We start from the raw sequence: 71,722 nt of genomic DNA, 5'->3' as shown, positions 1-71,722 counted from the left end.
GGCACCTGTAGTCCCAGCTACTCGGGAGGCTGAGGCAGGAGAATGGCGTGAACCCGGGAGGCGGAGCTTTCAGTGAGCCTGGATCGCGCCACTGCACTCCAGCCTGGGTGACAGACAGAGACTCCATCTCAAAAAAAAAAAACAACAACAACAAAAACACAGAAACTCGTGGAACAAGCCCTTGCTCCACTCCATGTCAGCTGTGCTGTGCCACCCAGAAGCATGGCAAGCGCTAAGAGTCATCCACCTGCCTTGCGTAAACGATGTCACTACTCGAATCACAGAGACTGAGATTCCCTAGCCCTCGCCATGTGCACGTCACTCACAAGCAGGCATGAGGACCCCCCCAATTCACAGGGAATCCCTCTGGCCATCCGCTGAGCATCCATTCATAAATAAAAAGCATTCATTCCAGCTGGGTTGCAGAGGTGTACACATCAATACTTGTTACTGTTCACAAATGTTCCGCTTGAGGATGGAGTGACGTTACAGAATTGGGAAGAACTTCACAGACACACGAGGGGTGCATTTAAGGAAAAACTGTAAGGAAAAGGTGAGAAAATGGAATATGCTAACCTCTGTCTTTTCATCACCCTCTAAATCTTATGATTCCAGTTCTGTTCATTCTGCAGTGAAAAATAACCAGTGATTCACATTCAGACACGAGGTGGCTTAGGAAACTGTGGCTGTTTTACAAAGATGAAACAATTTAGAAGATCAGGATTCCATGAACGTACTTACTTACAGAGAGAAGAGACTGGGAGTCACACATCAACTTACCAAGGCTGTCTCGAAGTCCAGGAGCCCCTTAGGAGAACAGAGAATGTGCAGCCTCCACAGACCAACGCAGCTGGCTGGGCCCAAGAGTGGAGACGGGGAGGCTGCAGGAGGCTTGCAGAGGGAGCTGTACCGCCAGCCTCTTGCAGAAATTCCTAATTAAACCCTGACAGCAACTCTGTTCAGTGAATTGTCTCCTGGTCACTAAGAAGAGTGAAGCTGTTGACAGCCTACAGCCAACCCTCTGGATAACAGTTGAGATGTATTTTAGAGAAGGAAATGATCCTGTCAGGATCCCAGACCTGCCCACAGCTGCAAGCACGTCCTGGGAGTGCGGCTTCCTGCTCTGTCAGCACCAGAGCCCACCGTAGAGCCACGCGGGCTCTGCCCGACATTCCCACTTCAGGGAGTCTGGGCAGGTGCAGCTGAAACACCCAGGGGGCAACCCCCACCCCCACTTCTCCAAAGTCCATGCAGAGGCAGACAGAATGAAACACGGCCCCCAAACCTCAGACGTACGGTTCAGCAACACGGCCCACCAGAGAGCCACATGGGCTCTGCCCGATGCCCGCAATTCACAGAGTCTGGGCAGGTCCAGCTGAAACAGCACCTGGGGGGCAACCCCCAATCCCACTTCTCCAAAGTCCATGCAGAGGCAGACAGAATAAAACACTGTCCCCGAGCCTTAGACATCAAGTTTGGCACGGGCATCTGTGAAACAAGAACAAAAGTCGCATGGGAAAGTGATCACAAAAATGGAAAAAATAACAGAATTACAGTGAAGATGGATGAGATGGGGAGGATCGCAGGGAAGTTGAGAAAGGGACTGAGGACCTGAAGGGGCACATAAGGGCTGGACATTCCCGACAAGGTAACAAAAACACCTCTGGATGAGGTGGGACATCATCTTCATTATGAAAATAAAGGGGAAAAGCCTGAAAACATCAGTTTCCTACCATGAAGAAAAATCAAACTGGCTTCAGAGTTCTCCTCTGCAACACTGGATTCCAAAAGATGAGGATGTGGCATCCGTGGGGTCTGGAGGGAGAGCTGGCACAAATGTCCCAGAGCTGCCATCTCCAGAAGCAGCTGAAACAGCCTCAGATCCAGCAAACTCTTGTCTTGAAAAATCTATCAGAGTACACCCCCTTATCAAAGGGGCGCGTGGCTGCAGGGGTTGTGGTGTAAGGCAACTTAGAAATCTTACTCCGTGCAGACCCTAAACTTGGGAGGCTGCTGGTCACACCCTGGGGGGACCTCAGTCAGCGGGAAGCCCTGTGCCTCCTCTCTGCTCCATCTTTAATGCCAAGAAACATTTTATGCACAAAATTATGTTATTTCCAATTTGTTAAATTGTATATATTAAGTCCATAAAGAGATCAAAAAAATGTATAAAAACATTGATGACTTCATGGTGGTATTATAATTAGTTTTTAAACAAAACATGTTGTCTAAATTTTCCAGACTGAAAAAAATACTCTTTTTAGCAAGAAAGGTGCTTTTAAAGTCACCATAAACAATTATATATCCATCCTACGAACGTGGTCTTAAAATAAAAAGTGAAGAGCAAAAACAGCAGAAGGAAGTGCATGAATATGTTGACAACGTTTATCTCTGAATGGGGGGGGGCTGTTTTGCCTTCCATTTCCCTATGTTTGAAGTGTCACCTCTGTAATGTAATAATAGAGCAAACACAATAGTTGAGGAAACACTGCTGCCCACTAGGACATAAACCAAGTCTCCTCCAAAATGCTGCGACCCCAACCTCTGATTTTATCTTTTAAATCAGCTAGGTTTTCTCCCCTAAAAAGAAGCATATTGTATCATTACTCTTTAAAGTTAGGTGACTTAACAGGCATACAGACTTAAACACCTTCTGGAAAGGTGATGTGTAAAGTTTAACTAAGATTTGTTTTGTTCTGAAAAGAGCAGGGGCACATTCCCAGCTGAGGGGACTCCAGGAAACACTGGCTGTGTCTGATGGGCCCTCACCTGGAGAAACAAGCGCTTGACGCCTCCACCCTCCACCCGGACTCAGCAGGAAAGGGGTGCAGAGCTGAAGACAGACTCGTCTATAAAAACCCCAAGGGCTGTTTCCAGGAGCTACTCACTGCCCCGTGCCGCCGCACCCTGTCCCCCTGTGCAGGTACCGGAGCTGCTGTCCAGCCTTCCCCAGGCTCTCCACGCCTCCTTCCACCCTACGCCAACCTGCACCACCCAACTCCCCCCTGTCTCTTACTGACCACCGGACTCAACTCCCGCATAACCTGGAAACTGCAAAGCTGCCTGGCAGCAAGAGGGGACGGGCAGTGAACGCACCAGACAGGTGGCACCTGCTCCCACCAGACTGCAGGGTCCCAGCGCCTGCCTCATGGAGCCGTTGTTATGCACAAGTACAGTGGGAAATCAACGCAGCTTTAGCTTTACTTTGGTGCTAAATTAACTTTATAACACTTGGTTATAACCTACATTCATTTTTACAGCAATTACTAAAATAACAACTCATAATGCATTCATTTACCATATTCAGAAAAGCAACTGAAAAACCAACCACACAGCAGAATTTTATAGGACTGTAGTAGTTTTTGTTAAGCTATCAAATTATTTTAAGCTCAAAATTAAAGTAATTAAATCTGTGACTCTCAACTGGGGGAGGTGGGCACACACAGAGAGGGGAAGTTAAAATCCTTTTTTTCTTCCAAACCTCACACAGACCCACTCGGCTGGTCATTTCCATTGCTGGAATTACGTCCTGTTCCTTAGGTTCAAAACAACTGCCTTCATGCCTATTAAAAATAATGTTTCGGCCGGGTGCGGTGGCTCACGCCTGTAATCCCAGTGCTTTGGGAGGCCGAGGCAGGCGGATCACGAGGTCAGGAGATCGAAACCATCCTGGCTAACACAGTGAAACCCCGTCTCTACTAAAAATACAAAAAAATTAGCCGGGCGAGGTGGTGGGCGCCTGTAGTCCCAGCTACTCGTGAAGCTGAGGCAGGAGAATGGCGTGAACCCGGGAGGTGGAGCTTTCAGTGAGCCTGGATTGCGCCACTGCACTCCAGCCTGGGCTGCAGAGCGAGACTCCGTCTCAAAAAAAAATAATAATAATAACAATAATGCTTCTTCCTTTCCTGAGTGATTGTGAAATGAGCCACGGTGGCAAGCTAGGCACGAACAGAGGGAAACTGAGTCCATGTCCACATTTGATGGTGGGCAAGAACAGAAGGAAATTGGGTCCACATCCACATTTGATGGTGGGTGAGAACAGAAGGTAACTAGGTCCACATCTATATTTGATGGTGGGCAAGAACAGAGGGAAACTGAATCCGTGTCCACATTTGATGGTGGGCAAGAACAGAGGGAAAGTGTGTCCAAATCTACATTTGATGGTTAGCAAGAACAGGGGGAAGCTGGGTCCATGTCCACATTTGATGATGGGCGAGAACACGGGGAAACTGGGTCCACGTCCACATTTGATGATGGGTGAGACCGGGGGAAACTGAGTCCACGTCCACATTTGATGGTGGCTTTTAATGCACTGCAGCCTGTGTCCCCTTGACCATCACGAATTTTCAGGTAGTAAGAAAGCACTTTTTCTGATTGGAAAGGAGAAAACTAAGTAGCTGCAAAATAATATAATTTCCTTAAAGCAAAACAACAGAGAACCAACTTTGACTTTTTCCACATTACCCAGTAATTCTAAGACTCAGGGTTTTGTCATGTTACAGCAAATGCCATTCATTAGGGGGAAATTGGAAGCCAGAACAGTGTGTGCTACTCAAATTCTCAATGAATAGTTAACTCAAATGGGTTCAGAGTGCTATAAAATGAACTTAATTTGTTTTTAGTTTAACCCCAAATCCCCAATCCCTTGCCAAATGATCCTCTATGTATCCTACAAAAAGGACAGGGTCTTTCTGGCAGAAAACCATTAAAAGTTTTTATTTGCAGTAAGAGAAGCATGCCTTCTTATTATCAAACAGGTGCATGGCCCCCTTGCGGGGGGGTCAGCCATCACCTGCATCCCCGTGTGTCACAGTGTTGCTGCACACCATTAAAGCATCAAAATGGAAAAGGAAATGTAAGCAGTGTTTGCTGTCCAAAGTTCACGTCAACAACTCCTTATTATGAAGGCATTTCTGAGCCTTTCCTCCTGCATCTGGGAGCTGCCAGCAACCCAGTTCCAGGAGAGAAAATAGCTCAACACCTCCTGCAGCCCATGGAGTCCTCTTGTTGGGACAAGGTCCCCCCAGGAGAGAAGAGCCCGCAGTAGGGTCAACACTGGAGGTCCTAGGGGTAGGTGGTGCTGGGGAGGCCATGCGGGGAGGGCTGTTCCCTGTTCCCTTCCCCTCAGGAGACAGCTGGCCCAAGGTGACACAGCACCGGATGGGATTTCAGGGTCAGGGACCACGGAGCCCAGGGCTGTGGACAACACCAGCCCAAAGCCACTGCATGCCCCAGACCGGGGCTGTGGACCACACCAGCCCACGGCCACTGCATGCCCCAGACCAACACGAGAAGAGTGCAGACCAACAACATCTTCGTCTACGGTAGATGCCACGGTTATCCTTCCTAAGAGAGTCCACCGCCACTTCTACCAGGTGCCCTCCACTCTTCCCCTGCCCCAGCTGGTTCCCCTGTGACAGCCGTGTCTCTCAGAACGGGGTGTGGAGCCAGGGGGAAAACACAAAATAAACCACCTGCTACTAGAAACATCCTCGCTGTCCTCAGGGAGCTGGTCCCGGAGCCAGGCTCGCTGGACTCAGGGAGTTGGTTCCAGGACCCCATGGATACCAAATCCAGGCACATTCAAGCCCCACAAGTGGACCTGCCATACCAGCGTGTACAAAGAGTCGGCCCTCCGACATGCGTTTCACATGGCAGGAACACTGCATTTTCTGCATGTACAAAGAATCAGCCCTCTGACATGCGTTTCACGTGGCAGAACACTGTATTTTCTCCCTGAGTTTGGTTGAAAAAATCCACCTATAAGTTGACCGGCAAAGCTCAAGCTTGTCTTGGACAAGAGTCAACTGTATGCAATTGACACTGATTCCTACCAACAATATCCAAATCTTACCATGACCAGCACAATAAAAAGAATGAGCAAAATTTAAAAACTAAAGCAGAGTTTTTTTCCTGCTAGTTGGCGCACTGCGTATCCCCTGTGGGAAAGACCACACTGGCTGCTGACCAGACTCCACCAGCCTCTTCCTCCATCCTGAGGGCATCTTCCTCCATCCTGACAGCAGCCTGGGCTCACCTCAGTCCCAGGGCGGAGGAGGGGGACGCACTGTGCACCTTCCGAGCTCTCCTCCGCCCCTTCCCTCAGGCTGGCTCAAGAGCTGCCTGGATAGTCAGGTGCTGGGGACACCGAGCTGCCCCTCCTCAGCCCACAGCCTCAGGCCACCTGTCTCATCTGTGACTGAGAAACAGAGCTGCAGCTGGAGGCGGGAGGCGTGACACCCTGGGATCTACCCATGGCCAGGCCGAGCTGCTCTGAGCACTCAACCTTCACTTTCATCACTTGCTCTACCAAACAAACTAGAATAAAATACACCACGTCCTCCTTTCCACACACTCCCAAGCCTCCCATCCCACTTCCCGGCGCTGACCCCATAAGAACACTTTGTGCGTCTTTCCAGGTATTTTCTATCCTCCTCAAGCACAAAACCACATTCAGAGTGAATTTTTTTTTTTTTTAACAGAAATGGCACCAGGGCAGATTATGATTTTTTTGTACCATTTCTTTACTTTCTTGGGCATTTTCCACACCAGGACAGATGGGCTCTGTTCTCCTTCCTCCGCGCCCAAAGCTGCCTCACAGCAGCCACACACAGAGCCGTAAACCCTCGCAAGACTGTGGGTGTCTCGGGGTGCCCCACGTCCCCAAAGACCAAGGGGTCACAGATCCACATTGTCCAACAACACTTCCTGGGAACCCTGCTGGCCAGCCCAGGCCAGCAACAGAATAGAGGTGTGAGAGGTAACATCTGCACTTCTTAAAAAAAAAAAAAAAAAAGCAGATATTCAGTGCCACATTAAAATGGTCATGGTGGCCAGGCACAGTGGCTCATGTGTGTAATGCCAGCACTTTGGGAGGCCAAGGTTGGCAGATCACTTGAGGTCAGGAGTTCAAGACCAGCCTGGCCAACACGTTGAGACCCCTGTCTCTACTAAAAATACAAAAATTAGCCGGGCATGGTGGCAGGCACCTGTAATCCCAGCTACTCGGGAGGCTGAGACACAAGATTCTCTTGAACCCTGGAAGCAGAGGTTACAGTGAGCTGAGATTATGCCACTGCAATCCAGCCTGGGTGACAGAGCAAGACTCTGTCTCAAAAATAAAAATAATAAATAATAACAAAAGAAAAAAATAGATATGCATTCCTGTCCCTTGGAGCTGCAGCATCAAAGCTGGTGATATATTTTGGGTTTTTCTAATCAATGTTTTCCATGAGCTACACTGCAAGTCTCAAACTTGACCCTGCTACAGTAATCATCTATTACAAATTAAAACAAGAGCCATAACTCTGTCTCCTACTAAAATATTCTACTTGAGACATGTTAACAGAATACATTTCTTTGGGTGAGAAAGTATTCACCAGGGTGGGGAACAGACGGCCCACCAGTTGTGCTGCGGCCCAAACCACCAAGGACTCACGAATCATCCACAGCAAGGCTGGTGACTCAAAAAGAACACTAAATTGCTCTTTGACATTAATTCTTAAACCTTGAGAAACCAAAGTTCTCTGTAACAAACTTGAAAAAGGATGAAGTCAGAAGAAGCTCAGCAGAGACGCACCAACTCTTACCTGGGAGAGACACCCCTTGCTAATCACGTCTGGATTAACGGATGTGCTAAAAGCATCTCTTCCAACAGGGACACAGACTGCAAAGAGGAATTCCATGCACACCTTCCCAAGATAACCCAGTCCTGACTCATCCACCCCTCAGGAGGTCCCCAGACAAGTCCAATAAGGAAATGACCCCACAGCAGATTCAGGTGCAGGCAGTGAGGGTAGTGGCGTCAGGGAATTCCACCGTAAACCTTGGCAGCACGCAGGGAGGTGTACCCAGCTGGACAGGTGAAATCAAAAGTGCAGGATGATCTGGCCATTCCAAATATGCAGGGCATTCTAATTTTGTTAAAATGAAACCCAGCTTTTGAAAAGGCCCGGACTTCCCACAATGTGTGATATTTATAGTGTGGAGGGCACTGTAGAGAAGTTATCAGAGGGTTCATGATGGCAAGATCCACGGAGGCTCTGCCATGTGCCAGGCATGAGACAACTATTTCCATAAAACACCTCATTTCACCCTACACAGAGTCCACAGACTGCTCCACATTTCATCCTACAGAGTTCACAGATTGCTCCACATTTCACCCTACAGAGTCCACAGACTGCTCCACATTTCACCCTACAGAGTCCACAGACTGCTCCACATTTCACCCTACAGAGTCCACAGACTTCTCCACATTTCACCCTATAGAGTCCACAGACTGCTCCACATTTCACCCTACAGAGTCCACAGACTGCCCCACATTTCACCCTACACAGAGTACAGAGACTGCTTCACAGAATATTACCAAAGGGGACCATCAAATGATCCCCAAGAAGTAATGAGCGCCTTAAAAGTAAGAAAGCCAACCTCCTCCCCCTCTCTTAACTCCCTCTCCTCATTTCCGCAGAACCAAAGAAATATGAAGGGCCAGTGACGCCCCACTGAAAAACGCTCTCCTGCTGGTTCCACTCTGTACATAGGGAGCACAACACTGCTCCGTGCTGCGTGAGGCTACTATTCTATACTACACTAGTACGATCTGTGTGTTCTATTCTATACTATTCCATTCTCTACGATAGAATACGACAGCTTCATTCTATGCTATAAAATACTGTACTATCTCTTCTATTCTATTCTATTTTCTTCTATACGGAAAGGAGTTAGCCAGCTTGCTTTAGGCAGACAGTAAGGGAAGGGTCCCAGAGAGCCTCCAGCCCATGTTTTGTGCAGCTAGGGGGACTTGCATGGGGGGCTCGCCTAAACATGCTCATAGACTGTGGGTCCCCATGCACACGGGGGAATGGGGTGGAACCACCAGAAATGTGCTCCTTAGACAGGGAGCCCAGCCCCATCAGCTTCTATATAAAAGCCCTTGTAGTCAACTGGGAAGGGGCGACCAACAACCTGCTCTCAGGACCCCTCTTTTCGCTGAGAGCTTAACTTTTAGCTTAATAAGTTCCACTGCACTCACTCTTCGATGTCCCCGTGCCTGTTTCTTCCTGGTCATGGGACAAGAACCTGGACCCAGCTGAGCTAAAGAGCAAAACTCCTGCATCAGTGCTACAGAACACTATCCTCTCTGTTCTGTGCCATGCGACTCTACTATTCCACACCACACTACGTAATATTAATACTATGCTGTGTGTTCTAATCTAGACTGTATTATGCTATGCAATACTACGTCATTAATTCAACTGTATACTCTACAATACTATCCCACTTGTTCTATTCTAGACCATGTAATACTATTTGTCCTATTGTATACTATACTACATAATGTTACACTGTTTCTTCTATTCTATGCTACCCTATATAACATTATACTATTTGTTCTATTCTGCACTACTCTATATAATTCTATTCTGCTTGTTCCATTCTATACAATACCTTGCATCATTTTACCATGTTCCACGATACAAGAATAGAGTCAGTTATACTTTCATAATCTCTTTTCCAAGCTTTTACCCAGTAAGAAATGTGATGTTTTAGTATGCCTCACATAAATGCACATTTCATGATAATCAATGCCATTTCCCATGGTTATAGAATTCTGTCTCTATGATTCTATTGATACGGCTTCTTTGGGCTTTTCTGTAAGTCCTCTGCAGTGTCTGGTTTCCTAGTGAAAAGATGACTAAGGTCCCGATAAGATCCTACAAAACCAGCATTCACACAGGCTCACCTGTGTGCACACTGCTGGACTCCGTGTTGAAGGAGTGACAGGAAGACAGACGGCTGTTGGTGGATGGAAGGCAACAAGCACAGAGTAGATTCCAGAACTGAGACATGTACCAAGGCTCTGGCACAGCTGAGGGTCGATCCCAATTCTAGCCTCTCACAGAAAGGCAGAGGAGACTTAGCACAAAGAGCATGGAACTTTGCTTTAATAAAGCAAATGCTTAGCATCCACTGTGAGGAGCTCAAGGAGAAATGGCAGTAGGCTCTACTAATAACTACTGCTTTTAAAAAATGGAAGGGAGAGGGTACATTTTCACATAGGCCATGTGGAAAGTTGGCTGGACCTGCCACTGGACCTGACACTGGACCTGCCGCTGGACCTGCCCCTGGACCTGACACTGGACCTGCCGCTGGACCTGCCCCTGGATCTGACCCTGGACCTGCCACTGGACCTGCCCCTGGATCTGACCCTGGACCTGCCGCTGGGCCTGTCCCTGGACCTGACACTGGACCTGCCACTCGGTCTGCTACTGGGCTGCTAACAGATGCTGCAGATTTTTATGGAGAGAAAAGTACAATGTGTCTGAGAGCAGCTGTCCCAGCTCTGGATGAAGCCGGCAGCCTTAGGAGAGAATCCCACAGTGGAATGGACCCGAGAGAGGAAAAAATAATCTTTTGGAAAATGTACAAAAGGAAAAGTCAAGAGGCCTGGGTTCCCTCTCAAGACAGAAACAGACGTCGGCAAAGCAGGTCGCTCAGCACAGTTCAGCTCTGTGTATGAAACACATTCTAGTCCTTGTCCTTGTTTCAAGTTCTCTGTATGAAACAGATTCTAGCCCTTGTCCCTGTTTCATGATGTTGCAGTGAAGGAAACAAAACAGACAAAGGGCACAGGCTGAAGACAAGCGTTTTAAAAGGATGACTTTTAAAATGTGCACCTGCTTTTCAAGGGCACAATGAGGACACTTTCAAGTATATTAAAGCTGATTATAAGAGACGGTATAAAGACTCTACAAGGTCATTAGACTTTAGGCTTACAAAGAAAACAAATCACATTCTCCTAGCATCGCGAGTCAGGTGTTCCACAAATACTAAGAATAGCCACGGCAACGGGATCCACTATGAGGGGTCAAAACAGAACTCATGAAGCGAGGCCGAGAGCTCCTATAATCTGATTTCTAGGAATCTAATCTTAAACATCCTCAGAGCTAGCACATCACAAAAACACAGAGCTCCAAATGCCGTCACACAAGTGCTAACAACACCTAGTTAAAAATGTATGAGGCATTTCAGGCAAAAATCTCAGAATCAGAAGAACACAAGTTTTATAAGTTCTTCAAAAGCTGGTGCTGGTTGAGGCTCTTCTGCAGACTTCAACAAAAGACACGCTAGAATTAGCCATTGCCAGTAACCCTGAGGCAACACGCAGTGTTCGGAAAAGCACAAGGCCTGCTCCGGGCTTCAGACCCCTGGGAACTTTCTCTGGACCACATCAAGTGGATGACTTTGAGAACTCAAAATAACCAACAACCAGTCCATGAACAGAGAAAGAAGACTGCAGCCTCCCTGGGGACCTGGCTCCATGCCTGCCCCCTTTCTTCCGGATACCTTTGCCCTTCCTGGCTCCGTCCTCCTCCTGGAGACGCTCTGGGTTCAGACCCCTCTCCAGCTGTGTCTTGGTCCACGGCTGGCTGCCCGTGTGAAGCACCAGGCCTTGAAGGACCATCTCCACCTACTCCCTGCACTTCCCACCCACTTCTGCCGAGACCCCCAAGCTCTGGCTGCTCTCAGGGAACAAGGCACCCAGGCTCCCCTCGCAGGCTCCAACTGGAGTCCTGCCCGCTGGTTTTCAGCAACACTTGGAACTTTCTCCTGGAAACTCTCAGCTCTGGGCTTTAGTGAACTGCGCCATCCAGCTCTTCTCTGGACTCTAAGCAGGACCTCTTCTGGGTCTTCCAACCCTTCCTCCATTTCCAAATGTGGGCTTTCCTTTGGCCTCCTCCCTCCAGACATGTACGCCTCACACTCTGGCTACTTGACCGGCACTTCTACCTAAGAGGCTCCCAAAGGCACTCTGCTCCAGATTTTCCCCAAGCCTCCTCCTGTATTTCCAAACTCGCAACTTGCAGTGGTGTCTCTAAGTATCTCCGAGTCAGATCCACACTTGCTTCTCCTCCTGATTTCCAGCAAAGCGCAACGCCGACCACGGGGTGCAGACTCGCAGCTTCATCCGCCTTCCTGCACTCCCTCTTCCCCTCCTGACCCAGGCACCGAATCGCTCGGCTCACTGGCTGCCTTCTCTCCTCCTCTCGCCAGGGCGAGTGCCCTGTATGAGACTGCTCTGTCCCCCCCGGCATGCCGCACATCAGAGGCGCGATTCTCTCCGAAACCCTCAGTGGCTGCCTAGTATCCGACAGGTAAGGACTTCCACATTCTGGCCCCAATCTAACTTTCTGGCCTCAGATATGCACATGTATATTTTATCTATGCAAAGAGAATACAGGCCTCACACCTGCTCTCATTCCTGGGCTCCTAGCTCCTCCTGAAGGTGCTGTATTAGGTACCTATGCACTTTCCAAACACTAACTGAATATGCGCTTGGAGAACACTTACTTGATAATTTTGTGGCATTGCTGGATAACGTGGACAAAGTGAGAACTACACAGATGTATGGATGCTGCCTTGCCCAGACCTTACTTACCCAGACACTCCCAGATGCTCAAGGTGACCAGCCGCATTGGCGCACAGACAGGCGCAGGCTGCACCCCCACAGCTGGGCCCCGCGAGCTGAACTATAACCATGAAGCAGCTGTTTGCTCCTAAATCTGTTTATGCCGGTGTACTTGTTACACATTACTGAAACCAATAAAGTATGACTCCAAAGAGACAATCATTGTATGAAAACTAAGTTGGATGCCTTTCAAAGACTTAATATAAGGGAAATTTTTTTTGTTTTAATCTTTTCTAAATTGCTATCAAATTAGGTATGGGCAAAAAATAAACACAATGCTTGAGGAAATAATTTTTAAAGGTTTCAGATCTAACATATCTTGTTTCTCTTGTGTTGCCTGCCCATTCTCTTCTAGAAGAATCAAAACTGTGGCAGGCCTGCGATGGCTGTGGTTGAGGAAAGAGGCCACACCCACAGCCAGTAGAACCACGCTCAGCAGCAGCCTAGCCCCGCGTGGAAGAGGCGTGAACACTCTCGGGAGAGGTGGATGTGCACTAACCGTTCCCAGCTCTGATCTCTTTGATTCACTGAATATGGTGATTGGTTTATCTGAACGTCAGACAAAAGGGTATCTACGCCCAGGAAAGACTCTAAACACTCTGGACCCTGCTGGGGCAGATGGTGACCATGACCCAGTGATACCACTCTCCAGTGGGCAGCCAGCCCAGTCTCCTAATCGTAAAGGATATTCATAGCAACACTACAAAAAACGCTACTGTTCTGACCCGGAAAAGTGAAATTTAAAACATTAAATATACATGTTCTAACTAAGAGGCAGATGGACCGGGCGCGGTGGCTCACACCTGTAATCCCAATCCCTTGTAAGGCCGAGGTGGGTGGATCACTTGAGGTCAGGAGTTCGAGACCAACCTGGCCAACATGGTGAAACCCCATCTCTACTAAAAATGCAAACATTACCCAGATGTGGTGGCAGCCACCTGTCATCCCAGCTACTTAGGAGGCTGAGACAGGAGAATTGCTTGAACCCGGGAGGTGGAGGTTGCAGTGAGCCGAGATCGCGCCACCGCACTCCAGCCTGGGCAACACCTTCTCAAAAAAAGTAAAATAGAATAAAATAAAATAAAAGGCAGACAAACAAAAGGAGATTTCCTCTGATCTTAAAAACAGAAGTATTTGTTTCACAGCCTGGATAATTGAAGATCTGCATAGAAATCACCTTGGGCCCTGCCCTCCTTCACAACAGACTGGGATAGAGGGAAGGAGGGCAGGAGGTGGGCCCCTTGTCCACGAGAGGCTCCTCCTGCCTCGTCCCCTTCCTCAGGAGGGCGGCCTGCCCAGCGCAGGCTCCATTCTCCCCAGGTAATACCCCGGCGTCTCTACAGGAACACCCACCTCCCTTCCCTGCAATCCACTCAGGCTGCTCATGGCCAGTCAAGGCGGGCGCTCTTCAGAGAGGAACAAACGGCTTCCGGGAGAGCCTGAACTCCCACATCCCAGGTGTGGTTTGCCAGGGAGCACAGAAGAAGGATGCAGGTCCCAAGAAGGAGGAGGCGCAGGAGGACGATGAGAGAGACAAGAGAGACAAGAGAGGCCGCCCAGCAGCGGGCTGAGCGCAGGATCTGGCTGAGGCCTCCTGGGGAGGGGCAGAGGCAAACGTGCTGCTGCTTCTAGGCTGCTCGGGAGGATACAAGCTCGGAAGGGGCTGCAAGGCAGGACTTGCTGAGGAGAAGTCATGTGGATGCTCCGCCTCTCACACGGCACACACTGACAACATGCAACTCACAAACAACACAATAAGCATGTACAATGTGCTTACACAACACACAATGCACACAAACACACACAACCTATACAACACATACCCAATACATGCAACTCACAACACAATATGCATTTATAACACACTCACGCAACACATCACCAATACATGCAATCACAACACATGTACGTACAACACACTCATACACACATACAGCACACGTAACTCACATACAATACAACACGCACCTACAATGCACTCGTACAGTACTCATACATACACAACACACAACTCATATACAACATGCACATGCAACACACTCATACAACACACAACACTCATACAACACAACACACGCAACTCACAACATAACATGCACACACAACACTCACACAACATACACACCATACATACAACTCACGACATACACAGACAACACACTCATATAGCTCACGTACAACACATGCAACTCACGTTCAACACAACATGCACGTACAACACACACAACACACGCAACTCAATGCAACATTCACGTACAACACACTCATACAACACAACACTCATACAACATACACACAATACATGCAACTCACAACACAACATAGACATACAACACACTCATATAACACATACAACACATGCAACTCACGCACAACACAACATGCACGTACAACACACTCATGCAACATATAACACATACAACATACACATAACACATGCAACTCAACACAAATACATGTAGAATTCACTCACAACACACAACACATGCAACTCACAAACACACGTATGACACACTCATACAACACACAACACTCAAACATACAATCAATGCAACTCAACACAATATACACATACAACACACATACAACCCATGCAACTCACATACAACACAACACACTCATACAACACATTCATACAACACACACTGTACAGATTCTAAGTATGAAATACAAAACAGTACACGCACGGTTTCTAAAGTGTGATGAAAGCTTTGTTCAGAAAGGTCGTCCAACATCCAAACTGGTACCATGTCCTCATTTTCAGCTGCTGTTCAGATTCAAGCATTTTTATCATCCGCTCTATGAATTATAATAATACAGCATACACCCATTTTTCATTTTACACCCACTTTGGTGTGGGGTGCTCCAAAACAGGGGCCAGGAGCCTCAGAGTCGTCCCTCGGAACAAAACACAACCCACACTCAGAGGCCAGGAAGGGAACTCAGGGGGCGACACACACTCTCTCATCTGCAGAGCTCTCCTTCAATTACTTCACACGGAACCGGGGCTGGAACGGGGTTGGTGAGGTACAGACATGGCAAACCGAGACGAAACTGGCAGGTGGAGAAAGATCGGCCAAAATCCAAGGAAAAATGCTGAACATTTTCCACAAGTAGTTCACACAACAGATGATACTCAGGCTACTGAAAGTTTATTGAGAGGGGTCTTGCTCCAAAGAAAAAGTTCTCTCCCAAGGTTATCGAAGATTCACAGCAGACACGTGCCCCCAACACACCATCTGCTGAGGGCCTATGAGTCAAAAAGAAGATAAGACAGAAATAACAGTGCAGGGGGGGAGGACAGCGGGAGGGGACTGAGAACTCGGAACCAAGTGAAGTGATGGGCGGACACTGAATGCCTGACTCCAGGGTTGTCAACTCAGAAAACAAGTCTGTTTAAGTCCGTAGTAACAGTGTGAGTGCTTTCACTGAACCTGCACTCAACACTGGAGAACCTCCCTGTGTTATGAAGACGATCTGAAAAATAACATGAATTCACAATGTAGAGTGATGATTCAGCCACAGAAAATAAAACTGATAGAATCCACTGCAAGTCACACTTTGTCTTTCTTTAAGGTTGGTTTATGGTGCAGAAAGAGGAAGCTTGAGATCTAAAATACTTAAACTGGCAGACACCTGTTTCCCTGAATTCTCACAACAGTGGCACCAGCTAGGGTAAGACAGAGTGGCTTTCAGAGCTTCCAGAACAGCAGAACAGATCAATCATAAATATGCAAAAGTCATCTGAAGACAGAATATTCCACGTTTTCGCTTAAACTAGTCATGTGATTTCCAATAAGTGGGAAACATTCACACCAATTTTTATAAGAAAGTTCAAGCCGGGCGCGGTGGCTCAAGCCTGTAATCCCAGCACTTTGGAGGCCGAGACGGGCGGATCACGAGGTCAGGAGATGGAGACATCTGGCTAACACGGTGAAACCCCGTCTTACTAAAAATACAAAAACTAGCCGGGCGAGGTGGTGGGCGCCTGTAGTCCCAGCTACTCAGGAGGCTGAGGCAGGAGAATGGCGGGAACCGGGAGGCGGAGCTTGCAGTGAGCTGAGATCTGGCCACTGCACTCCAGTCCGGGCGACAGAGCGAGACTCCGCCTCGAAAAAAAAAAAAAAAAAGAAAGTTCAATGTGAACACATAGTACAGAACACTATCTTGTTTGGAATTATTGATTTAATATGACAATTTCAATTGTCTTTAGGGATTCCTGATATTGAATGCTCATCTTTATTAATGACGAGCTACCCATTTTCTGACTGAGGAAACGGAAAGTTGTCACTGCCTAACAGCAATACTCAAAACAGCCTGTATGAAAGGAAAAGGTATATCTGTGTGCACACACATGCATACACATACCTAAACATACACGCATGCGTGTACACATGTGCATACACACATATACACGTGTATGCACGTGCACACGTGCATGCACATGTACACATGTGTGCATACATACATATGCATGCACACATATGCACATACATGCATACGCAGGCATATACGCACATACACAAACACATATACACACGTGTGCATGCACACATACATGCATATACACCTGCACATGGACACGCGTACACGCACATACACACATGCACACACATGCATGTGTACATGCATACGTAGGTATCATCTCAGGTATGTGGATTCAAAATTCTGATGCAAACAAGAATAATCACAAAACAAGGTAGGGTGTCAACAAGTGAGAATTGAGATGGAAGTTCTGGAATGTTCCAGAGACGATATGGGGAAGGTCCATACATCACATAAACATCTTACCCATTTTAAACGTGACCATTCCTGCCAACATCGGCCTGGATTAAGATGATTTCATTGACATAAGGAACAGAAAATATAATACTTGTTCTAATGAGATTCTCTAATCATTAGATTATTTCCACAGTTATAAGTAATCGCTAAATAACTTTCTCTCAAGGTCTAAAAATAAAAATAAGATAACAAAAGAAGTCACAGTCCTGACAGTTTTATCATGCAAATCACAGCTGTGAAAATAAAGCATGTTTTTGAGACTATGCCCTCCTCAAATATCCTTTATGGAATTTTGTACCAGTAATGGCTGGTAATTCATTGTTATACCAGGTGGAAAAGTATATCATTTGGGGTATATGAAGTAAACATGTAAAGAGAAATGACCACACACACCCGAAACCAGGTCTCATTTCACAACTGTTTCCTACGTTAGATTTGCTTAATTTACTTCATGAGGTGCCTCGAGGAGAGAAAGCAGAGCTGGGATCTGCCCCGAGGCTGCTTCGGGAAGAGCTGGATGGTCCAAGCCCCTCAGACCGAGGGCTGAGCTGCGTGGCTATGACCCCATCACTACGGCTCCCCAAGCGTGTGTCCCTGTGTGTCACGCAAACCCCTGCCACACAGATGACACATGCCACACGCCTGACACAGGCTCAGCACACAGGGAGCGATCAGTAAGTGGTGACTAGAGAGAAGCGATGGCCTTCAGCGTGGACGGAGAAAACAGGCCACAGGCTCACAGAGGAAACGTCACAGATCCACAGACGGAGAAAACACCACAGACGCATGGACGGAGGAAACAGACCACAGACGCACAGAGGGAAGAAAAGCGCCACAGACGCACGGAGGGAGGAAAAGCGCCACAGACACACACATGGAGAAAATGCCAGAGACGCACGGACGAAAGAAACAGCACTGACGCACGGACGGAAGAAAGGCCACAGACGCATGGATGGAGGAAACGCGACAGAGGCACGAACGGAGGAAACAAGGCAGAGACGAGCACACACCAGTGTGGAACATGGGACAGGAACATCCCGGCCATGCACCGTCCACTCCCACTAGGGACTTCCCACCCCAGAGCACTCAGGATGGCTGTGGAACTCCTTCCATCCACCCCAGAGGTGAAGCTGGGGAGCCAGAGATGAACAGGTTCACGCCCATCAATGCGGCTGCAATCCCTGTAGTAACTGGAGGTCACCATTAAATAGAAGGGCACCTCACTTGGAATAAAAGCACTCTGCATAAAAGAACTCAAGATTGGCCGGAGACTGCTTAGAAACCATCACAATCATTCTTGTTAGTGACAGCGAAGCTTAAAGAGTGGTCACTTTTCCTGTAGAAACGCCACAGAGGTGATTCCTGGAACTCATTTTGAATATTTCTTTCCCGGAAACCACACAACCAAGAGTTTAATAATGCCGTCTCTTGGCCAGAAAGATTAAGATTTCTGATGAAACTAAACCCTGGCCAGCTTCCTGGTTCTAGATGCTATACAGAAAAACTAACTCAAAGGGGTTGCATTTCTTTTGTCATCCATGACACATAAAAAAATTTTAATATACAAAAAATGTAGGAATTGTACAGTGAGTACCCATGTATCTACCCCCTGGATCACAGATTAGACGTTAAATGTAAAGTTCTAAAGGTTCCCAGCTAAGGAAATGTGCAGTGTAAGCCTCTACCTGGTTAGAACCAAGGGGAATGGAATGAGCTTTCCCCGGCCTTGCTGCTCAGCTGGGAGGGGATGCCACAGCTCAGCCACCCCAGCCCAGAGAACCCAGGATGGTTGTGGAGTTCCTGCCACCCACTCCAGAGGTGAGGCTGGATTTCCAATCGTGGTGTTAAGAGTGAGCCAGCCGGGCGCAGTGGCTCAAGCCTGGAATCCCAGCACTTTGGGAGGCCGAGATGGGCGGATCATGAGGTCAAGAGATCGAGATCATCCTGGCTAACATGGTGAAACTCCATCTCAACTAAAAAAAATACAAAAAACTAGCCGGGCGAGGTGGCAGGCGCCTGTAGTCCCAGCTACTTGGGAGGCTGAGGCAGGAGAATGGCATAAACCCGGAAGGCGGAGCTTACAGTGAGCTGAGGTCTGGCCACCGCACTCCAGCCTGAGCAACACAGCGAGACTCCGTCTCAAAAAACAAAACAAAACAAAAAAAAGAGTGAGCCAGCCTTTAGAGGCCATGTGGTCTATACTTGAATAGAAAATGTTCCAGGAAACCAAAGATTCCAATGCCTGTGATGAATTCTTAATCATTTGAAACCCAGGCTCCTCATCTATATAAAGAGAACAATGCTCTCTCCTGGGAAAACATTTCAGAAGGACGAAAAAGGATCCACATGAGAGCAGCTGAAAACTACAAGGCACCTGCAATTATAAGATTTTTTCTATATCTTTGTTTCAAGGAACGTCAGCATTCTAAATATTGCACCTCATTCCACATCACCTTTCAGTAGCAAATCATAACGATCAAAACTAACAGCAGAATCCCTACCAGCTCAGTCACCGCGTGCTTCTTCTCCCTGCATGAGAATTCCTGCAGAAAGATGGGACCATCCAAGAATGGCTCCCTGCCATCATGTGCCCATACTCCTTCCCCAGGGAGCTATTCCTCTACTCATGGGGCATGGGAAACCTGTATAACACCACCAGAAAGTCCTTGTTTGACTTACACACTTCCCAGAAGGGCTGATTTTATCCAGAATCCGAACTGTGTCAAACACTAAACCTAAGAAATCATCAAGAAACAAGGAAATGTAAGGCCATCTCCTGCCCCGGGTGCATGGCTACTAGGGAAGAAAGAGAAAATGACACATGAAAGGAAACTTTTAAGATATTCAGACCATCACTGGATGATTCCAGGAACCCATTACAGATCATTGCTGTTCCTAATAACAGGAAAGAAATTCTAAAATTCCAACAGGCATGGTGAGTCCCTCACTTGCATGAAATCAAAATAATAATCCATCACTCTCTTCAAAGGACAAAAGAAAAACTCTACTTCCCTTCATATAATTTGTGTACAAATAACTTAAGTGAGAAAATCTTAATGTCTGGACTGTGATATCAATAGCAAATAACCGCAAGCTTCCCAATTAAAAGATATGGACGGGCTAAGTGGATTTAAAACAAGAAAAAACCAACTATATGCTGCCTACAAAAAACTCACTTCAGCCATAAAGACACACATAGACTAAGTGTAAAGGATGGAAAAAATATGTTCCACATTAATGGAACTCAAAAGTGAGCAAGAGTAGCTATATTTATCTCAGACCAATCACAATTTAAGTCAAAAACTGTAAAAAGGAGACAAAAAGGTAATTATGTAATAAAGAGATCAACATAGCAAGAGGATATAACAATTACGAGTATATGGGCACCCAACAACAAAGCACCAGATATATAAAGCAAATATTAGTAGATCTAAATAGAGAGAGAGGTCTGGCGTGGTGCCTCACGCCTGTAATCCAGCACTTTGGGGGGTGGAGGCAGGTGGATCACCTGAGGTCAGCAGTTCAAGACCAGCTGGCCAACATGGTGAAACCTGTCTCTACTAACACAAAAAATGAGCCCAGCATGGTGGCACATGCCTGTAGTCCCAGCTACTTGGGAGGCTGAGGCAGGAGAATCACTTGAACTCGGGAGGTGGAGGTTGCAATGAGTTGAGATTGCACCTCTGCACTCCAGCGTAGACAACAAGAGCAAAACTCCGTCTCAAATATATATAATACACACATATATATATACACACACAGAAACACACACACACATACATATATAGAGAGAGAGAGAGTGAGAGGGAGAGACCAACACAACAATAGTAGGGGCTTCAAAACCCCACTGTCAGCACTGGAGATGATCTAGACAGAAAATAACAACAAAATATCAAGTTGAAAGTACAGTGTAGACCAAATGGACCTAACAGACATTTACAGAACATTTCATCCAACAGATACAAAATGCACATTCTTCTCAGCACATGGAACATTCTCTAGAATCAACCACATGCTAGGCTACAAAAGAAGTCTCAATACACTTTTTTAATTGAAATAACATATAGGATATTCTCAGACTGCAACAGAATAAAGCTATATATCAACAACAAGGAACAGTACTTCTCAAAAGAAGACATTTATGCAGCCAATAGACACATGAAAAAATGCTCATAATCACTCGCCATCAGAGAAACGCAAATCAAACCACAATGAGATACCATCTCACACCAGTTAGAATGGCGATCATTAAAAAGTCAGGAAACAACAGGTGCTGGAGAGGATGTAGAGAAATAGGAACACTTTTACACTGTTGGTGGGACTGTCTACTAGTTCAACCATTGTGGAAGACAGTGTGGCTATTCCTCAAGGATCTAGAACTAGAATTACCATTTGACCCAGCAATCCCATTGCTGGGTACATACCCAAAGGATTATAAATCATGCTGCTATAAAGACACATGCACACGTATGTTTATTGCGGCACTATTCACAATAGCAAAGACTTGGAACCAACCCAAATGTCGATCAATGACAGACTGGATTAAGAAAATGTGGCACATATACACCATGGCATACTATGCAGCCATAAAAAAGGATGAGTTCATGTCCTTTGTAGTGACATGGATGCAGCTGGAAACCATCATTCTCAGCAAACTATCACAAGGACAGAAAACCAAACACCGCATGTTCTCACTCATTGGTGGGAAATGAATAGTGAGATCACTTGGACACAGGAAGGGGAACATCACACACCGGGGCCTGTTGTGGGGTGAAGGGAGGGGGAAAGGATAGCATTACGAGATATACCTAATGTAAATGACGAGTTAATAGGTGCAGCACGCCAACTTGGAACATGTATATATATGTAACAAACCTGCACATTGTGCACATGTACCCTAGAACATAAAGTTTAATAAACAAACAAACAAACAGAAAACAAATCAACAACAAGGAGAACTTTCAAAACTGTATAAATACATAGAAATTAAACAATATGCCCTTGAATAGCCAATGGGTCAATGAAGAAATTAAGAAGGAAATTAAAAAATTTCTTGGCCGGGCGCGGTGGCTCAAGCCTGTAATCCCAGCACTTTGGGAGGCCGAGACGGGCGGATCACGAGGTCAGGAGATCGAGACCATCCTGGCTAACACAGTGAAACCCCGTCTCTACTAAAAATACAAAAACTAGCCGGGCGAGGTGGCGGGCGCCTGTAGTCCCAGCTACTCAGGAAGCTGAGGCAGGAGAATGGCGTGAACCCGGGAGGCGGAGCTTGCAGTGAGCTGAGATCCAGCCACTGCACTCCAGTACGGGCGACAGAGATAGACTCCGCCTCAAAAAAAAAAAAAAAAATTTTCTTGAAATAATTGAAAACAGAAACACAACATATCAAAGCCTATGGTATGCAGCAAAAGCAGTATTAAGAGGAAAGTTTATAACAATAAACTACATTTAAAATAAACAACCTAACAATGAACTGCAATGAGCTAGAAGAGCAAGAACAAATCAAATCCAAAAGTGGTAGAAGAAAAGAAATAACAAAGATCAAAGAGGAAGTAAATAATATTGAAACTAACAAATATGAAAGATGAAGAAAAAAATGTTGGTTTCTTGAAAAGATAAATAAAATAGACAAACCATTAGCTACACTAAGAAAAAGAAAGAAATCCCAAATAAATAAAATTAGAAACAGAAAAGGAGAATTACATTTGATACCACAGAAATACAAGGGATCATTAGGGACTATTTTTAACAACTGTATGTCAACAGATTGGAAAACCTAGGGGAAATGGATAAATCCCTGGACATGTACAACTTACCAAGATGGAACCAAGAAGAAACGGAAATCCTAAACAGACCAATAATGAGTAACATGTATGACTATGTAATAATAAAAAGTCTCCCAACAAAGAAAATCCCAGAACTAGGTGGCTTCACAGCTGAATTCCACACATTTTTATTTCAATTCTTCTCAAACTATTCCAAAAATATTGAAGTGGAGGGAATTCTGCCAAGTTCATTCTTCAAGGCCAGCATTACCCTGATACCAAAATAAGACAAAAACACAATAAAAAGAGAAAACTATACGTCACTACCCCTGATGAACACAGACGTAAAAATCCTCAACAAAATACTAACAAATTGAATCCAACAGCAAATCAAAAAGATTATACACCATGATCAAGTGGGATTTACCCCAGGATGCAAGGATTGCTCAGTAAACACAAATCAATAGACACACTACATCACATCAACAGAATTAAGGACAAAAACCGTATCATTTCGATAGATACAGAAAAAGCATTTGATAACATTCAACGCTGCTTCATGATAAAAACTCTCAACAAACTAGGCACTGAAGGAAACATACCTCAACACAATAAAGGCCATATGTGACAAACCCACAGCTAACATAACGGTGAATGGGGAAACACTAAGAGCTTTTTCTCTGACATCTGTAACAAGACAAGGACGCCCTCTTGTGCCACTCCTATCCAACACAGCACTGAACGTCCTAGTCAAGAGCAGTTAGGAAAGAGAAAGAAACCAAGGGCACCCAAAGTGGAAAGGAGGAACTCTAATTGTCTGTTTTCAGACAATATGCTCTTATATTTTTTTTAAAAAAAAAAGACTCCAGCAAAAATCTCTTTGAACTGATAAACAAATTCAGTAAAGTTGCAGAATACAAAATAAACATATAAAACTCAGTAACATTTCTATAGACTAACAATGAGCCAGTGGAAAAAGAAATCAAGAAAGCAATCCAATTTAGCTACAAAAATATCAAATAAAAATAAAAATACCTCAGAAGAAGTCTAACCAAGAGGGTTAAAGATCTCTATGAGGAAAATGATATTCTACCCTCTGAAGGTAGAACACTGGAATCTAGAGACAGGAAAGGGCGGCGGGAGGGCAGAAAGGGAGAGGTTGGCTAATGGATCCAAAACTACATCTAGATAGTAAACATGAGGTTTAGTGTGCTATAGCCTTGTAGGGTGACTATAGTTTATAATTTATTGTATAGTTTCAAGCAGCTCGAAGAGAGGATTTTAAATATTCCCAGCATTCAGAAATCACAAATGTTTGAGAAGATGGACATGCTAATTACCCTCATTTGCTAATTACACATGATAAACATGTATTGAAATATCACACTGTATTCCATGGATATGTACCATAACGTGTCCATTAAAAATAATAATTGCTAAAAACCCAAGGGCCATTTCTCATTTGTCCTATGTCAATGTCGTGGTCCATTGGTGGAGACCTAGCCATTTGCAAGTAAGACTATAGTCACTTGAGCTGAAAGCAAATGAATTGTCACAAAAACTACCACTGGCACCAAGTCTTCCTTCCAGAATTTCCTGCCCACAGCACTGCCACAGTCACTGTGGGCAGGAAAGACACACTAGCAACCAAGTTTCAACCCCAGCACAGTTGATGCTTTTATTTCTCTGGTTTGGAATAAGTGTGTGTTCATAACTTACATTTACTCCAACTGTCCTCTTGCTTAAATAACTCCTTAAGGATGACTTCCTGTTACTAAACTCCAACAGCTTCTGAGCATCCATTATATTCTCCAAAGTCAATAAAAAGAGAAAATGTGTTGAAAGCCTGATAATGTTCACTTAAGAATCCAGCGGCCGGGCGCGGTGGCTCACGCCTGTAATCCCAGCACTTTGGGAGGCCGAGGCGGGCGGATCAAGAGGTCAGGAGATCGAGACCATCCTGGCTCACACGGTGAAACCCCAAACCCCATCTCTATTAAAAAAATTAGCTGGGCGTGGTGGCAGCACCTGTAGTCCCAGCTACTCCGGAGGCTGAGGCAGGAGAATCGCTTGAACCCAGGAGGTAGAGGTTGCAGTGAACCGAGATCGCACCACCGTACTCCAGCCTGGGCGACAGAGAATCCGTCTCAAAAAAAAAAAAAAAAGAATCCAGCACGATATACCGCTTGAAATGGCCACTCCCCCTTGTTCCTTTACATGACTTTTAAAGTAACCCCAGTTATTACACATAATTGAAGCCATAATTTCTGCAATACCATTAGGTCCACAGAGGGTGGGGCCAGGGGACTTCAAAGTCTGTCTCTGAATATTTGTAAAAAAAGGAAAGCTCATGAGAGTAGGTAATGAAAATAAATAGTCACACAACTTGAAACAGGGGATGGTGACACATAAAGCTGCAGCCTGGCACAGGTGTCCAGCCAGTGAGGGTGGAGACACAGACTCGTACGGTCCCCACAATCCCCCAGAAGTGCTACAGACATGTGGGTGGCCTGAGACAGAGCCAGGCTCCGAATTCCAGGAGTTGTCTGGCTCTTGTGCACCCCATGTGGTCCACAGTGCACGAGGATGCCCCAGGTCATCAGTCCCAAAGCAGAGCACAAGAATGCCCCATGTCACGAATCCCCACTGCAGAGCATAGCCTGAAGGTGCCAGCCCAGCCTCCTACACACACTGGCCACCAAGGCACTGCCCTCCAGGAAGGAGGACCCCAGAGGTCGTGGCAGGGTGAGGTTCGGCTCTTCATCATCCGCAGACATTTGGGGAGCCTCTACAGGTGGCTCTGGGACTCTGAGCAGAGGTTCAAAGATGTCCCCAGATACGCCAGACTCAACCCTAAAACAGGCCATTCTTCCAGATATGCCCAGACTGGAACCTACAGAGGCCATCCTTCCTAGCTTTCCTCTGGAAAAGCAGGCTTAAAAGAGTATCGACTAAAAGGGGCCACCAGGAAGAGGAAAGTCCTATCTTTAAAAAAAGAAAGAATTTTTTTAAAAAAGAGACACTGAGGCTCTGACCCATCTGAGCACAAAGTATGTGCTCGGCAGCATCTGTCAGAGCAGAGCAAGCACACACATGCTCTCCATACCCTGTGCTCCCGGCCCCCGTGCTCCCCGCACCCATGCTCCCCGCACCCGTGCTCCGGGCACTCGTGCTCCCCGCACCCATCCTCCTCACGCCCATGCTCCCCACACCTATCTGTGCTCCCATGCCTATGCTCCCTGCAGCCGTGCTCCCCGCACTGTGTTCCCTGCGCCCATGTCTGCTCCTCGAGCTCTCTTCCACTGATTTCCTCTGTACGTCCCTCTTGATAGTCACTGTCACCTCGAATCACCTGGCTAAATGGAGGTAAAGAAAAAGTCTAGAGTAGCACTTTGGAGGACAGAGTGGAAGTGGCTGTTTACCAAGCAGGGCTATGAGATGAGCGCATCTGAACCCCATTAATCCTGACGGCCAGTTGATTAGCCCCGTTCAGCAGCTGGGGACACTCAGGTGCAGAAGGATGGGCTTGCTTACCCCGGACGATGCTGACAGTGTGGGCCCAGCCCAGTCCCACAGCCACCAGGAGGAGACTCCCGAGTGGGCAGGCGCGGAGGTGCAGCCCAGAGAACGTTTGGGACCCTGGCACAGACTCCTCAGGAAGGAAACAGAGAAAGGTCCACAGAGACTCAAGCAGCACAGAAGAGGGTCACCCACAAGTTAAAAATAGATATTTATGCTTTATCGTCTCAGCGTGCTAAAAATCCAGCTCGCTCACACAAACGGCCTAACTTGAGCCCGGCCTCCTTCAGCACTGGGCTAAGCGAGAGCCGCACCTGCCCCTCTCCCGACAATAGCAGGCTCGGCAGCTGTTCTTCAACGTACTTGACACCCTTCCGTGAGGATTAAGCTACACTGTCGACACTGGGTAAGTTTAATCCCGACACAGCTAACCGTGTCGATCTGCAGTGAACAAACACCTTATTTTGGATGATTCTGTCAGTGACAAAGACCCTAAATCTCCCAGCAAAGCTTAGTGACACGACTTACCTTTCTGTTTTCATTTCAGGTACACTGGCCCATAAGGTCTAGTTTACCTGCTGATAATGCCTTGGAAAGACCACCAGGGGGCCCCACACCATTTTCAGCTTTATAGGGATGTGAATTTCCCTTTGATGACAAAGGTGATGAGGAAATAAAACAAGGATCCAAAACAGATGCCTGTGTGTTTCCTGAGAGTGATAAGGTCAGGAACTGCCGCTCTGTGTCAGGTGAGGGAGTAACAGAGAGAATGGCACCAACTCCTGAGACAGGACCTGAGCATGGTGCAGCCACCGCCTGTGGCCACAGAAATTCCAGGGAATGCAGGCCCCAGTTGCATGGTACAGCCACCATCTGTGGCCACAGAAATTCCAGGGAATGCAGACCCTCAGTCACATGGTACAGTTACCATCTGCAGCCACAGAAATTCCAGGGAATGCAGACCCTCAGAAACATGGTACAGCCACCATCTATGGCCACGGAAATTCCAGGGAATGTAGACCCTCAGTCACATGGTACAGCCACCATATATGGTCATGGAAATTCCAAGGAATGCAGACCCCAGTCGCATGGTGCAGCCCAGCCTGCAGCCACAGAAATTCTGGGGAACACAGACCCCACTCGCATGGTACAGCCACCATCTATGGCCATGGAAATTCCAGAGAACACAGACCCTCATTCACATGGTACAGCCACCACCTATGGCCACGGAAATTCCAGGGAACATAGACACCAGTTGCGTGATGCAGACACCACCTGCAGCCACAGAAATTCTGGGGAATGCAGACTCCAGTCGCATAGTGCAGCCACCACCTGTGGCCATGGAAATTCTGGGGAATGCAGGCCCCGGTCTCTAAAGTGTTATTTGTTTTATGAACTTTACTGCAGTGAATGTGGAAGAGTTTCTCTCTGTGCAGAGCTCAGTATCCAGAAGGGAAGTCGGCCCTAGGAATGCCTTCCTCCTCTTCAGAGCTCAGGGCCCAGGGCTGACGCCCTTGGGAGGGGTCCTTGTTCGGCAACTGTGCCTGTGGAGGGTTCCCCAACACTCACCGTGCACCTGCTAGGAGCGGAGGCTACAACAGGGAGCCAGAGACCAAGCTCTGCTCAGACAACAGTGAGCTGATGGCCTTCCACTCTAAGTTCAACAGGGACCCAGAGACCAAGCTCTGCTCAGACAACAGTGAGCTGATGGCCCTCCACTCTAAGTTCCAACTGCACGGAGTGTGTATTCCATGAATGCTTGTTAAATGAATGATTCATATAATAAGGTCGTCTGTGCTGACCTTTGCTGGTCTGCTGACTGTGGGTTTCAGAGCATAGACCTCATTCCTGGAGCAGCCAGTTCTTCCCAGAGTGACGGCTGCTGGAGGACAAAGCCCAGGGCATCTGTCCTGCAGCAACGCACTCAGGACCCTGCACTGGGCATTCTGGGGGCCTCTCCAGCAGGAGATCGCCAGTCCTGACCTTGCAATACCAGTGAACCCCAGGGGAGTCCCAAGTGCTCAAAATCAAGTAAAAGTCTGTTGTGATTTAACATATCAATTTTAGAAGAAAGGGCAGATTGCCACCTCCCTCCTCAAACTAGGGACCATAAATCGATCCATGGCCCTAAATGAGGCTCTGCCTTAAATCCTGCTAAAACTACCAGCCAAACACTCAAATTTACATTAGAGTTAAAGGGAAAAAAAAACTAAACCCCTGTAAGAAATGGTCAAGTAACCTGTGATACGTCAACCCAAAGATTAAACATTAAAACAATGAAGTAGCAAGATATTAAAAGAATAGAAACTCTATGTACATCATGGTTCAAGGTTCTAAAATTACACAGAGACAAAGACTGGAATGGAAGGGGGATAGGTTTACAGATACATTTTTTATTTTTTAATTTTTAATATTACTTCTCTAATGTATGATTTGACTAACCAGATAATTCAGCAAAAAAAAAAAAATCAATTATGCCTATAGATAAATATGTAAAGAATCCTTCTCTCTGATGCCAATGGAATTAGTTTGGGTCTGGCCCATAGTCTTTAATCTTTTAATGAAGACACAAAAACCATCTTTCAAGCTATTAGAAAAAAAAAAAAAAGATTTAAAACCAGGAGCCCAGAAGAAAAGGACCCGCTATGTATCACAGCATCTCTCCACACCTCTCCACCCGGGACAGTGCTCTCTCAGCATGGTCCTTATCAGCATGTAGCTACCAATATTGTGACATTATTACTGCAGAGTGAATGATGACTGGGGCATCTTAACAGGATTTCTAGGGTGTTTCTTTCTGCATAGGTACTTCTTCTCCCTCCTACCCACAATTGACAAGTGCCCATCCACTCCAGCATTACAGATGCCACTAAATGGGAATTTTTCATGGTCCCTCCAGGTGAGCCTTCCCAGACTTTCCTTTTTTCAGGAGCTCCCCCTCCTCTTCATGTCTAACCATCTATCTGCTCTAACAGAGCCCACTACCCTGTGTCTTTCCAAAAAATAGTGAGGGAACGATTATTGGAAACCATAGGAAATGATATGCATGTAGATGAAAACTTTACAACTTACACAAATAATCACTCAAAATCATCCTTACAGTAAAAATGCAAAACAATTTCTAGAAGAAACTATGGAAGAAAAGCTATGTGCCTTTGGGTTTGGTAATGAATTTTAACAAATGACACACAAGGTTGATATACACAAAAGAAATGACAATGTGGATTTCTTAATATTTACAGTTTATACTCTGGAAAAGACCTTGTTAAGGGAACAAAAAGACAAGCCACATATTGAAAAAAAAATTTGCAAAATACAGATCTGAGAAAGAACCTGTATTCAAAATATATACAAAATTCTTGAAACTAAACAATAAGTTAAACAGCTCAGTTAAAAATGCACACAATTCTGAACAGACACCTCACCAAAGACGATCTACGGATGGCAAGTAAACATACAAAAAGATGCTCAACGTACTAGAGAATTGAAAACCACAATGAGATAGCACAGCTGGTCTATATCTGTTAGAACTGCTAAACTCTAAAAAAATGACAAATTGCTGGAGGAAAAACAAGAACTCTTTTCATTGCTGGTGGAAGACAGTGTGTAAGACCAGAATATGCCACCCCAAAATATGATGGTAGAAAACCAGAATATGCCACCCCAAAATATGTCCCTTTGGCATAAGAATTATTCTGAGCTGATCACTTTGAAAAAAATGCTAAAAAAGGAAGTTCGGAAAACAGAGTAGAAGTTACCCTTGTGTGAGGAAAATTTACATCTATAAAAGAAATCCCCATTTAAAAGATTTCTCTCTCTCTCTCTCTCTCTCTCTCTCTCTCTTTCTCTCTCTCTCAGCACCAACCAAGAAGAGAAGGATGACTAAATCACTAAAGAGTCTTATCAACACAGAACACATGGAGTTAAGTCTGTGTAAGAAAACTTACCCTTGTCTACTGTGCTTTTGCTTGTTACCTCCCCACTACTGAGCCTCAAATCTTCTTTCCTTAAGTTGAAGATAGCATTTACACTTGAAATGAAAACCACCTGCTGGGGATTTACTCATTTTTCCCTGAGTATCTCCCATGTATCCATAAGGTATACATGTTTTTAAACTTGTCTACTTTTTTCTCATTTTAATCTGTAATTTGTTACAGAGGGTCAATTCTAAGAATTCTGTAAAAGTAGAGAGAAAATTATTTTTCCTCCCCTATTACAAGTTGGGCAGTTTTTCCCAAAGCTAAACAAGTCTCACCTTACAATCCAAAAATCACAGTCATACATATTTTGATAGCTACTTTGATATTATTTCCAAACAAAAGTTACCATGCAATTATGTACAGAATCCCTATTCATAATGACCAAAGGAAAAAAAGGAATCAGAAAGTCTTACAACAGATGACGGTGTGGGAACCCACTCAGACATCAAGAGTTGTCATAGGGGCCGGGCACGGTGGCTCATACCTGTAACCCCGGCACTTTGGGAGGCCGAGGCAGGTGGATCATGAGGTCAGGAGATCGAGATCATACTGGCTAACATGGTGAAACCTCGTCTCTACAAAAAGAAAATACAAAAAACATTAGCCGGGTGTAGTGGCGAGCACCTGTAGTCCCAGCTACTCGGGAGGCTGAGGCAGGAGAATGGAATAAACCTGGGAGGCGGAGCTTGCAGTGAGCCAAGATCGTTCCACTGCACTCCAGCCTGGGCAGCAGAGCAAGACTGTCTCGAAAAAAAAAAAAAAGAAAGAAAGAAAAAGAGTTGTTATAAAGATTATTTAAATGAAAACATTTGAGATACTGAAGATAAAGAAAGAAATCTTACCAGAACTTACTTTATCTAATTAAAGCAGAGCTCCCAGAAAATACAGGTGCCATTAACCCCATCCAAGGAGGTTCTTTGAAATTCAGCTGCCAGGAAGACAGCCTACTCATTCCCATTAGCACTGATAAATGAAAATGAAATCTTAAGCTCCCAAATGACTGAACAGACCCACTCTTGGCTGAGGGGATCCCAGAGTGACTTTCAAAACTGAATTCTTGGGTTTACAGAGGGTCCCATCTTAGAATTCCGTAAAGGTAGAGAGAAAATTATTTTTCCTCTCCTATTACAAGTTGGGCAGGATGGGATGACAGGGGTCAGATACACCTCGTTATACCCCCTCCTTTGCTAACCATGATGAGGCTTTCTTCCCTAAGGATTTAACAGAAACAAGCCTTTCAAAAGACTCCACCGCTGATTTCAACCAACTGCCTGAAGCTGTCTCTCCTCTCTTGCCTGATAAGAGACCACCCATGACGGAGAGGTTCTGACAGCGTACACAGGATGCACAGAGTGAATTTTCATATCCTCTGCTTCACCTTTTAATGTCAGAGGGCTGAAAACTCCACCCTGGGATCATGCTAACACTGCCATTTTTTTTGTACATTGGACCCATGAAGGAGCAAGAAACTCAATTGCGCATGCATGCATTTCTCCTTTCAGAAATACGCATGACTCCTCCTAGAGCTTATTAAATATGTGTATTTGGCCACGCCACTCAGTATAAATTACTATTTGCTTTAGCTCTCCCTTGAAGTGTCCGTTTCTGACTTCTGGCTGGAGTTATGCTTCCTGGCCTGTCAGGACTATCCTGCAGGCTGCAACCCTTTACAGGAAATAAACCTCTCACTGGGTGCAGTGGCTCATGCCTGTAATCAAAGCACTTTGGGAAGCTGAGGCGGGTGGATCGCCTGAGACCAAGAGATGGAAACCATCCTGGCCAACATGGTGAAACCCCATCTCTACTAAAAATACAAAAATTAACTGGGCATGGTGGTGCATGCCTGTAGTCCCAGCTACTAGGGAGGATGAGGAGGGATAATCGCTTGAACCTGGGAGGTGCAGCCTGCAGTGAGCCAAGACCACTCCACTGCACTCCAGCCTTGGCAACAAGAGTGAAACTCCGACTCTAAAAAACAAAAACATAATGAAATCTCTCCTTTCTGAATTCATGAAGATCATCATTCTTCATTTGACAGCATTAAAAAGTTCAAAAAGACCTTCCATACTCTCCCACAGAAGCCCTAGAAATCTCCATTTTGTTCATCATTTTGGATGCCTGAGAACTTGTAATCCAATGAGTAGAAATGTTGGTACCCCATTTATGGCTGTCATCCTGACAGTTCTCAGGAGTTTGTATAAGTCTAAATCTGCAAAGATCTCATCCCATAAGGACCCTTGTCTCTTTCTCTGTTGCTTTTGCCCACTGGCTCTGGCAACAGGGGTCTTTCTTTCTCCTTGGCTCTCTTTGGATATGGGGGCTCCCTCTTCTGTGCCACCTTAGGAAATGCCTTTTGCATGCATGGCTAAGTCACTAAAAAGCCTACAGTTTCAGTAACATTTTGAGTGAGTACTCTCTGAAGCTGGGTTGGAATCTCAGGCTTCTTTGTCTGAAAGGTAACTCTTGGGCTAGAAGTTTCTTATCCTAGCTTTGGTTTTGAGGCCTCTCTGTTCTCCTCTTGGGTTGGAAGTTATTCCTGGCTTTTTGTTTCATGGTGTGTCTGTGATCTTGGTCTTGCCCCTTTCATGGCAACTTCTCAATTGACTAAATTCTCCCTTCTCAAACCTTTGCTGACTGTGTGTTCCACCAATATGGAACTAATTCTGTCTACTTCCTTTCCTGTTTGCATGACTTTACCAAGAATTATTTAGAACTTTAATGGTCCTTTTGAGAAAATTTTGATCTTCCAAATTGCCTCCTTTAGACCTTTCCTTTCCTAATTGAGTCTCTCAACTCCCTATAATCACTGAAACTTTAGGCACCCCACTCCATGCCTTGGAGGCTCTCAATGTGCTCAAGGATCTGCAAAAGCAAACACCTGAGGCTGAAAAATAAAATAGAAAAAAAAACACAAAATTTAATTCTCAGCTTCATAAGATTATATGTCAAAAGAAAATCTTAAAAATCTCCAAAAATACTGGTGAGAAAAAAGCTTTAGCCCTCATATGAAGAAGATAACAACTTGTTCCATTTTCCAGAAACACAATTATAATACAAACATCAAATGGGGTAAAGACAAAAACCAAGTCTTCTATATAAACTAGTGAATTTTGTATTATTGTAATCACATTAGTCAGGGTTCCCCAGAAAGGCACAATCCGTAGGATATATGTAGCTAGACAGATGAGGAAAGTTCACATAATTATGGAGGCTGAGAAAGTCCACGATAGGCTGTCTCCAAGTTGGGGAACCAGGAAAGCTGGTAGCATTGCTCAGTCCATATCCAAAGGACTCAGAATCAGTTAAACCAATGGTGTAACTCTCATTCTGAGGCCAAAGGACTGAGACCCTGAAGTTCTGATGTCAAAGGCAAGAGAAGGATGTTTCAGTTTCACAAGGAGATAGTTCACCTTTCCTCTTCCTTTTTGTTCTATCTGGGCTCTCAAGCAATTGGATGGTGCCTGTATTAGTCCATTTTTGTGCTGCTATGAAGAAGTACCTGAGTCTGAGCAATTTATAAAGAGGTTTTTTTTTTTTTTTTTGAGACGGAGTCTCACTCTGTCGCCCAGGCTGGAGTGCAGTGGCGTGATCTCCACTCACTGCAAGCTCTGCCACTTCCCAGGTTAATGCCATTCTCCTGCCTCAGCCTCCCTAGAAGCTGGGACTACAGAGGCCCGCCACCACACCCGGCTAATTTTTTTGTATTTTCAGTAGAGAAGGAGCTTCACCGTGTTCGCCAGGATGGTCTTGATCTCCTGACCTCGTGATCCGCCCGCCTCGGCCTCCCGAAGTGCTGGGATTACAGGCTTGAGCCACCGCACCCGGCCAAGAACAAAGAGGTTTAATGGGCTGACAGTTCCACATGGCTGGAGGCGCCTCAGAAGGGGAAGCAAAGATGTCTTTCTTCACATGGCAGCAGAAAGAAGTGCTAAGCCATAAAACCATCAGATCATGAGAACTCACTCACTATCATGAGAACAGCATGGCAGTAACCACCACCATGATTCAATCGTCCCCCACCAGGTCCCTCCCACAACGTTTAGAGATTATAGCAACTACAATTCAAGATGAGATCTGGGTGGGGACACAGTCAAACCCTATCAGTGCCCATCCACGTTGGGTCAGGGTGGATCTTCCTTATCTCAGTGTCTTCCAGAAACAGCCTCACACTTATGCCCAGAAACTGTGCTTTAGCAGCTATGTTAGTATCTCTTAATCCAATCAAGCAGACATCTCAAATTAACCATCAGAATATTTATGCCTGATTCGTGGCTAACATTTCAGGATGAAAGCTATGAGATCTCTATTTGTGTTTGTATGTCTATTAATGTATGTTCTGTGTATGTGATTTTTTCTTAACTCTGGATAGCACTGCAAAATTCATTTATAAAATCCTCTAAAAGTGTTCTATTCTAACTTGGCTTGGGAAAAAAAATATTTATAAATAAATATTCCCCAAACTCCTAGAAACATAGGAACTGATCCAAATGTTTTTCAAGTTAATGCGATTTGGATACAACTTAGTTAAATAAGATAAATTTAATATTTTTTGTGTAATAAAACAACTACGTCTTCAGAGTTATCACTATTAAATATAAAACAAACAAGTTTCCTTTTTTTTTTTTTTTTTTTCTGTGAGATGTAGTCCCTCTCTGTCACCCAGGCTGGGGTGCAGTGGTGCAATCTTGGCTCACTGCAAGCTCCACCTCCTGGGTTCACACCATTCTCCTGCCTCAGCCTCCCAGGTAACTGGGACTACAGGCGCCTGCCACCATGCCCAGCTATTTTTTTTTTTTTTTTTGTATTTTTAATAGAGACAGGGTTCCACAGTGTTAGCCAGGATGGTCTTGATCTCCTGACCTCATGATCTGCCCATCTCGGCCTCCCAAAGTGCTGGGACTACAGGTGTGAGCCATCGTACCCGGCCAACAAACAAGTTTCTATTCTGCTTGAGTGCTTACAAGAAGCTAATATTATACTTACTAGATAATTAGAATCAAATCTATAAGCTTTCAGATTTTAAGTTATTCTTATGAAAAACATTATTTCCTTTTTTTATGGTGAAAAGATACACATCTATTTAGAATCAGCCAGCTGGACTCAGTTTAGATGATCCCAAGTTTGTTGGCAACATCCAAAGCATTGTAATCAGGAGCCAGTCGAACATATGCCTTCTTCTCTCCATCAGGCTGAATCAGGATGTTGACTTGGGCCACATCCACATCCCAGAGCTTCTTCACAGTCTGTTTGATCTGGTGCTTGTTGGCTTTAACATCGACAGTGAACACAAGCGTGTTGTTGTCTTCTATCTTCTTCGTGGCTGACTCAGTGGTCAGTGGAAACTTGATGATAGCATGGTGGTCAAGCTTATTTCTCCGGGGGGTGCTCTTCCCAGGATATCTGGGCTGCCTCTGGAGTTGTAGTGTCTTGGGACGCTGGAAGGTGGGTGAGGTGCAGATCTTCTTTTTTGGGGGGGGCTGTGGACACATTTCAACACTGCCTTCTTGGCCTTTAAAGCCTTTGCTTCGGCTTTGGCTTTAGGAGGGGCAGGAGCTTCCTTCTTCGCTTTTGGTGCCATCTTGTGAAAAGCGAAAAACATTATTTCAATAATAAGTTTTTTACAGTAAATCTGCCTAATAGTAGTTTCCAAAATACTTTTGGTAATTTTTAACCTTAAAGTTAAGCTAAGTAAAATATTTCCATTAAATATCTAGATCATTTATAAATAAAATACAATACTAAAACATTAACTACTTGACATAAGTAAGTCAAGTTTATATACATTTGGCTTCTTATTTTTACAGAGAAACTAGATATTTTGGCCTGTTAATAAACATGTTTCTGCCTACCACACTGAGAAATTGTACTATGAGAAAACACATCCTGATGTTGGAAGATGGTATACTCATACATTTTCTAATCTACTACAGAATGCTATATATGACAGTTTAAAACTGTCTACATCCTAGTTTTCTCTGGAAAATAAAAGTATTAAAATTATAATCAATATATGTAAATAAAACTACTAGAAACAGGCCAGGCGCAGTGGCTCATACCTACAATCCCAGCACTTTGGGAGGCCAAGATGGGTGGATCATGAGGTCAGGAGATCCAGACCATCCTGGCTAACACAGTGAAACAATGTCTCCACTAAAAATACAAAAAATTAGCTGGGCACAGTGGCAGGGGCCTATAGTCCCAGCTACTCAGGAGACTTGGGCAGGAGAATGGCATGAACCCGGGAGGTGGAGCTTTCAGTGAGCCGAGATCATGCCACCGCACTCCGGCCTGGGGGACAGAGCAAGACTCTGTCAAAACAAAAAACAACAACAAAAAAACACTACAAGAAACAATAGAATAACTAGAAACAACTCTATGCAAAGCATGTAAGAAAAGTACGGCATGTTTTGCAAGCAAAATAGGATGCAATATTTTATGAGGCAAACCATACAAAATATACAAATAAAAAGAGATACCTAACCTTATATATAATTATATAAAATTCCTGAAAATTTGTCAACGTCCTCCTTATTCATGCTATGAGCTGGTATAGAGTTATGAGTCATAACTCGACTTATTATTTTAAATGTCGTATGTCACAGAAAAAAAAAATCAGATATCCTTCTCAGTTGTAGTAGAATGAACTCTCATCACATCTTTCATCACAACCATTTCATACCTTTTGTCATTTAGATATTATTTCCCATTGATGCTTTCCTGAAAGCTCCTGCAATCAGCTACAGGTCAGAATGCCTAACCCTAACCCTAACCCAGACCCTGACCCTAACCCCTAACACTAACCCTAACCCTAACCACTAACTCTAACCCCTAATCCTAAACCTAACCCTAACCCTAACCCTAAACCCTAAACCTAACCCAAACCCTAACACTAAACCCTGACCCTGACCCTGACCCTAACCATAACCCCTAACCCCTAACCCTAAACCCTAAACCTAAACCCTAACCATAACCCTGACCCCAACCCCGACCCGGACCCAGACCCGATTCCGAACCCAGACCCGATTCCGAACCCTAGCCCTAGCCTTAGCCCTAGCCCTAGCCCTGACCCTAACCCGAACCCTAGCCCTGACCCTGACCCGAACCCTAGCCCTAGCCCTAGCCCTGACCCTGACTCTGACCCTGACCCTACCCCTACCCCTGACTCTACCCCAACCCTGACCCTGACCTTACCCCTGACCCTACCCCTGACCCTAACCCTAAACCCAAACCGGAACCCGAACCCTAAACCCTAACCTGAACCCGAACCCTAACCCTAATTACCAGGAACTGCCATGCTTGAAGATCTCCCTGTTTTGTGGCTTTATCAATGATTTCATGCAGTGTACTACCTTTTCCACTAGGTGGTGCTGTAGGATTGAACACCATCGCCTTGGGTTGCTCGTATAGTACCGTGCTGTTTGGCACCAGACACACCGCTTGAGGTCTATATTGAACCTCAGGAGGTGGCCCATCCTGAAACTCGGCTGGCGGCCAGTATTGATAAACTACTGGCAGTTGGGTCTTATTTTCTACTGGATGATATTGTGGATACTGTGTCTGGATTGGCATTGCCAGGATAGAGACTCTATCCTTTTCTACTTGATATTCTCCTGGGATTTGCAGTTGTCTAACCTGCATTTGAGGTTGTAATGTCATAGGCATCTGAACCGCAGGAGGAGGAGTTGATGGCCATCGTGGTTTAGGCTCTGATGGCCCCAGTAATTCTGGACCTCCTTGCCCCAATTTTGATGATTCAGGATATATTACCTCCTGTAATTGATTGTAGTCAACATTTTCGTTGACCAAGCCATTACAGAGTCTGCTACATTTTTACAATGTGAACTTTCCATTCCTTTCTTTAACTCTGTCCCTGACTCTTCTTCACAATCCATCACACAGCTTTCAGGGGCATCGGAAACTCAAACGCTATCTTCTTCTGTTGAAATGGTTCTAAAGTTGCTTTTTTTTTTTTTTTTTTTTTTTTTGAGACGGAGTCTCACTCTGTTGCCCAGGCTGGAGTGCAGTGGCCGGATCTCAGCTCACTGCAAGCTCCGCCTCCCGGGTTTACACCATTCTCCTGCCTCAGCCTCCCGAGTAGCTGGGACTACAGGCGCCCGCCACCTCGCCCCGCTAGTTTTTTTGTATTTTTAGTAGAGACGGGGTTTCACTGTGTTAGCTAGGATGGTCTCGGCCTCCCAAAGTGCTGGGATTACAGGCTTGAGCCACCGCACCTGGCCTAAAGTTGCTTTAATAATGGTCCAATCAAAAAAAATAAAAGAAAAGAAAAAAAGAAAAAATAATAATAATAATGGTCCAATCATTCCACACTGTAAGTGGGATGATTTTACCTTCCCTATTTGCTTGTTTTAATTCTTTTCCAATTTTTTCCCAATCTTTTAGATCTAAAGTTGCCTGTTCTGGAAACCAAGAGCAGAATTGTTCTATCGTTTGAAATAGCATAATTAGGTTTTCTGTAGAAGCTCTAACTCCCCCGCTTGTTAAAAGAATTTTAATGAAGCTAAGAGGCATATTTACTTTCAGTTAGTCCCATTGTTACCCTGGGTTCCTCCGAGTGCACAAGCTTACTGCAAGGATGACCGTGGACGTACCCGGGAATCTCTCGTCGACTCGTCCTCAATTCTCACATTCTTAGTGTACCTTCACCCTAGAGAAAGGCACCCACACTGGGTGCCAGAAGAAGGGGTGGCCTGCCCCTCCACAGGGGTATTTCTCATCAGGTGGTACAAGAGACAGAAAAGAAATAAGACACAGAGACAAAGTATACAGAAAGAACAGTGGGCCCAGAAGACTGGCGTTCAGCATACGGAGGACCTGCGCTGGTACCGGTCTCTGAGTTCCCTCAGTATTTATTGATTACTGTTTTCACTATCTCAGCAAGGGGAATGTGGCAGGAGAACAGGGTGATAGTGGGGAGGAGGTCAACAAGAAAACATGTGAGCAAAGGAATCTGTGTCACAAATAAGTTCAAGGGAAGGTACTATGCCTGGATGAGCACATAGGCCAGATTTAGGGATCTCTCCACCCAGACATCTCAGTGTAGTAAAGAATAACAGCAGCATTGCCGCCAGCCTATCTCACCTCCAGCCACAGGGCAGTCTTCTCCTATCTCAGAATGGACTGAATGTACACCCGGGTTTTATACCGAGTCATTCCATTCCCAGGGGCATGCAGGAGACAGAGGCCTTCCTCTTATCCCATTCGCAAGAGGCCTTCCTCTTTTACTAATCCTTCTCAGCACAGACCCTTCACGGGTGTCGGGCTGGGGGATGGTCAGGTCTTTCACATCCCATGAGGCCATATCTCAGGCTGTCTCGGTGGGGAGAAACCTTGGACAATACCCAGCTTTCCTGGGCAAAGGTGCCTGCAGCTTTCTGCAGTGCATTGTGCCCCTGGTTAATAGAGAATGGTGATGACTTTTACCCAGCATACTGCCTGTAAACATATTGTTAACAAGGCACATCCTGCACAGTCCCAGATCCCTTAAACCTTGATTCCATACAACACACGTTTCTGTGAGCACAGGACTGGGGCTAAAGTTACAGATTAACAGCATCTCAAGGCAAAACAATTGTTCAGGGTACAGATCAAAATGGAGTTTCTTATGTCTTCCTTTTCTACACAGACACAGTAACAGTCTGATCTCTCTTTCTTTTCCCTACACTTAACCTGCTCCTCAGTCATCCCTAGGGAGAACCATGTTCATTGGCTTCTGATTTGTCCTTGCCATTTTTATTGTGGAAAGAAGCAAATATGTGTTTCTGTTACATTCTGATTTCCCTTTTTTTCCTCACACAGTAGGTAGTGCGCTCTCTCCAGTGCTCTGAATCTTGCTTTTATCACTTGTGCACACCAGGTGGCAAATACATTCCTTATTTTTTATGGCTGCATACATTGTGTGGATGGACTATAGTTTATTTGATCAGTCCCCTATGGATGGGCATTGAGCTGACTCTAATCAATCATGTTGTTGCTATCTGCTAGTTCTCTTCTTAACTTTTTAAAATATAATTATGGGTTCACAGGTAGTTGCAAAAGTAGTAGAGGGCATCTCTTGGATGACTTACTTGGCTTCCCCTAACAGTGCCGTCTCACAGAACAGTGGGACACCATCCAACCGGGCACTGGCATTGGTTGACTATTGTTAAGACTACGGACCTTGTTAGACTATGGACCTTATGCAGCCTTCAGTGTTTATATGCAGTGTGTGTGTGTGTGTGTGTGTGTGTGTGTGTGTGTGTGTTCTATGCATGGTGATCTCACGTGCAGTATCTTGTAACCATCTCCACCCCTGCCATTGCCATGGAACTGTTTCCTCACTGAGTGGAACTCACCTCCCTTGTCATTCTTCTTTTGAGTCACATCCCCACACATTGCCCCTGTGTCCCTGGCAGCCACAAATCTGTTCTCTGTTCTCCATCTCTAGTTTTGTCATATGGAGGATGTTATGTACGTGGAACCGTGTAGCGTGTAACCTTTTATAAGACTGGCCTTTTCCACCAAACTTCCTTCTCTCATGATCCTCCAGGTTGTTGCCTGTATCAGTAGTTGATTTCTTTTTACTCCCGGGTGGTAATCTCTTGTATGGATATCCTAGAGTTTGTTGACTCCTTCACCATTGAAAGATATTTGGGTGGTTTCCACTGTAAGGCTATTCTGAATAAAGCTCTTAGGAACATGCATGTACAGATTTTTGTGAACCTGAATTTTCATTCTTTGGGGTAAATGCCAAAGAGTACAGTTACTGAGTCACATGGGAAGTACATGTTTGGTTTTTTAAGAAACTGCCAAATTCTTTTCTAAAGTGGCTGTACCATTTTTCAGTCACGCCAGCGATGTATGAGATGTTCAGTTTTCTTGCATTCCTGCTAGCACTTGGTGTTATTTTTTATCTTACCCATTCTAACTGGCATAGCGAGAGCTCATTGTGGTTTTAATGTGCATTTCTCTAGTGGCCAATGGTGCTGACCATATTTACATGTGCACATTTGCTGTTCAGCTACTTTGTTTGGTGAAATGTCTGTCCATGTCTTTTGTCTCATTTCTCATGGGATTTTTAAAAAATGTATTGAGTTTTGAGAGTTCTTCATAGATTCCAGATACAAGTCCTTTGCTGGATATGTGGTTGCGGTTATTTTCACTCGGTCTGCAGTGTGTCTTTTCATCCTCTTAATAAGATCCTTCACAGAGCAAAAGGCCTCCATTTTCATGAAGCCCATTTTATCCGTTTTTATTTATATAAATTATTATTTTGGTGTCATTTCTAAGAACTGGGTGTTGAATATTTCCATGTTTTTCCTTACTCACTAGAGACTTCTTTCTACGTTAGAGGAAAAGGAGTTGCCTCTGCTACTCTTCCCATCCTGTTCCTGAGAAGAAAACACTGAACCCCCAGAAGCTGCATGCTGTGCTGACCTGGCTGCCACTCTCCCCACAGTCCTGGAGTGGGGAGGCTTGGTACTCCCTCCCACCACCTCCAGCCACACCTTTCCTTTCTTCAAAAACCTAAAACGCTGTTCTCTCTCTGAAGTTGTTTCAAGAAAGCGGCTAAAACAGTGTCTCAAACTTCTGTGAATTCTTCCCACAGTCATAAAGACATTTCACAAGAAGACCCCCTAGATACTCACATCTTTACCCACAGTCATAAGACGTTTCACAAGGAGACCCTCTAGATACTCACATCTTTATCAATTTAGCAAATGTTTCGCAGCACAGCACTTACCTTTGTGACGTGTGATGCGCACTGATAGTTTGTATTGTGCTACACTGTGCTAATCTTTTAAAAGCCAGTCATAGCTGACCAAATGGATGTCACCACCTCCAACACATCTAGGTCTGCAACTAAAATACTCCAAATATTCCAGCAAGGACCAAAAATCTCAGGCCTAGATTTGCCACCAGTGCCCTCTTCTGGGCAGCTTTATTATAAGCAGTGTCTTGAAACATTTGTGTGATTGTCAACATATGTATGTGTGCACTAAGTCTCACCAGAAAATACATCTATGTCTGTTGGTTACAGTCTAAAATGTTTAAGAAACCATGTTTAGAAGTTTTCCTAGTCAGGAAAGGCCAAATAAAAAGGGTATCATGTGTGTGAGTCATGGGGGCTCTCATTTCACTAAGGAGATGACAGAGGCTGTGCAGATGTTTTTCTCTGTGATCTCCTCTCCTCCTACAAATCATGCCCAGAGGAGGGATCTCAGGGGTCTCCCCCTGCCTCTCCAGACCCTTCCCCATACCCAGGTCGGCCTGGGCAGAGGGCAGCAGAGCTCACATCTGTGTGGAGAGCAGCCATGCACTTTACCCAGGTGGTGAAGGAAGGCCCAGGGGGGCACCACCTGGGAGGTACCATGAAGCGGGTAAGGACACCTGCCCCAGCCTCTTGTGCCCTAGGTGGTGGGATGAGACAGGGCCTGGGGAGAGATGCACCATCAGTCCTATTCTCTCCTGGGGCCCCAAGTCAGAAAGGGTCAGCTCAAGTGGGCCCACTGGTGTCCACTAGGTGGTACTGCTGTCCTGTCTCACTGCTGTGCCTTTGAGGCACGGGATTGCACTTCTCCCAGAGAAAGCTCTTCTGTGGTATCCAACTCTCAATGAGGTGCCTCAGTGCCACTCTCCTCCTTGAGAATGACTGTGCAGATTTGCCAGATTTCCTTTACTGTTCCTGCACGTAGTTTAAACCAGATTGCCAGCACCAGGTCTCATTCACCATTTTTCTTTTTGTTAACTTGCTGTCAGCCTTTTCTTTGACCGCTTCTTTCTGTTCATGTGTACTTGCTATCTCTTAGCCCAGACTTCCCGTGTGCTTTCCACCGGGCCTTTGGGAGGTCACAGGGTCCTGATGCTGTGGTCTTGGTCTGCAGGTGTCTGACTTCCAGCAACTGCTGGCCTGTCCCGGGGTGGAAGCTGAGCACTGTAGTGGAGTTTTCCTGTGGAGAGGAGCCACGCCCAGAGTGGGACGGGCCATTGTTCATATTCTGGCCCTTGTTGTCTGCATGTAACCTCATACCATGACCAGGCACGGGGCGGAGACAACCCCGAGAAGGGAACCTCACCCTTCACGCGCTCACCTTCATGCGCTCACCTTCATGCGCTCACCTGGGCTCCCCTGCTCTGCTCCCTGCTGCCCAGTGTGACTGGTGATGGCAGGTGGGTGAGTGCTGTCAATCGCTGCTCCTACACTGTAAGAGAGCGTGAGAAATGCCCATCCAGCACACCTGCATCTCCAGTTTTCGGCACCTCCCTGGGTCTCACTGGATCACGTGATCCTGCCCCTTGTCATCTGCAGCGGGATCGCCAATCAGCCCCTGGAATTCACGTTCCGGAAAAGAGAGCTGCCTCAGATGGTCAGTCCCAGCCAGCTCGCCCTGCCACCGCCTGGGCTCGGGCAGAAAGGGGTTTTCCGGGGCAGGGCGCACTGGCCCACCCTGTGTGTTTCCAGGTGCTGGGCAATTGCACTGGGACACCTGCTCCAGAGCGCACAGGATGCGCGGCACCAATCTAGATGCCTATGGAGGCAAGTCTGAGCTTCCCCACCCCTCAACCCTAAGGCTGCTACATTTTCTTAAAACCGCCAGGCATCCCCTGAGGATGCCATGCATGAGAAAGCTGCTCATTCCCTTTGGCTCTTTTGCTCTTTGGTTATGTCCTCTCCTGCTGCAGGCAAGGATGAGGGACTTGGGGGGCATCTCCTGTGGCGTGCCTGGGTGTGCAGTACCTGTCATTGCGTAGCCCATCAGGACCCTGGAGTGAAGAAGGGAGGACTCAGTGCCGGGGCAATAGGAAGGCACCCTGGGACACTAGTGAGGTGACATGTGTCAGAAAGGCACAGTCAGCAGCAGCAGCTGTGTTTGGTGGGAGGTGGCACCTTCCACCTGAGGTTCCCACCCAGGACAGCCAAGTCCTCCCCCCAGCTGCAGTCATGCCATGGGTCTCTCTCCTCAGTTTTGAGCCTGAAGGTTAAGACACCATTTGTAGGGTGGCTGAGGGTTTGCTCCATGGGGGCTCCCTCTCTTCCTTCCTTAGATGGACAAGGTGGGTGGCCTCCTCTGTAACCTGTGCAGTGTGGTTCCTGGAGAGTTGGTCTGTTTCTTCCCATCCTACAAGTACCTGCGCCAGGTCCATGCCCACTGGGAGAAGGGCAGCCTGCTGGGCCGCCTGGCCACCAGAAATGTGAGTGGCCCGTCAGCTGGCCCTCCTACTCATAAGGACAGTGCCACTGAGTCCTCCTGGGAGCTCTTGTGCTCGAGTCAGGACAGGCTTCTAGCTCGTCATCCCCACGGGTCCCAGTCCCTGTTACAGAGGATTTCCCCAAAGCCCCTGGCCGCAAGGCTCTCCAGTCCTCCAGCCAGGAAACACAAAGCCACCAGCAGATCCCAGACACAGCACCCTGAACCCACCTCTGGGAGATGTCCTCTGCCTCCACATATTCCATAAACCTGAGAGCTCACACCAGGTGGAGCAGGTGCTACTGTCGTATTCCAGGTGCATTCAGGTGCGGGCATAACTCTGAGGCTTGGGCCCGAGACCTCGGTGGGGCGGCAGCTGGAAATGCTGTGAGTGACATCCAAGCTTTGGCTCAGCACCTCTGGGGCAGTGGCTAGGAAGACAGGCCGAGTGACGGAGGCCCTGCTCCTCTCTGTGATTGGAGGAAAGAGGAGTGAAGGGATCAACTTCTCTGACAATCCAGGCCAGTCAGTAGTGCTTCTGCTCATCTCCTTGGCTGTGATACGCAACTGGCCCTCAATCCAGCAGCTGGACCCCTACTTGCCATCTGCTGCCATCAGAGCCCAAGGCCGGGCTGTGACTGCTCAGACCAGCCAGCTGGAGGGAGGGGCTCAGCAGCTCTGCGTTTGGCCCTGGGAGAGCAGGTGGAAAATCAGGTTGGCCATCGCTGTAGCAGGACCCAATCCATTGGCCTCGATGGGATCTCTGTGCTGAACAAGCCCTCTCCGGGTGGTAGGTACAGAGAGGGGAGGGCAGGCACAGCCAAGAGGGCTGAGGAAATGGTAGAATGGAGCAGCTGGTGACACGTGGGTGACGACCTAGGAGGTCCTGAAGTCCACCGGCCCCAGGCTCCTGTCTCACCCCAGGTGTGTGGTGATGGTGGGCATGCCCTTCCCCAACATCAGGTCTCCAGAGCTGCAGGAGAGGATGGCCTACTTGGCTCACACTCTTGTGAGCATCCCCAGTGCTGCAGACTGGACGGTGAGTGGGAGTGGCGTCGCCCCTAGGGCTGACACAGCCAGGACTTCCCCGCTGGGCAGTTGTCTCCTGTCTCCTTGGGAGGCTTGGATGCCCCTCCACACCCTCTTGATCTTCTGTGATGTCATCTGGACCCCCGCTGCTTGCGGTGGCCCACGAAGCCTCCTGGTCTGGCTCAAGGCCTGGCAGTCTTTTCCCAGGGAGAGCTACAAGCAGGAACCAGTCCGCATGGGTCATCCCTTGCACTCCCCAGTTCAAAGCCCCAGCCAGGAGCCCCCAAGAAAGGCTCTGGTGGAGAACCTGTGCATGAAGGCTGCCAACTGGTCCATAGGCAAGCATGGCTACCTCCGGCTGGGTGGACAGACAGGGGTTGGAGAAGGGGAGAAGAGGAAAGGGGGGGCTGCCTGCCCTGTCTCCCACCTGAGGCTGAGGAAGGGGAGGAAGATGACATGGAAATGTGCTGCTGGGGAGGCAGCTGTGACTCAAAGCCTGAGCCTCCATTCCCACGAAGGCAGGGCCATCAGGCACCAAAGGGATTCTGCCAGCATAGTGTTCCTGGACCAGTGACACACCCGGCCCCCGTCCTGGCCAAGCTGCCAGCCTGGATCTGAGCCCTCGTGCAGGTCAATGCCACCTTTGGTTCTGTCATTGCTGCTGTGTGGAAGTTCAGTCCTGCCTTTTCCTTTCCCGAGAGCCTCCACTACCCCGAGATGGCATTTCTCACTGCCTTCTGTCCGCCCAGTTTCACCAGGAGAAGTCGGCCTCTTCCTGACAGGCAACTGCACCACTGCCTGGTGCTGCGCCTTCTTTGCTCTGCTCACTGGAGAGCGTTTGTCATGGGCCTGGTCTGCAGGGATCCCACTACAAAGGTGAAACCCAGCAGTGTGTGGAGTCGAGTGCTGCCAGGACGCAGACACAAGCATTAGTGCCCACTGGAGAAAGCAAGTGAACCCCGAAGAAATGGTGGGTCTGGGCTGTCCTTGAGGTCTTCCCAGGGCAGCTCCCCTCTGTAGAATCAAATCTATCTTTCAACCCGCATGGCCGAGGGCCCGGCTTCTCACTGGGCCTCTGCAGGAGGCTGCCTTTTCTGTCCTGCCCACCTTCTTAGAGGCGAGATGGAGCAGATGCATCTGCTTCTGCCATTTCTATGATAACTGAAGTTAGCTGCCCTGGACTATTCACCCTCCCGTCTCAATTTAGAAAGATCCACACGGCCACAGGGCTCCCGCCCGGGGGCTTGTCGCTCCCCCACCTTCTTCCTGAGTCACTCCTGCAGCCCTGCTCCCTAACCCGCCCCACAGCCCTGCCTGGATTTGTAGCTCCCTGGCTTGGTGCCAGTTCCTCCAAGTCGATGGCACCTCCCTCCCTCTCAACTACTTGCGCCAACTCCAAGACACCTTCTACTCCAACACCAGCCATGGTGCCAAGGCCATTAGGCTCTCAGCATGACTATTTTTAGAGACCCCCTGTCTGTCACTGAAAGCTTTTTTCTGTGGGAGACTGCAACAGCTGCCCCTGCTGACTGCACCTCTCTCCTCCCTCTGACCCCAGAGAAACGGGTCAGCTGGGATCTTCTGCCCCCATTGCCTAGGGACCAACAGGGGCAGGAGGAAAGTCACTGACCCCCAGACGTTTGCATCCTGCACAGCTAGAGGTCCTTTATTAAAAGCACACTGTTGGTTTCTGCTCAGTTCCTTATTGATTTGTGTGCTGTTTTCTCTGGAAGCCTCTTTAGAGAAGAGAACACACTGGTGCAGGCTGGGTGGAGCCGCCCCCCGTGCAGCACAGGCAGACAGAAGCCCCCGCCCCAGCCGTGTGGCCTCAGGCCAGCCTTCCACTCCTTGCAGGTGGTCTCCGCACAGTGCTGGTTCCATCACCACCCGCTCCCAGGGAAGCAGGTCTGAGCGGCTTGTCCCGGCTATGTCCATGTCAGAGCAACAGCCCAAGTCTGGGTCTGGGGGAGGAAGGTGTCATGGAGCCCCCTAGGATTCCCAGTCGTCCTCGTCCTCCTCTGCCTGTGGCTGCTGCGGTGGTGGCAGAGGAGGGATGGAGTCTGACACGCGGGCAAAGGCTCCTCCAGGCCCCTCACCAGCCCCGGGTCCTTTCCCAGAGATGCCTGGAGGGAAAAGGCTGAGTGAGGGTGGTTGGCGGGAAACCCTGGTTCCCCCAGCCCCCAGAGACTTAAATACAGGAAGAAAAAGGCAGGAGAGAATTACAATGGGCCAGCCCAGGGCGGGCAGCGGCCCTGCCTCCTACCCTTGCGCCTCATCACCAGCTTGTTGAAGAGATCCAACATCAGGTCCCCACCTTGGCTCGTGGCTCTCACTGCAACGGGAAAGCCATAGACTGGGGTGAAGAGTTCAGTCACAGGCGACCCCCGGCTCCCTGTTCCCACCCCTGGGACACTCCCCAGCCCTCCAAGGCCACTGTGCTTCCCAGTTAGCTCGGAGCCTCAGTCTCTCCCTGACCCAGCACCGGGCACAAATGAGAAAGTGGTGATGTCTGCGAAGCACTCTCCCCAGCCACCTCAGGGACAGGACCAGGGTGTGCAGCACTGGCGGATGGGGAAACTGGCCCAGAGAGGCGAGGCAGCTTGCCTGCGGTCACAGAGCAAGGCAAAAGCAGCGCTGGGTACAAGCTCAAAACCACAGTGCCATACGCGCAGGCATCGCATCACACCAGTGTCTGCGTTCGCAGCAGGCATCGTCAGTAGCCTCAAGAGGCCTCAGGTCCCGTCTCTAAAAATATCTCAGGAGGCTGCAGGGGCTGACCATTGCCTTGGACCACTCGGCAGTCGAAGAAGATTCTCCTTGTCACTTTGAGCTGGGTGCGCTTAGAGAGGAAAGCTCCACTATGGCTCCCAAACCAGGAGGGAGCCATGGACCAGGCAGGAGGGCTGAGGACCTCTGTTGGTGGTCCAGGGCTTCCAGCATAGGCCCTAGGGGAAGCAGGGGCCGGCTGGCAGGGGGTGAGCAGAAAACACCCAGCGGACTCAGGGCTGGAGGAGAGGAGGCAATCTTGCCCAAGGCCCTCCGGCCACAGGCTCCAGGGCCCGCTCACCTTGCTCCTGCTCCTTCTGCTTCTTCTTCTCCAGCTTTCGCTCCTTCACGCTGCGCAGTTTGGCCTTGCCGATGCCCCCAGCTTGGCGGATGGACTCTAGCAGAGTGGCCCGGCCACCAGAGGGGTCGACCACTTCCTTGGGAGCTCCCTGGACTGGAGCTGGGAGGTGGGGAACAGGGCAAGGAGAAAAGGCTGCTCAGGCAGGCCTGGGGGAGCTTATTGTGCCAAGAGTCTGCTGGAAGGGAAGGCACCTTCCCTCAAACAAGGAGCCCCGTGTTGGGGAGGCTGGACCTTTGGAGACTGTGTAGGGCCTGGGCACTGACTTCTGCAACCACCTGAGCACAGGCATCCTGTGTGCGGACACTCCCTGCTCCCTCCCTAGCCCCCACCCTGCAGAGCTGGACAGTCTCAGTGGCACACATGAGCCAGTAGAGGGGTTTTGTGCCACTTCTGGATGCTAGGGATAGACTGGGAGATGTAACAGTAAAGCTGAAATGTTGTAATTTCAGTGACACTGAAAAATGTGTTGCTGTAGTTTGTCATTAGACCCCTTCTTTCCATTGGTTTAATGAGAAATGGGGAACCCAGGGCCTCACTTGTTCGGACTCCCTGTGCTCTAGAGGTGAGAATTCCAGAGCTCTACAGCTTGAAAACTACTATTTCATGGACCAAGTAGAACAAGGTATTTGAAATGGGAACTATTCAAAAAATCGAGCATTTCTGACCACTGAACAAACCCGCAGAAAATCCACCTGAGTGCACAGAGCACACCCGAAATGAGGTGCCCTCAAAGAGCTGCTCCCACCTGAAGGAGACGCGCTGCTGCTGTTGTCCTGCCTGGTGCCTTGGCCTACAGGGGCCGTGGTTGAGGGTGGGAGTGGGGGTGCACTGGCCAGCAGCTCAGGAGCTGGGGGAGGTGGTGGGGGCGGTGGAGGTGGTGGGGGTGCTGTTAGTACCCCATCTTCTAGGTCTGAAACACAAAGTGGGGAGGTGTCTAGGGAAGAAGGTATGTGAGCAGGGAGGTCCCTAGCCCAGCCCTCATCCCAGAGCCCAGCTCACCTGTCTTGAGAGGCTCAGCTACCTCAGTGTGGAAGGTGGGCAGTTCTGGAATGGTGCCAGGGGCAGAGGGGGCAATGCCGGGGCCCAGGTCGGCACTGTACATGAGGTCGTTGGCAATGCCAGGCAGGTCAGGCAGGTAGGATGGCACATCAATCTCAGGCACCTGGCCCAGGTCTGGCACATAGAAGTAGTTCTCTGGGACCTGCAAGATTAGGTAGGGACACATGAATGCTGACAGGGACCTGCAGGGGCAGCCAACAAGACCTTGGTGCACCCCCCATGGGTGGAATAAGGGGCTCAACAGCCTTGCCTGGAGAGGAGCCCTGGCAGGGCCCCTGGCCACTGCACCTGTCCCCACCCCTGCCCCGCCCCCCCACCTGCTGTTCCAGCTGCTCTCTCTTGCTGATGGACAAGGGGGCATCAAACAGCTTCTCCTCTGTCTCTGCCCCCAGCATCACATGGGTCTTTGTTACAGCACCAGCCAGGGGGTCCAGGAAGACATACTTCTTGTACCTACAGGGGTGACATGGGGGTCAGGCAAGCTGACACGTGCTGTCCTGAGCCCATGTTCCTGACCTATCTCTCCACATCATCAGGGGTACAGTGTGCACTGTGGGGTCCCAGGCCTCCCAAGCCAAGCCACCCCAGTCACCCCCTGGCTCCTGGCCTATGCGCTGTACCTGTGTCTGATGCCCTGGGTCCCCACTAAGCCAGGCAGGGCATCCCGCCCACACCCCTCGGCCCTGCCTTCTGGCCATACAGGTTCTCGGTGGTGTTGAAGAGCAGCAAGGAGCTGACAGAGCTGATGTTGCTGGGAAGACCCCCAAGGCCCTCTTCTGCATCATCCTCAGGCTCCGGCTTGGCGCTCACACACACAGGAAAGTACTTCAGCTTCTCCTGGGAGGGCCAGGATGGCCAAGGGATGGTGAGTATTGACTGCTGGGCCTCATCAGCTGCCACCCCACCCCAGTCAGCCTCCTCTGGGGGACAGAACCCTATGGTGGCCCCGGCTCCTCCCCAGTATCCAGTCCCCCTGGTGTGACCCGGGCTATGTTATGTGCATGGCCAGCAGACCTGCAGGGCCTGCTCGTCCAGGGGGCGGTGCTTGCTCTGGATCCTGTGGCGGGGGCGTCTCTGCAGGCCAGGGTCCTGGGCGCCTGTGAAGATGGAGCCATATTCCTGCAGGCACTCTGGAGCAGGGTACTTGGCACTGGAGAACACCTGTGAACACAGGGACAAGTCTGAGGGGCCCCAAGAGGCTCGGGGGCTAGGATTGCTTGGCAGGAGAGGGTGGGGTTGGGAGCCTGGGCGGGAGGAAAGTCCAAGGTACAGGTGGGCCGCAAGGCAGAGACTGGGCAGCCTCAGAGGTACGGGGAAATGGAGGGACTGCCCAGTAGCCTTAGGACACAGGGGCATGGGGGCTACCTTGATGGCCTTCTTGCTGCCCTTGATCTTCTCAATCTTGGCCTGGGCCAAGGAGACCTTCTCTCCAATGGCCTGCACCTGGCTCCGGCTCTGCTCTACCCGCTGGGAGATCCTGCCATGGAGAAGATCACAGAGGCTGGGGCTGCTCCCCACCCCCTGCACACCCCCTGCTCCTAACAGCAGGCCTGCCAGGCCAGGCCTTCAGGCAAGGGCTCCAAAGTCAGGGTCACCTCTTGCCAGGGCCCATCTTGGTGCCATCCAGGTGGCCTCTACAAGGATCATCTGACCTGCAGGGTCGAGGAGCTGACGGTACTGAGTTCCCTGCACTCTCAGCAGGGACAGACCCTGTGCTGGCACCTGGACATGCTATCTGAAGGACAGCATCCAGGGCACACCGAGGATGGTCTTTACACGTGCACACACGGCTACTGATGGGGCAAGCATTTCACAACTCCTCATGATCAGGTGAAGCTGACAAAGTGGCCTCTGCAAAGGGGGAATCAAGACCGGAGGCTGGACTGGCAAGGCTGGACCTAAATTCAGACAGGGAACAGCCCCTGCACATAGTGAACGGCTCACTGAGCAAACCCTGAGTCCCGAGCACGGCCCACGGGCTCTGTGTGGTGTCGCTCCTCACCCGCTCCCATCCTCCCTGGTGTGGGTGGGCCAGTGATACCAGCTGCCGTGCTGTTCCCCAGACGTGCCAAGTGCATTCTTGTGTGCTTGCATCTCCTGGAACGCCATTTCCCCAGACATCCCTGTGGCTCCCGGTGCCCAAGGCCCGGATACCTGGTGCTTTGAGGCACATAACCCCACTCATGCTTTTCCATGTTCTTTGGCCACAGCAAGGCCGCTCTCACTGCAAAGTTAACTCTGATGTGTATGTAACACAACATCCTCCTCCCAGTCGCCTCTGTAGCTCCGCTACCTCCAAGAACCCAGCCCTTGCCCTCAAGGGCCACACTCCACATTCAGAGCAGCCTCAGCATCCACCTGGCACGAGCGAGCCTGTGTGATGCACAGGGATGAGAAGGCAGAGGTGCAACTGGGGTTCATGAGGAAAGGTAGGAGGAGGATGTGGGGTGGTAGAGGGGTTGCAGACTCTGGGCTAGGGAATGCTGGGATTTCTCTAAAGGTTGGAATGAATGGCCTAAAATTGGACCCTAAAAGCCAAAGCCACCTCCACCCACTTTAGAAGGCCTTGGCCCCCAGAGAGCCAATTTCACAATCCAGGAGTCCTCGTGCCCTAATGAGTCTGCCCTGATTACTCCTGGCTCCTCGTGTGCAGGGCGCTCAGGCATGGCAGGGCTGGGAGTACCAGCAGGCACCCAAGCAGCTTAAGTGTCCCATGACAGACTGGTATGAAGGTGGCCACAACTCAGAAAGAAAAAAGAAGAGCACCATCTCCTTCCAGTGAGAAAGTGGGGCCACCACCCAGCGTGTGCTCCGTCTTTTCTGGCTGGGGAGAGGCCTTCATCTGCTGTTAAGGGTCCTCCAGCACAAGCTGTTTTAATTTACCCTAGTTCCCAAGGCAGCCTCGTTCTGCCCCTGGGTGTTGACACGACCTTCAGAAGTTGCATAAGCTCTGCACTCGAGATCCACAGGGGCAGTGGGAAGGAATTGAGACTGGGGAGGGACAAAGGCTGCTCTGTCCTGGTGCTCCCACAGAGGAGAGAAGGGCTGATCACTGAAAGTGGCAAACACCAAGCCCAACAATGAGCCCTGGAAAATTTCTGGAATGGATTATTAAACAGAGACTCTGTTAGCACTTAGAAAAGGCAGCGGTGAGTCCCAAGGGCCAGCACGGTTCGAAATGCACAGTGTTTCTCTTTGTAACAGGGTTATTAGCCTGCTGTACCCGGGGAACACTTGCAGCACAGTGCATCCTGAGTCAGCACGGATTTTGACGGCTTCTAACAAAATCTTGTAGACAAGATGGAGCTATGGGGGTTGGAGGAGAGAACATACAGGAAAAATCAGAGGCAAATGAACCACAGCCCCAAAGGGCACAGTTGAACAATGGACTGATTCCAGCCTTGCACGGAGGGACCTGGCAGAGTCCATCCAGTTCATTCAACACCCGGTTAGAAAACTCGGGCCAGCATATAGGGGAAGGGTAAACTGGTCGGCATGATCGAATCAAGGCTCAGGTAATTTTTAAAGGCCAGAGGGTAGACTGCAATCACCAAGATGAAATTTACAAGGAACAAATGTGAAGCCCAACATCTAGGTTTTAAAAATCAAGTGCATAGATACAGAAGGTGGAGGGAACTTGATTTAGACACAGTTCAGGTGAAGAAAGACCTGGAAGCTTCTGTTAACTATAAGCTCAGTAGGAGCTCAAAGCATATTAATCAGCATAAAAAGGCAATGCGATCTGAGGGCACACAGCTCCCCATCCCTCTTCTGCCCTTCATCCTTCTTTGAATCAGCAGGGACCATGCACTCTCTTAGAGGCACCACAGAAAACAGAGTCCTGGAATCATGAATGAATCCATGCCAGGCACCAGTCTTGGCCAGTCACATCTCTTTAAACCGGATCCACCCTGTAAGAGGACTCTGAACTTGCCTGCAGCCTGCAAAGTCTGTCTCATTCACTGCTATGTCTCCAGCACCTGGGACGGGGCCTGATGTGTAACAGCCGCTGGCTGAACAGAAAGTGACAAATGAGCAAACATCTCAGGGAGGGTGATGAGGATGGTGATGAGTGAGAAACTCCCGACACATGAAGATAACTGAAGGATGTTCTGACTAAAGATCAGAAGACTTTGAGAATATGATCATTCCCTTCGAATATCAAAAATATCAGAAGGGCTGTCAGGTGGAGAAGTGAGTACACTGACATCAGGAATAGCGGGCAGAGTTGCAAGGAAACAGATCTCTGTTCTGTTTAAAAAAACATTCTAATAAACAACTGCATCACTTTGCAGAGCAATTAGGTTCCAGCTCACAAGCGCCTTCCAGGGGTGCCCCAAGGGCGAATCCTGGATAAGGTGGAGGTGGAGACATGATCCTGGGGCTCTCTCCTTAGCCAAGAGTCCATGAGACTAAGGAACTTGTGCTTGTTGACAAAGCCCCCGACAGTCTATCCTCTTATGGTCACAGGCTATGGTGCCGAGGATGAATGCAGACTCAGGATCAGAAAGCTTGCAGTGTATCTGCTATCCCCACGGACTAGCAGGATGGTCTGGAAGGCTGTGTCGGGAAGGCCTGTAGGCCTCACTGGGGCCAGGCCATGGAACAATGTCCACCCTGAGGGTGGGGGGATGGTGCCATGAGAGCCATTTGTTTGTCATTCCTGGTCCAGACACCTTTGGCTTGGTGGCTACTTCAAGGTAGGTCAGTTAACAAGCTCAGTGCTGAAGCCGTACCTATGGCACACTCACCCAGCACTACAGAGGAAGCTGCCTCTGTGGATATCAGGGATGGAAGTGGCTCGCCCAGCCTGTTCTGCGTGTGGTCTCACTAAAGGTCCGTCTTCCTCTAGCTGCCCTGGAGGGGACCCTCTCCAAGCATCCCTTGCTTTCCTGCTCCCCGCTCCACCCCTGCTTTCCTTCTCCCCCCTCCACCCATGACTGTTCAATAACTTGAGTGCATCCCGTTTGTCAAGCACAGTGCTGGGGCCGCGGGAGTCAAAGACGAATCAGACGACACACATCCACACCAAAGGGACTCAGGGCTCCTGGGGAAGTGAGAAAAGAGTATCAACAACCACCACATCCCACAGGCCTGGATTTCACATCTGTTTAGCAGCCGTGTGACCCTGGGGAAGTCACTAACTGGTCTTTGCCTCAGCTTCTTCCACTGAAAAACAGGAATGGTCCCTTCTACATCACAGGATTACTGTGAAAGTAAGAAGGAGCTGATCACGGCCCATCACCATCAGCACACCAGTCCCCCTAGAGGCTGCTGGGGAGGAAGAAGCAGGGAGCACCCACTCCTGACCCAGATTCACTGCTTCTCCTCCCCTGCCTCTGTCATGACCCCAGGGAAATGGACCCTGAACCTGGGCTCCTGCCTTCGCCTTTATCTTCTCCACTCTGGGATAATTAAGAATGACTTGGTAATTATGCAGCGATCTACTGCAGTGTGTAACATTAGGGGCCACCAGGTGCCAATCAGTAGAGAGAACGGGGGAGAAGGAAGGATGGAGGAAGCGAGGACCAGGGGAAAGGGGAAAGGAGGAAGGGGAGAAGAAAGGAAGAGGTGGGGAAAAGGAAAAAGAAAGAGATGGAGGAAAGCACCAAGAGCTTTGCAGAGAAAACCGCCCTTCCCAGGGGGAAGGTGCTGGGCAGTGGCACTGCCTCTTGGGGGAAGAGCTTGGGCAGGGGCTGACGGGCAATGGCAGATGACAGCATCCAAACTTCCACACATAGTCTGTTCCTTCCTTTTCCCCGTGCCATCCCAACTCCCTCCTGCCTTGTCTTCTACATCATGGGAAGCAGGTGACATATCTGGCCCACTATTTTGGGGGCCTGGCTTCTCCCAGGTGAAGAGGGGGCAGATGGAGGGGCAGAAAGAGGGGGCAGGGAGGGTCTGGAGGACACAGCTGAAGAGCGTCTGGGAGGTGCTTGTCATCCCCTCCAGTCTCTGCACACTCCCAGCTGCAGCAGAGCAGGAGGAGAGAGCACAGCCTGGAATGTTAACTTGCCAGGAGCTCACCTGCCTGCGCCACTGGGCACCGACACCAGTGAGTCCAGAGGCCGGGCTGTGCTGGGGCCTGAGACGGGGTGGTGGGGAGAGAGTCTATCCTCCGTCCCTGTCTCTTCTGTGCAGGTTTCTAAGCAGGAGGAGCATGTTTAAGGGGAGAGATTCAAAGCTGGTCACATCCCCACCAAAAAAGCCCATGAAAAATGAAAAGCTCACATGCTTGTCCAGTGCCACAGGAGGGGGCAAGTGGAGGAGGAGGTGTCAGTGCTCCCCACTCCACTGCCAGTCATCACTGACTCTCCCTTTCCTTCCCCCTCGTTCCCCATCTGTCACCATTTCCTGTCGTCGTTTCTTCTGAATGTCTCACCCTGCCCTCCCTGTTTGCAAGTCCCCTGACTGTAGCCTTATCCCTGTCACATCCTGACTACAATAACAGCTTCTGGGTGTCCCTGGCATCCACTCTCTCTCCCTTCTTGTCCCTTCCATGGCGGATGCCTGATGAACCTTCCCCAAACTCTTCTGTCCCTGCCCTGCCCTGCTCAAAATCCAATCACAGCTCCTTAACACTCCTGAATCAAACCTGAAGTCCCATCCTGAGTACTCCGTGGGCCCTAACTCACTCATCCCAACTCTTCACTCACTGCCTTGCCCCACACCCCACCAGGAGCCTCCCATGGCACGGTGGGGACACAAAGGAACCAAGGCAAAGCTCCCTCAGCACCATTCAAAGAGGCCTGGCCCACAGGCTCATGGGAAGTCAGCCTCCCATGCCCTGAGAGCTGAGTGCCTGGGAGCTGCAGTGCTGTGCTTCCCATGCAGAAGCACCCCGCTCCCACCACTGTGCAGGCCGGCCTTCCCCGCAGACCACCATACACCACGTTCCAAGTCACACTGAGGCTTCTCGCCAAGCCTGCGGCCCCCATTTCTAGACCCCACCAGGGCCACCTGCACACCCACCTCCCTACCCCGCCCCTATCCTCCAGGAGCCTGCCCTAGGTGGAGTAGGCACGTGGTTTTCCTCTCCAGCAACTAGTTCCTTTTTACTCAAGCAGTGGCCCCATTTCCCTTGGGGAATCCATCTCTCTCGCAGGCTTAGTCCCAGAGCTTCAGGTGGGGCTGCCCACAGAGCTCCTCAGTCTGAGCCAAGTGGCGTGTCATAGTCCCCTGCCCCCAACAATGGATGCTGGCACAGACGCGAGGACCAAGCCAGGTGGGATGGGTGCGTGTGCCTTCTGGAGGAAGTGGGGACACGGGAGAGCATTCTTTCCTGCTGGACTCACCCTGTGTCATGTCACCTTTCCACCACGAGAGCACAGCCTGTCTGGGAACGCAGCCAGACCCAAAGCAGCAAACTGACATGGAAGCAAAGCAAAACCCGGCCCTGATAACATCATTTTAGCCCTTACTCCAGAGGCTGCTCTACTGATTGGTTACTTTTTGCTTAGCTTGGTGTGGGGAGTTCTGACAGGTGTGCCACCAATTCTTACTGATTTCTCTCCACTCTAGACCCTGAGAAGCCCACACGGTTCATGCTAGCAATTAACAATCAATCTCGCCCTACGTGTTCCCATTCTAGCCTCTAGGACACAGTGTCAGCCACAGAACAGCCTCTAGGACACAGTGTCAGCCACATAATTGGTGTCTCCTAAGGTCCAGCACGAGGTGGAGCACATGGTGGAGAGATAGATGCAGTCACCTGGAACCCACAAGTGAGGGAGCCAGGACTCAGGCCCAAGGCTCCTGAGAGGCATCCGCCCCTCCCTGGGCTGTGCCAGCAGTTTGGAGAACCCACACTCAATGAACGCAGCACTCCACTACCCAGGAAATGCCTTCCTGCCCTCTCCTCATCCCATCCCTGGGCAGGGGACATACAACTGCCTACAAGGTGCCAAACACCAGGACGGGAAAGGAAAGACGCCAAGAACCCAGGGCTGCCCTCAGAGAAGGGCGACCGTGCAGTCCTCGGCCTGGCGAGGACACACAACCTCCGAGGGGCGGCTTTGGCCTCCATTCTAAGTGCTGGACACGGGGTGGCCATCATCCGGAGCTGATGGCTCTTAAAGACCTGCATCCTCTTCCCTAGGCGTCCCTTGGGCACATTTAGTACAACAATAAGCACAAAAGGTGCATCCGGCACTTTCTGTTACTATTGGTGGCAGGTTCCTGAATGGTGACCAAAGGCAGTGTACGGGTCAAGATGATCAACAGGGAAGAGCCAGCATTTTCTGAAGGCTTCCTAGGTGCCAGGCACTGTTCCATTCCTTTGCATGTTTTCATTAATTTAATCTTTACAGTCATTCTACCAGGAAGCTACCATTATTACCACAACTTCACAAACGAGAACACTGAGGCTTAGAGGGGTTGCGTTGCCCAACGTTACAGGGGAAGCAAACAGGGTGGCCGGATCTGAGCCAAGGCATCAGCTCCAAGGTGACCCCTCAGCCACTTCAGTGCATGGCCCCTGGTTACAGGGACATTCTTGACAAGTTTGGGGCAAGCCAGTGAGTCAGTGGGGGGGGGGATTTCAGGAAGAGGTGGGTTCCCAGCTGGTGACAGAAGAGGAGGCTGCAAAGTGAAGGAGCAGGGGCTCCAGGTCTGGTGACAACCAGGGAAGGGGCAAAGCAGGGGTGACGTGGACCATGAGAGGGACCTGAGTCAGGCAGTCACATACTTCCCACTGGGGTCTACCACGTGAGGCACGGTGTGGGACCCTGGGAAGGAGACCAAGCCTCATTTCAGGCTGCTTATGGCCAAAGACAGGACCTGTGTATAAAACAACCCCCGGGACCTTTGCCAAGAAAGAGCAAACACCATTCACTCACTCATGTTAGATAAACACTGAGTGAAGTCAGTGAAGTCACCGGAGCCCAACGACTGTGCCAGGTCAGCGCTGCCGACACAAGAAGCCGCACCCCTCCAGCTCGGCTCCCTCAATGGCCACTCCGTGCTCCAGCCATGCTGGCTTCCTTTCAGGTCCTTCACCTCAAAGCTGTAGTTCATGTGCCTCTTTCTGGCATGTTCTTCCTGACCTACCCACTCAACCCTCAGACTTTACCATAAATGTCATTTCCTCACATCCGCCTTCCCTGACCCAAGACCAAGCCAGGCCTCCCATGATGAGCCTTGCAGCACCCCATCTCCCCCTAAGAGATGCGGTAATAACCCACAGAACCCGGGGCCATGATCTACAGCTTTGAATCCTGGCTCTGTCACTTGGCCAGGACTCTCAGCCTTTCTGTGCCTCAGTTTCCTCATCTATAAAATAGAGATGACAGCAGTGCCTGCTCATAAAGTGTGAGTTAAATGCACGCAAATCAATGGTGGTGCATGGTTTATGTTATATGAATATTAGTGATTACAAAATATTATCAATAGACCTTGTCACAACGGTTATTAAGAACGAATCATGCATTGGTTACTTAGGTCTTTCTCTCCTGCCAGAATGTGCGCTCCAGTTGGAGAGGTGTTGCCTCATCCATGGCTGGATATATAGAGATTCCCACAATGCCGTGCACTCAAGCACTATTGGGTAAATATTTGCTGGCTGCAAGAAAAAGTGAAGGAATAGGCCCTCCAATGGGAGCAAAAGCATAAGTTTTGAGGGCAGAGCCACCACAGGAAACCAGGAGGCTAAGTGGGGTGGAAGGGAGTGAGCTCTCAGACTCCCAGGAGCAAAACCTTCCAAGTTGGGCTCTCACTTAGGCCCCTCCCACATAGGGAAGCCAGATGGGTTCCCCAGGACCAGGAGTCCCCAAGGGGGCTGCTCCCAAGAGGGTGCGTTGCTGGGATTGCCCAGGATGGGAATGGCCCTCTGATCAGGTGGGGGTGGATGTCAGCACCCACCTGCTGAAGATGTCTCCAGAGACCTTCTGCAGGTACTGCAGGGCATCCGCCATCTGCTGGACGGCCTCCTCTCGCCGCAGGTCGGGCTGGATGAGGGGCACGGCATAGGTCTGACCTGCCAGGGAGTGCTGCGTCCTCACAGGAGTCATGGTGCCTGTGGACGGGAGCCGGAGCGTCAGAGCCACCCACGTCCACCCGCACTCACCCACCACAGGGCGGGGTGATGTTGAGACAACACAGCCCTCATCCCAGCCATGCACATGGCTTCAGCCTGCACAGATAGGGGAGGAGAGGACACAGCATTTGGTGGGAGGCCAGGAGCACATAGATGGGATTCTGCTGATGCCTGTTGAGTGAATGAGGGAGAGAAAGGGCAGGACCAGGGACTAGGGAATTTGTAGGGTCAATGGAGTTCAGAAAAGGTGCAACATTTCTGACCCCCCACAAGATGCTTGGTGCCTGCCAGGCACCCTTTCCATACGTTATCTCAGTTCAGCTCCCCACCTTGGATAAATAAGAAAGAAACCTTGGTTGCAGAGGAAAAAAGAGGCTAGAAACAGAGGAGTAGAAATGGAGTAGTGGGGGAGATTGCCTGAACAACTGCCAAATGGTACCCAGTTCTGGAAAAGCACAAAAAATGTGCACACATGGATTCTTCCCACTTTAACCCGTGAGGAATTTGAGGCCTGCTCCTGAAACAGACTGGGCAGTAGCTAGTGACTCTCCAGGTATAGGAGTGTCCAGCCCTCCTCACCCAGGCTAGAGCTTAGCCTTTCCAAGAGGAAAGAGGTGCATGCGGGGGTGGAGGACAGGAAGGAAAAACACTTCTGGAATTGCAAAGTGAGGGCAGAGTCTATTTATATTTGGTTTAATTAACTCCTCTCCCTGGTGCCACTAAAGCAGCAATCACACTGCAGACGGCACTGATTTGATTGGCAAGAGATGTGCCAGGCAGCATATTAAGGGACCAGGCCCCTATAAATAGGCCTAATCACAGCCCCTCACTGGAAAATGGTAAGGAAGACATTAATCAGGCCTGGCACTGTGCCCTAGACCTGCTCTCCTAGGCACTACAGTGGGGCCCTTGGTTGCAATACAAGTAGGTAGGGATGGATGAGTGTGGCATGAAGGGCCTAGGAGGTTTCACCTGGGTTTAAAATGCTGTGACCTTGAGTTTAAGTTGCAGTCTCTGAATCTGATCCTTTCCATTTCCCATTCTCCAGACTGAGAACTAGCATGGCTGAGACGTGGCTATTCCCAATAATAATTTGTATATTTCACATAATGTACCACACCATCTTTACCCAGCTGGAGCCTACTCCTTTGCTCCCTCTGCTGGCTTCCCCAGCCCTTCCTTCTGCCCTCCTCAGGCCAGCACTTTTCATGATCTGAGATAACCATCCTGCTCTTCAGATTTTCTCCAGCAGTGAGTTCCTCCTTTGCATACAGGCTTTCCAGATCTGTACTTGCCTTGAATACTCATCAGGACCCAGGAGTTACTCCTCACCTCCCACTTATTTTTCCTCCAATCAAATAACTAAAGCATGGTCAGCCGATACCCAGCCAACTGAAAAGCCTAACCCTCTGAGACCACAACACCTCTTTCAAGAATGTTCCTCTCTCCCCTTCTTTGTATTTATACTGGTGCAATACAAAGTTAGGCTGTCCTAACTTATTTCTGTGCCTCAGTTCTCCCACAGGTAAGATCACAAAGGGGATAAAGATGCAAGATATTTCCTGTGCACATCTTCAGATGAATTCCTTGTTAGTGTATGCGTGTTTGCTCACACACATGCGTGAGAAAAGAGTACATACACAAATCTCCTCAAAAGGGAAGCAGCAAGCCCATTCAAGAATAGGACCGAATACACCTGATGAGTGGTTTACCTTCTGTTTGCAAACATCTGCTGATCATCTATTTGGTGCAGGCCATGATCACAACAAAGACAAATAACACACTACACTAGCCAGGGAGACAGTCTCAAAAACAACTAAACTCAAATTAAATTCACTCTAATTCAGCCATGAGTACAAAGCTAAGGAGTGACAAATCCCTTCAGGAGTCAGGGGAGTCAGGAAAAAGCTCTTGGCAGAATGTGTGCCTCTCGGCCGGGCGCAGTGGCTTACGCCTGTAATTCCAGCACTGTAGGAGGCTAAGGCAGGCAGATCACCTGAGGTCGGGAGTTCGAGACCAGTCTGAGCAACATGGTGAAACTCCGTCTCTACTAAAAATACAAAAGTAGCCGGGCGTGGTGGTGCATGCCTGTAATCCCAGCTACTCGGGAGGCTAAAGAAGGAGAATCACTTGAACTGGGGAGGTGGAGGTTGCAGAGAGCCGAGATCGCACCACTGCACTCCAGCCTGGGCAAGAAGAGTGAAACAGGTCCAGGAAGAAGGTGCAAAGACAGCATTCCAGGTAAAAGAAACAGCTTGAACAAAAAGTGTGTAAGGGAACAGCAAGTGGTCTTGAGTGCTGAGGGTACAATCATCCTTGGGGAAGTACTAGAAGAAAGAATGATAAACAGAGGCCACTTTGTTAAAAACACTCAAAATCAAAGCTAGGAATTTGAACTTCTGGCAGGAATGAAATGCTTAGACCTGTGCTGTCCAACATGGTAGCCACCAAGCACATGCAGCCACTGAGCACTTGAAATGTGGATAGTCCGAACTGAGACGTGCCGTAAGTGTAAAATACGCACCAAATTTCAAAGACTAGAAAAAAAGAATGTAAAATCTCTTATTATTTTATATTGATTACATGCTAAAATAACCATATTTGGGATATACTGGATTTAAAAATATATTACTCATTTCCTCTGTTTCCTTTTACTTTTAGACATCACATATGTGACTTAAATTTTTCTTTTTCTGTCCTCTCACTCAGTGTCCTGTGATGCCAAAGAAACGAGTCTCTGCTCTTTTAGGGCAGGAGATGTCCTAGAATGGACTCTGACCTAAGCATCAAAATGAATCATCATAACGTTACCATTTTATGACCCCTTCTTCCTATATCTGGTAGCTTTTAAATGATGATCATGTAGATAACTTTTACTGTCCCTCATTCAGCAGACGGTATTTTCTTATGCTGCAATATGACTGCTAATAATACCTACATATGTTAGAACCATTCTGACTCCTCAAGAATCTCATTTAACTCTTAATTATCAGTGAATTTATCATCATCCCCAATTTTAGATAAGGAAACGGGGTTAGAAAGAGCAAATAACATTTGTTTCAACACCAAAACACTAGCTTGAGATAAAGCCCAGACTTGGATCTGTTGTCTGAATTCCAAGCTTTTTGTTATTTATTGATGTTTTGTTTTTATGCATTAATAATGCAAATCTTAGTTCAAAAACTTTGTTAGTACTACCAACCGTAAGTCACCTTACCTTGATACTTTGTCTTTATATAAACCTAAATTAGATGTTTCTGACAGAGGGAAGAACAAGGGCATCTAACACTAACCAGTCCCTAGTGTGTGGTCAGCACTTTCCTTACTTTAGTATACATCACCCCAACTGTTTGTCTTCACCACACACTTGATTTTGTTGGGGCAACAAGAAAAATTTTATCAAAAGTCGTCTTCTATCAGGGAGTTTAATAATAAGAAACCTTAGCTCCTCAGTTCCACAGTAGGTAGTTGCAATTCATTTTAGGTCTGCGATATTTCCTACCTATCCATCTTGTTAACAACTCTTCAATGCATTCCATGAATGCGTATTCTATAATAACGGTGTTTTTCTTGCATCTATGCCATGTTCATCAAGTTTTTTTCAAATTCTTCTTAAGCGACAAAACTTGTACATGTGTATCGCACAATATTTCTAGTGGACAGCACGGCTTTACAGAATGTAGTGTAAACTGCGCACTCCCAGCAAAATGCAAACATCGCACGCCTCTTTGGGACCACGGTTTATAATTTCGGAGTGCTCGGAGCCCTTCCTGCAAACCGTTCTCCCACACCCCGCTCCAGGGTCTCTCCCCGAGTTACAGGCCTCGCTGTAGACCCCGGGAACCCAACGCGATGTCAGAGAAGTGGGGTCCCCTAGGAGGGCCCAGGCGCTCCGGGCGGGCGGCAGCTGCGGAAGAGCCGCACGAGGCTTCCCAGAACCCGGCCCGGGCGGGAAGGCGCAGGAGTGGGGAGGCGGAACTGGGATCCCGCAGAGCCCGGGTCCCTGCGCCCCACAGGCCTTGGCTTCCCTGCTAGGGCCGGGCAAGGCCGGGTGCAGGGCGCGGCTCCAGGGAGGAGGCTGCGGGGCGAGCCCCAGACGCCTCCCGGGCGGTCGGGGCCCAGCGGCGGCGTCCGCAGTGGAGCCGAGCACCCTGCCGCGGCCGCGTGACATAACCATGGCGCAGGCTTCTCGGCCAGGAAGGGTCCTGGGCCTCCCCTCCGCCTCCCTCCAGCCCCTCCCGGTCCCCAACTTCGCCCCGCTATGCCCACACTACCCCACTTCCCGCCGCCCCGACGCCTCCTCACCTACACGACACCCTCCCGGAAGCTCCCGCCGCCGCTTCCGCTTCGCCGGAGCCGCTGGGTCCTAGCCCCGCCGGCAGCAGCCCGCCCGCGCCCCCGGGTCCTAACGCCGCCGTGCACCCTGCGCTGCGCCCTCCCCAAGCGCGGCTCCGGGACCCCGTCGACCCGGAGCACTGGCCTGGCGGGCCGAGTCGTGGGCCTGGGCACGGAACTCACGCGCACTCCGAGCTCCCGACGTGCACACAGCTCCCATCTGTTGTCTTACGAGCGCCAGGCCGCCCTTACCCGTGCTTTCTGCTCTGCAGACCCTCTTCCTAGGCCTCCGTCCTTTGTCCCCTCGCTGCCTTCCCTTCAAGCTCAGGGTCAAGCTGTCCGCCAGCCTCGGCTCCTCCGGGCATCCCTCGGCCTGGGTGCGCCCCGGGGCAGGATCCCCAGCCCAGGCCCAGGGCCCGCCCCTGCCCTCCAGCCCTACACCTTGACCTTCTTTCCTGCCTCTCTCAGCATACCTCACCTTGTCTTTACCTCTGTGGGCAGCTCCCTTGTGATCTGCTTAGTTCCCACCCCCCTTTAAGAATTAAATAGAGAAGCCAGACGCAGAAGTACAGATATCGTATGAGTCCACTTTTGTGAGGTGCCTAGAATAGTCAAAATTCATAGAGACAGAGCAGTGGTCGCCAGGAATGGGGAAAGCAAGGCGGAGCCGGGCAGCTTGTGTTCAATGGGTCGAGTTTCAGGCTGGGGTGATGGAGGAGTGGTGGAAATGAATGGTGGTGATGGCGGCACAACAGTGTGAATCTACTTAATCCCACCGAACTGCATGCTTAAAAATGGTTTAGACGGTGAATTTTAGGTTATGTATGTTTTACCACAGTTTTTAAAAAGCTAGTGAAAAGCTGGTAAAAAGAAAGAAAAGAGGTTTTTTAAAAACAGTTAAGTATGTATAAAGAGCATCAGTCCAAAGTCCAGCAGTCGTCCCTCCTGGAATCCGTTGGCTTGACTCTGGCATTTTTGGCCCTTGCCTTTTAGGGTGGCCAGATTAAAACAGGATGCCCAGTTAGTTTGAATTTTAGCTAAACAACGAAGAATTTCTTAGCATAAATATGTCCCAAGCTTAGTTTGGGACATACTTATGCTAAAAAATATTATTCGTTGTTTATCTGAGATTCAAAATTAAGCATTTTATATTTTATTTGCTACCTCTGGCCACCCTTCTCTCTTCCTAATACTCTCTCCCTGTCCCAGTTTTGTCCGCCTTCCCTGCCCCCTCTTCTGGGGGAGTTGGATCCAATTGTAACAGAACATGCCACTGTCTCACTGTCTGCAGCGTGTGGTCCCCTTACCAGAGGTAAGGAAGAGAGGGATCTCCACTCCTGTTGTAGACAGAATGTTTATGTCTTCCCCAAGTTCTTATGTTGAAACCCTAACGCCTAATGTGACGGTATGTGGAGATGGGCCTTTGGTAGGTAATTACAGTTAGATGAGGTTGTGGGGTAGGGCCCTCATTATAGATCTGGTAAGAAAAGAGAGCATTGTCTCCTAGTCTCACTCTCTCCCTCTTGCTCTCTCTCTGATTTCTCTCTCTCTCTCTCTCTTTCTCTCCTCTGTCTTTTCCCACCAAGTGAGGATGCAAAGAGAAGGTGGCTGTCTGCAAACCAGGAAGAGAGCCCTCACCAGGAACCCATCCAACTGCCATCTTGAACTTGGACTTCCAAGCCTCCAGAACTGTGAGGGATAAATGTATGATTTTAAAGTCACCCAGTGTGTGGCATTTTGTTTTGACGAATACAACCTGAAAACATTTTCCCCTCACTCCACCTGAGCAATATTTGAGTGGCTTAAGTTACTCAGGACACAACAAAGGAGAAATGTCCCATGCACAAGGTGCACCCATGCCCGGGTAAAGCAGCCTGGCACAGAGGGGAGCACACAGGCTCAGGGCTCTGCCATTCATTCTTTGTGTGACCCTGGGCAAGCCATGAATGGAGCTTGAGTCGCCCCCATTTGTAATGGGATTTAATTGTGCTTGCGTTGCCTCCTTTTGAGGGCTACAGAGAAAGGATGTCAAAGTATTCTGTAATCTGGCTGGGCATAGTGGCTCTTGCCTGTAATCCCAGCACTTTGGTAGGCTGACGCAGGAGGATTGCTTGAGCCCAGGAGTTTGAGATCAGCCTGGGCAATATTGTAAGATTCCATCTCTACAAAAATAAAATAGCCAGGCATGGTGTCACACACTTGTAGTCCCAGCTACATGGGAGGCTGAGGTGGGAGGATCACTTGAGCTTGGGAGGTCAAGGTTGCAGTGAGCTGTGATTGTGCCACTGTGCTCCAGGCTGGGCGACACAGAAAGACCCTGTCTCAGAAAAAAAAAAAAAAAGTACTTTGTAATCTGTAAGGTTTATTTCAACACACACAAAAAAAGTGTATATGCTTCTTGATGCCTGTGAATATACACACACCACATCATATACCAAGCCTGGCTGTGTCTTCTCACAAATGCGCTGCTAGGCACCACCCCCAGTTCCAGAACCACACCAGCCAGTTCACCCTCCAGATGGTTCACCCTCAACTTCATAAAAGTTCTTTACCTAATCTACTGACAGACTCATCCCAGGCCTAATTTTAAAGATTTCCTAGGAGCTGAATTGCAAAGACTTTTACCCTCAGCCCCTCAAGCTGCATTGGGAATCCTTTACCTCAGCCTAGACAAAGAGCTGCAGGTCATTCTCATGTGTGGACATGGAAGCTCTGCCTGCCTTTGCTGGTCAGCTGGGCTGAGTGGGCCTAGGGAATTAAGGCTGCAAGGTTGGTCCGAGGCAGTCTTGCTGAGGCTTGCCAGCATTTGCCAGCCTCCTGGATTTCCCAGGATCCATGAACATGGACTTTAGGAATTCCTGCTGGAGGAGTGAAGAAAATGCAGCAGGGTGTCCTGAGCCCTGATCTACAGGAAGAACACTGGAAATAAGACGGAGGACTTAGTTTAAGATGTTCCCTACTCAGCCTCTAGCTTTTGTACTACAGTTCCGGGAACACACTCCCCTCTCCTGAAAACCACTTGCCTCTCCAGCATTAAATTTCACCAAGATGTCTTGCTTGTGGGAAAGGCTTCCAAGGATGCCTGGAGAGAGGAGGATGGAAATGTCCCGCTCTCTAAACAGATAGACAGACACAGCCAGACAGAAAATAGTTTATCTTGCTGAGGTTTCTAACATACTTGAAAGAGGCCTAGGTCGAAATCTACCCAGAGGGCTCTCTGTTGTGCAGGCAAAGATAAGAACCTTCCCTGTGGGAGTTCCAGAGCCAGTTTTTTTTTTTTTTTTTTTTTTTTTTGAGACGGAGTCTGGCTCTGCCGCCCAGGCTGGAGTGCAGTGGCCGGATCTCAGCTCACTGCAAGCTCCGCCTCCTGGGTTTACGCCATTCTCCTGCCTCAGCCTCCCGAGTAGTTGGAACTACAGGCACCCGCCACCTCACCTAGCTAGTATTTTGTATTTTTTAGTAGAGACGGGGTTTCACCATATTAGCCAGGATGGTCTCGATCTCCTGACCTCGTGATCCGCCCGTCTCGGCCTCCCAAAGTGCTGGGATTACAGGCTTGAGCCACCGCACCCGGCCCAGAGCCAGTTTTAATAAACACCCATGGGTGACTGTGTTCAGAGTGAGTTCACAGCATCCTGACCGGCCCTGAGTTAGACCTTACAGGGTCTTCCTCCTCTGCGAAGCCTCTGCAGCCCAGGAGCCTCCCTTTATCTGAAATGAACAGCATCTGAAGCTTCACCAGACAGACCAGACAGCTTCACCCTTGAGCTGTGCTCTTTGGGTGGTTCTCTGAGAGGCAGTAGAGCCTCCAGTGACTAGGAAGGGAAGGGCTTTGGGACTAGACTGCCTCTGCTGGAGTCCTCATTCTGCTTCATAGCCACGTGATCTCAGGCATGTTACCTGGGCCTCAGTTTTCATTCTCTCAATATATGATAACTGAATCTGTCTTTGTGGTGAGGATTCAGTGAGTTAACATATTTGAAGTGCTTAAAAATGATGCCTGTGTCCATAGATTAATGAATGAATACACAAATTGTGGTGTGGGCATACAGTGGAGTATTAGTCATGAAAAGGAACGCAGAGCTGATCCATGGCACCATACGGCTGACCCTCAAAAGCATTAGGTTAAGTGGAAGAAGCCAGACACAGGTCACCTATTATGCAATTCTGTGTATAGGAAATGTACAGAATATGTAAATCAGTGGAGAAAAAAAGCCAATTGGTGATTTCCAGGGGCTAAGGTGAGGGGAAAATGGGAAGTGGCTGCTTCATGGGTACAAGGTCTCGTTTTGAGGTGATGAAAATGTTTTGGAACTACATAGAGATACTGTTTGCACAGCATTGTGAATGTACTGAATGCCACTGACTGTTCACTTTAAAATGGTCAAATTTATGTGAATTTCACCTCAATTAAAAAAAAGAAAAAAGGACCAGACGTGGTTGCTCACACCTATAATCCCAACACTTTGGTAAAAGGTGAACACTTTTTTTTTCTTTTCTTTTTCTTTTTTTTATACTTTAAGTTCTAGGGTACATGTGCACAATGTGCGGGTTGGATACATAGGTATGCATGTGCCATGTTGGTTTGCTGTACCCATCAACTCATCATTTACATTAGGTATTTCTCCTAATGCTATCCCTCCCGCAGCCCCCCACCCCCCCGACAGGCCCTGGTGTGTGACGTTCTCTGCCCCATGTCCAAGTGATCTCATTGTTCAGTTCCCACCTATGAGTGAGAACATGCAGTGTTTGGTTTTATCTTTGTGATAGTTTGCTCAGAATGATGGTTTCCAGCTTCATCCATGTCCCTACGAAGGACGTGAACTCATCCTTTTTTATGGCTGCACAGTATCCCGTGTTGTATATGTACTACATTTTCTTAATCCAGTCTGTCATTGATGGACATTTGGGTTGGTTCAAAGTCTTTGCTATTGTGAATAGTGCCACAATAAACATACATGTGCATGTGTCTTTATAGTAGCATGATTTATAATCCTTTGGGTATATACCCAGTAATGGGATTGGTATTTCTGGTTCTAGATCCTTGAGGAATCGCCACACTGTCTTCCACAATGGTTGAACTAATTTACACTCCCACCAGCAGTGTAAAAGTGTTCCTATTTCTCCACATCCTCTCTAGCATCTGTTGTTTCCTGACTTTTTTTTTTTTTTTTTTTTTTTGAGACAGAGTCTTGGCTGTCGCCCAGGCTGGAGTGCAGTGGTGCAATCTGGGCTCACTGCAGGCTCTGCCTCCCGGGTTCACGCCATTCTCCTGCCTCAGCCTCCCAAGTAGCTGGGACTACAGGTGCCTACCACCACGCCTGGCTAATTTTATTTCCTGACTTTTTAATGATTGCCATTCTAATTGGCATGAGATGGTATCTCATTGTGGTTTTGATTTGCATTTCTCTGATGGACCAGTGATGATGAGCCTTTTTTCATGTGTTTGTTGGCTGCATAAACGTCTTCTTTTGAGAAGTGTCTGTTCATACCCTTTGCTACTTTCTGATGGGGCTGTTTGTTTTTTTCTTGTAAATTTGTTTAAGTTCTTTGTAGATTTTGGATATTAGCCCTTTGTCAGATGGGTAGATTGCAAAAATTTTCTCCCATTCTGTAGGTTGCCTGTTCACTCTGATGGTAGTTTCTTTTGCTGTGCAGAAGCTCTTCAGCTTAATTAGATCTCATTTGTCTATTTTGGCTTTTGTTGCCGTTGCTTTTGGAGTTTTAGTCATGAAGTCTTTGCCCATGCCTATGTCCTGAATGGTATTGCCTAGGTTTTCTTCTAGGGTTTTTATGGTTTTAGGTCTAACATTTAAGTCTTTAATCCATCTTGAATTAATTTTTGTATAAGGTGTAAGGAAGGGATCCAGTTTCAGCTTCCTACATATGGTTAGCCAGTTTTCCCAGCACCATTTCTTAAATAGGGAATCCTTTCCCCATTTTTTGTTTTTGTCAGTTTTGTCAAAGATCCAATGGTTGTAGATGTGTGGTGTTATTTCCAAGACCTCTTTCTGTTCCATTGGTCTATATCTCTGTTTTGGTACCAGTACCATGCTTTTTGGTTACTGTAGCCTTGTAATATAGTTTGAAGTCAAGTAGCGTGATGCCTCCATCTTTGTTCTTTTGGCTTAGGATTGTCTTGGCAATACAGCCTCTTTTTTGGTTCCATTTGAACTTTAAAGTAGTTTTTTCCAATTCTGTGAAGAAAGTCATTGGTAGTTTGATAGGGATGGCATTGAATCTATAAATTACCTTGGGCAGTATGGCCATTTTCATGATATTGATTTTTCCTATCCATGAGCATGGAATGTTCTTCCATTTGTTTGTGTCCTCTTTTATTTCATTGAGCACTGGTTTGTAGTTCTCTTTGAAGAGGTCCTTCACATCCCTTGTAAGTTGGATTCCTAGGTATTTTATTCTCTTTGTAGCAATTGTGAATGGGAGTTCACTCATGATTTGGCTCTCTGTCTGTTATTGGTGTATAGGAATGCTTGTGATTTTTGCACATCAATTTTGTATCCTGAGTCTTTGCTGAAGTTCCTTATCAGCTTAAGGAGATTTTGAGCTGAGACGATGGGGTTTTCTAAATATACAATCATGTCATCTGCAAACAGAGACAATTTGACTTCCTCTGTTCCTATTTGAATACCCTTTATTTCTTTCTCTTGCCTGATTGCTCTGGCCAGAACTTCCAACACTATCTTGAATAGGAGTGATGAGAGAGGGCATCCTTGTCCTGTACCTGTATTCTAAGAGAATGCTTCCAGTTTTCGCTCATTCAGCATGATATTGGCTATGGGTTTGTCATAAATAGTTCTTATTATTTTGATATATGTTCCATCAATACCTAGTTTATTGAGAGTTTTTAGCATGAAGGGCTGTTGAATTTTGCTGAAGGCCTTTTCTGCATCTATTGAGATGATCATGTGGTTTTTGTCATTGGTTCTGTTTACATGCTGGATTACGTTTATTGATTTGCATATGTTGAACCAGCCTTGCATCCTAGGGATGAAGCCGACTTGATCATTGGTGGATAAGCTTTTTGATGTGCCACTGGATTCGGTTTGCCAGTATTTTATTGAGGATTTTCACATCAATGTTCATCAGGGATATTGGTCTAAAATTCTCTTTTTTTGTTGTGTCTCTGCCAGGCTTTGGTATCAGGATGATGCTGGCCTCATAAAATGAGTTGGGGAGGATTGTTTCTTTTTCTATTGATTGGAATACTTTCAGAAGGAATGGTACCAGCTCCTTTTTGTACCTCTAGTGGAATTTGGCTGTGAATCCATCTGGTCCTGTATTTTTTTTTGGTTGGTAGACTATTAATTATTGCCTCAATTTCAGAGTCTGTTGTTGGTCTATACAGAGATTCAACTTCTCCCTGGTTTAGTCTTGGGAAGGTGTATGTGTCCAGGAATTTATCCATTTCTTCTAG

The 71,722-nt window shown here is 48.2% G+C and overlaps 1 protein-coding gene and 3 pseudogenes across 11 annotated transcripts; 2 read left to right on the top strand and 2 right to left on the bottom strand.

Annotated features, from left to right (window-relative positions):
* The first annotated feature begins 4,993 nt into the window (after window positions 1-4,993).
* Window positions 4,994-14,040, top strand: LOC117090933 (annotated as a pseudogene).
* A 21,280-nt stretch (window positions 14,041-35,320) lies between these two features.
* On the bottom strand, window positions 35,321-36,260 carry LOC117090743 (annotated as a pseudogene).
* Window positions 36,261-45,638: 9,378 nt separating this feature from the next.
* LOC117090742 lies at window positions 45,639-47,430 on the top strand (annotated as a pseudogene). Its single transcript, XR_004440120.1, has 2 exons — window positions 45,639-45,743; window positions 46,256-47,430. The product of XR_004440120.1 is annotated as an ATP-dependent DNA helicase DDX11-like (transcript).
* WASHC1 (WASH complex subunit 1) lies at window positions 47,379-64,322 on the bottom strand. 10 transcript variants are annotated; one of them, XM_033223357.1, is made up of 12 exons: window positions 64,258-64,322; window positions 59,778-59,931; window positions 55,947-56,064; window positions 51,285-51,396; window positions 50,934-51,080; window positions 50,620-50,756; window positions 50,237-50,372; window positions 49,860-50,061; window positions 49,606-49,770; window positions 48,801-48,959; window positions 47,997-48,065; window positions 47,379-47,856 (listed from the first exon to the last, which is right to left on the bottom strand). In XM_033223357.1, the coding sequence occupies exons 2-12, from the start codon at window positions 59,881-59,883 to the stop codon at window positions 47,723-47,725; spliced, it is 1,485 nt and encodes a 494-aa protein (XP_033079248.1). In that variant the 5' UTR covers window positions 59,884-59,931; window positions 64,258-64,322; the 3' UTR covers window positions 47,379-47,722. The 10 variants fall into 10 exon arrangements, with proteins under 10 accessions (XP_033079248.1, XP_033079249.1, XP_033079251.1 ...); XM_033223358.1 differs by having other exon boundaries at window positions 48,801-48,953; XM_033223360.1 differs by lacking the exon at window positions 55,947-56,064 and having other exon boundaries at window positions 64,258-64,316.
* Window positions 64,323-71,722: the final 7,400 nt, after the last annotated feature.

Source organism: Trachypithecus francoisi, unplaced genomic scaffold, assembly GCF_009764315.1.
Source record: "Trachypithecus francoisi isolate TF-2019V2 unplaced genomic scaffold, Tfra_2.0 Lachesis_group11, whole genome shotgun sequence".
Classification (NCBI taxonomy): domain Eukaryota; kingdom Metazoa; phylum Chordata; class Mammalia; order Primates; family Cercopithecidae; genus Trachypithecus; species Trachypithecus francoisi.
The sequence above is the reverse complement of the archived record's forward strand: the minus strand, read 5'-3'. Positions and strand labels throughout refer to the sequence as shown.

Coding starts and splice junctions, on each gene's coding strand:
- WASHC1 (XM_033223357.1), bottom strand. CDS start 59,883: ATGCCGTGCCCCTCATCCAGCCCGACCTGCGGCGAGAGGAGGCCGTCC. Junction 50,757..50,933: donor TGGACGAGCAGGCCCTGCAG/GTCTGCTGGCCA, acceptor TGGCCCTCCCAG/GAGAAGCTGAAGTACTTTCC. Junction 47,857..47,996: donor GCTGGTGATGAGGCGCAAGG/GTAGGAGGCAGG, acceptor TTTTCCCTCCAG/GCATCTCTGGGAAAGGACCC.